The sequence below is a fragment of the Nesoenas mayeri genome (genome assembly GCF_963082525.1).
Source record: "Nesoenas mayeri genome assembly, chromosome: 1".
Classification (NCBI taxonomy): domain Eukaryota; kingdom Metazoa; phylum Chordata; class Aves; order Columbiformes; family Columbidae; genus Nesoenas; species Nesoenas mayeri.
Genome location: NC_137541.1, coordinates 191,603,502 through 191,675,239, shown reverse-complemented (window position 1 = coordinate 191,675,239; position 71,738 = coordinate 191,603,502). Strand labels below are relative to the sequence as shown.

Sequence of the window (71,738 nt, the reverse complement as noted above, 5' to 3'; positions counted from 1 at the left end):
CAATGTGGTTCATGAGCAAGCAATTGTACCTGTTTTACGAAACTGTAGTTAATTTGTTTTTGTAATTCAGCTGAAAGGAATATTGGGCAGGCAATTATAAAACTAGAGGAATTGCCTGGTCTAATTTTGCAACCCTAAGTGCATGGCATAACTGTAACCAACGGTTTTGAGGTTCGTTTCCCCCTCTTTATAGTGTCACCAGCTGTAATGTTTCTATGTCAAGCTATAAATCCCTGTTGTTTCGGATGGCTGACCACTGCTTTGGGCAGTGATGTTCTGAGTTTCCAGGCTCACTTCCCAGGCCCCTGAATGTCCATAAATGCCTTTGTGGATATATAGTGGATCTGCTGCTTTCCTGACACTGGAGAGCAGTTGTGCCAGTGTTGGTATATTAAGTGGTCTGACAGGAGACTCTGGCATCTTGTTTGAAATTGCTTTGAATAATCTAGTAAAGGTGACCAAGTTTGGAGAAGAATATCTAGATTTCTATGAAGTTTTCAATTACTTCATTAGACTTAAATTTACTTTACAGATTGCAAAGCAAGCCTGTCTATCATTTGACCGATTTCATCTGGTTCATGACCAGCATGTGGTTTTGGAGAGGCTTCTAATTTTTAACGAATGGTCTGTGTTTGATAGCTTCTTATCCTGGGCTGCGTCCTCCAGACACTGTTACTAGATCTGCAGCAATTTGCACACAGCATCTAAGGAAATGACCCAGTGACTCTTGGACAAGGAATCTGGCAAGGTTTAGCTCTCAGTTTCCCTAGTGCATCTCTGCCCACATGATATTTTTGCTGTAACTAAGTGTAATTCACAATAAATATCTGCTCAACTGTAAAACAATCACCTACATCATAAAATGTCTCCAGCTAAATTGCCCATGTTTGTGTGGGAGTGTTTTCTTTTCCGCTAGTAAGGAGTCCTTATAAGGAGTAGTAACAATGAAGAATCTGTTAAACAAAAATGTTTATCAAAGGTTTACTATTTCACAGATTTTACTGTAGAATCATTTACGCAAAGCTGTGAGTCACAAGCTGAAGTTCAGTGTCTGAATTTGCTAGCAGAGTGAATGAATTTTGTGCATGACAAAGAAATAAGTAATCTGCATGCATTACAGTCAACTCATAATTGCTTTAATATCACATGGCAAATGATTATAATTAGGACAGGAGCTGTTAAAATCAAGAACAAAAGAAGGCCAGAACCTGAAGATATTTACTGCTACCTTTCTCCTCCTTGAAGGTTTATGAAAGATGTCCTACCTCCTGAATGGAAAGCACAACAAAAATCATCAATGCCCCATTCCAACTGCTGCGATGTCAGTAAGTTTGGCAGAAATGTCTGTGAAGTGCAACATCTACTTGTGGTACATGTCACAGGGACCTAGGCATAAAGACCCAAAATAGACAGGTCTAGACAGCAATAACTTCATTGTCCTGCCTGGATGGTTGAACCTACTTGGCAAATTGAAACGACCTCTGTCTGCGTCCGGGGTGTGCAATATTTATTAATACAGACTTTCCTCCAAGGTGTTCTCGCTCTAGTAGCAGGAAGGAGAGTTGTCTGCATGTAAAGGGAACATCTTCATGGGTGAAAGATGCCTTAGGAAAGTACATGTCACCCTTGAAAGAGATGACTATCCATCAGCCCCACAGACTGGAGGAGGACTGAGACTACAGCTAAGTTACTAGAAAAAACAGAACAGGATGAAATCTTGAACAGAGATACTTTTGTGACAGACACTACAACAACCAAACCTTCCCATACTGAAAGTGCAGACAGTGATTGATTACTAGCCAATGGGTTAATGCAATGGTGATATAAGAATGAGTTCACCCTATACAAGTCATCAGCTGTGATCTTTCACCATGGCCCTCATTTCATTGGTGGTGCAGAGACACAGTCCCTTCCTGCAAGGTGGTCAGTGCCCCAGGACACAGTGGGAGACAGAAGATCTCTTGGTAAGGTGTGGAACTGAGGGAGACATTGGGACAACCTTGAACACACGCAAGGTGGTGTTGCAACACATCTGCACCTGAAATATCGGCCAGGGTCTTGAAGCCATCAGAGCAAAGACATGGTTTTAAGGGGGACTTCATTGCAGGCTATGTCTGTTGCCTCTGAGTATTCGTGTTTTATACATGGATGCTGGACATGGTGAAAGGCAGACTCCATGTGAATGGTGGGCTGTGGGGCAGTGCAGCCACAGGGCTGCCAGTGGTGAGCTTCTCCAGCCCCATGCGAGTGAAAAACGTCCTGGAGATAGCTCTGTGCAGGAGAAGGATGCTGACTCCAAACTGCGTGGGCATAACTGAATCAAAGACGTGAACTCACCCAGTTTACGGCAGCTGGTACAGATCATTATTTAACTGAATCAGAGCAGAGCAAATACTTCCTACCCCATAAATCCAGATAAACCTGATTAATTCCTGGGAGATTTTATTAACACAGAATTGCAGAATCACAGAATGGCTGGGGTTGGAAGGGACATCTGGAGATCACCTAGTCCAACCCACCTGCTCAAACAGGTTCACCTAGAGCAGATCACACATGAATGCATCCAGTCGGGTTTTCAATATCTTCAGAGAAGGAGATCCCACAACCTCTCTGGGCAGCCTGTTCCAGTGCCCTGTCACCCTCGAAGTAAATCAGCTTCTCCTCATATTCAAATGGAACTTTCTGTGTTTCAGTTTGTGTCCATTGCCCCTTATCCTGTTGATTGGCACCACTGAAAAGAGTTTGTCCCTATCCTCTTGACACCCACCCTTCAGATATTTATAAGCATTGATAAGATGCCCTCTCAGGCTTCTTTTCACCAGGCTGAACAGACCTGGCTCCTTCAGTCTCTCCTCATAGGAAAGATGTTCCAGACCCTTGATCATCTCTGTAGCTCTCCACAAGACTCCCTCCAGTAGTTCCTTGTCTTTCTTGAATGGGGAGCCCAGAACTGGATGTAGTACTCCAGATGCAGCCTCACCAGGGCGGAGTAGATTGGGAGGATAACCTCCCTCAACCTGCTGGCCACACTCTTTGTGATGCACCCCAGGATACCGTTGGCCTTCTTGGCCACAAGGGCACATTGCTGGCTCACAAACAACTTGTTGTCTGCCAGGGCTCCCAAGTCCTTCTCTGCAATGCCGCGGTCCATCAAGTCAACCCCCAACTTGTACTGGTGCCTGGGGTTATTCCTCCCCAGGTGCAAGACCCTACACTTGCCTTTGTTGAACTTCATTAGATTCCTCCCCATCCAACTCTCCAGCCTATCCAGGTCTTGCTGAATGGCAGCACAGCCTTCTGGTGTATTTGGAACTATGCCCAGTTTTGTATCATCAGCAAACTTGCTGAGGGCACACTCTGTTCCTTCATCCAGGTCATTGATGAACAAGTTGAACGGGACTGGACCCAGTACTGACCCCTGGAGAATGCCACTAACCACAGGCCTCCAACCAGACTTTGCACCGCTGATCACAACCCTCTGAGCTCTGCCACCCAGACAGTTCTCAGTCCATCTCACTGTGCATTCATCCAGCCCACACTTCCTGAGCTTATCTATGAGGATTTTGTGAGAGTCAGTGTCAAAAACCTTGCTGAAGTCAAGGTAGACAACATCCACTGCTATCAAGAGATTATATTTACTCTTTATTTGAGGATTTGTTTGAGGGTCATTTTGGCATTCAGCTGTTATGTTGAGCCTGCTTTCTCACCTGCCTAGCTACACCCAACACCATGTGCACTTTGTCATGAGTATATGCCACAGAGGTGTCAATTTGGCAGTGTCAGTCTAGAGGGTGAGGCCACGGGCTAAACTCTGCCTGAGAAGGGGAACATTGCCCAGCCTGTGCTGGTCCATGCAACAGCAGAACACCCATTATTCTACATCTGAGAGATGCCAAGATTCTGGCATCCCAGGTTTGGTTCTGTTCTTAACTTCAGCCTCCACCACGAATACATAGCCAAGAGAGGGCTAATGTTTTCTGTTCACAGATGAGACAGAAGTCCTATCAGCAGGCAGTTGCTGCTGCCAGGAAAACACAAGTCTTCTAGCTGAGAGGCTGCTAAGTCTCTCAAATGGGGAGGTTTTCTCTCTTCTAATGAGCCCTAGAGGACACAACAACCCTTCTTACCTGCTAGCCTGTGCTTCACATGAAAATTGCTTTAGGGGCCCCTCTATTGTGTGCTAAAATGGGATTAATCTGTGGAAGGACCCTTGCTTCTCTTTCTGAGGCTCTGACCAGGAGCACTTTCTCCATGAGACATATTCTGGATCACACCATCTTTTTGCTCTCAGCAAGCCAAGGCAGGCAATGCTCCTGACAGATTTACCCCTTCCTTCTGCCATGCCCTCTGTAGTGAGGGAACAGGAATGGCTAATTTGTGCCTGCACAAGGCAGACCTTCTTATTTTCCTATAATTAATAATACTCCCCAGATGTTTTGGTGGAGAATTTAACAACCTTCCTCAATAGCTCTCCTGGTTTTGGCTGGGATAGAGTTAATTTTCGTCCTAGTAGCTGGTATAGTGCTGTCTTTTTGATTTAGGATGAGAATAATGCTGATAACACACTCATGTTTCAGTTACTGCTGAGCGGTGCTTACACAGTGTCAAGGCCTTTTCTGCTTCTCACACCACCCCATCAGCAAGTGGACTTGGGGTGCACAAGAAGCTGGGAGGGGACACAGCTGGAACAGCTGATCCTGACTGATCGAAGGGATATTCCACACCATATGATGTCATGCTCAGTATATGAGCTAGAGGGAAAGCTGACTGGGAGGCTGCTTCTGGGGTGCAGACTCAGCATCAGTTGGTGAGTGGTGAGAAATTACATTGTGCATCAGTTGCTTTGCATATTCTTTTATCATTATGATTGTTACTATTATTGTTATTACTGTTATTATTATTATCCCATCCTTTTCTATCCCTTCCTATCTCAATCCACGAGTTTTACCATTTTTCTTGATTCTCTCCCCCATTTCAGTGGGGTGGGGAGTGAGGAAATGGCTGTGTGGTGTTTAGCTGCTTGATGGGTTAAACCACAACAATAGCACAAGGAGCTCTAGGGCCTGGAGGCATCATATTTAATACTAACGATCAAGCACATGGTCATGTCCAGATTTAGTATCCCTGTCAGCCACATAAGAACTAGGGAAAAGAAACTTCAGTAGGATTGGCACATTTTCATTGATAACAAATCCAGACAACACAGCATCCAGACTGATGCTCTTCCAAGAAGAGTGTGCAAGTTACTGCAGCTGTTCCCAGGATGTGAAGTGTTTGGAGTGATGCACAGAGGTCATATATATATAATTTTTTTTCACCTGTTAAATATAAAACAATCTGGTTCTCAGCTTAGCCTTTGCACACACATCATGCTCTGTAAAACTTTCAAGGACACATCTGGAAGGGTCCTACACAAAGGCCAGAAAGTGAGTAACTCCTCTGGGACAACTCACGAGCTGAGTGATAGGCACAGCTATGAGCAGCTGGACACCAACTCACCTTTCTGCTATGAAAATGATCTGTGGGCTCTGAAGGTACTTTAAAATAATGTGTCCTAAAGAGTCACTGTCTGGGTCATTTTTTGTTGCTGTGATCACATGGTTATCATTTAAGACCAGGAAGGGTGGTTGAGAAGGCTTTTTCCATCATGGTCTTATCGAAGTCTTACGCGTGTTTCTCAAGCCTCCCTTGCAAGCCAGACTTGATGCACTGCATTACATTATAGGTCTGGTGCCAGTTTCTTCTCTTTTGCCCAGGTCTAGAATGCAATTAGTCTCCAACAAGGTACAGTAGTTCTGTGAGAGGGAAATAGTAGCCTTGGACAGCTTTAATCCTAAACTCTCAAGTTTCTATGGGCTCTGTTCATGTATTGGAAAGATAAATAATCAGCAAAACAGACACAGGCATTGAGTTTTATCATGCAATCTATCAGAGGGGCTAAAGGCTTGTGACATCTATCCAATCTATCCTAGAAAAGAACAGTAATAGGAACTATAAATGAATGGAATGGGCTATCTTCATTCCACAAGACAGCAGCTTAGCAAAGGTTTAAAGGGGCTTCTTATGACATCAACTGCATCCTTCAATCCAGTTCAGTGTTACTCCAGCAAAATGGGAGATGGTATGCCATTATTCAGAGGGACATCAAAGCTGTGAAGGTCTGAGGAACACAGAAGGAAGGAGGCAGCAATAAATGCTATGGAACACTCTTCAGGAGCCCTCTTCAGTAGCTGAACCTTGAAGATTGAATCTGACTTCATTCCCTGACTTCCCCTCAAGTGGGGAGAAGACAGCTATGAAAATGATAGCCAAAAAGAAGCCAGACTGGAAAAGGTCTAACACTGTCCATAGGACCACGGGATGTCAGAGTGCAGTTGGGCTTTTATTGCCAGAGAGGGGGTGAGATAGCAAACATCATGGAGACATTTGACATAGATCACATCTCATGGAAAAGTTATCCCACTGAAGTTCCTAGTGCCTCTTCATACTTAGCATGTAGAAGAAGCTTCCACAAATATATCAATTATTAACCATCTAATGAGAGAGACACTCAAAAGCAATTTCTTGTCCAGAGTATCTTCAGTTGTGGAGGAAGACTTGAGTCCAGTTTTTTAATTCAATTGGCACATTATTAGAAAAAGCACACTGCGGAAATATCTGCATTGATTCATGAGGCATCATCCACTCTTAGTGTGAGTTATACAGACTTACAGTCAACTTCTCTACCTCCCATCAGCAAGCTTTCCAGTCTCACATACCAACACAGTTCATGTACAGGGTAGATTTATTTAATTTCTCTCAGCTAGCAGCTACCCAGCCTCATTTGTTTTAGTCTTAAGTTTTCCTCGGGTGGTAAAGGCACAGATTTCTACACTACTGAAGAATGTTTAAGCAATTTCCAGGAAATAGATGCATATCTGGACATGCTCTAGTGTTAACTAAATGGTCCTCAATAAATAGGCAGCAGATGTTTTAAGACAGAAAACTCCAGCATTTCACAAACAGTTCAAGTTCTGTTTATTTTAAAAATGTACTTAATAAGTCCATTGTGAGCATAATCATAAATAAAGTAAACTGGATGCATTTGCAGTGACACTTTTATCTGGAACTCTTCCGGATTTTGTTTTATTTGGAGTTTAGCAAGAGCTGAAGACCCAAAAGGTGACCTTCATAATCCATTAATCATCACAAAACACTTCTTTGGGAGAAAGAAATATGAAGGGTATGTGCAGTGCTAAAACAGGGTGTCTTGCTTCACAGGAGATTTGAGAGTCTGGGCTCCAAGCCAGAGGATGATTTTTCTTAAAGAAATGGTCCATCCAGCCCCCCTGTGCACGGTGGGTCCATCCACCCTGGTGTGCATGGTTGTTCCCCCTCTGCCCTGTCTGCTTCTCCCAGCCTGACACCTCCTACTCACTCTGCAAGGGTCAGGGCTCACCTCACTCAGCAACTCAATTGAAATGGATGGGATAGTGGCTTGGCTTGTCACTCCAGCTGTGACTTAGATCTAATGCTGTCACCTCCACCAGAGACTGTCCTTGCCCTGCTCTTCATCAGCCAGTTTCCAGCACAGCTTCTCTCCTCCTGGACCTCCTTTTGGTCTTTGGCTACACCTATGCAAGTAAGTAGAAAGGGACGAGACAAAGGCTTTGACCACTGGCTTGCAGATGTCCTGGTGAGATACTTAGCAGTACACTGCCTGGCATGGTTTCAGGCCCTCGCAGCTACCCTTCTGTGCAGCAAACGCCTGGACATAGTTCAGCTCCCAATAGACCAAATCTACATATAGACCCAATAGACTGTATGGATCCTCAGCTGTAGGTAAAGGCAGGTTAGACAAGTGAATGCAAGCTGTGCTGTGCCACTTTCCCTCAAAGGCTGGAGAAGATGTCATGGACATATTCACTTCACAGGTACAGTTGCAGTTGATGGAGTCCATGCTTCTGCGCTGCCCTCAGACTTGGTTGCTCTTAAGACAGAGATTATCTGTTCTGGTACAGAAGAGTCAAAAGGAGCCATCAGGTATCTCAGAAGAAAACTTTGGCCTCTTGGGCTCAATAACACAAGACTTGTGAGATCTCAACTCACGATAAAATAAGACCGACAGACGGAAGAGCCCAGATCTACCATCACATTGGAGGTGAGGCTGCCCTTGTGCTGCGTATGGATGTTTCAGGGATTCCCAGTAAATTCCTACACTAGTGCTGCCAGTGCAAGCCTGGCTCTCCTCACTATGAGTAGAGCTATGGGTACTCTGGTTTGGTGAGTCCATGTGCCACCTGCAGCCAGGATGGGATGGCAGCTCCACTGGCACACACCATTTTTTGCCATAGGACTGCTGGGTGTCCTTCACTCTTTCCCCACACATCTTCCTGTTCTCTGATCCGTGCTTGTGGTCACTTCACTATCTGACTAGTGCAGATGATGCCTGTGGTGACTGTTGCAACTGCTCACGTGGTCTCCTGGAGTTCAAACATACTGATATTGTTTTTCCATCACACCACAGCTGTCACATCAGCAAACATCTGTCTGCCTTACCAGTGCTGCACAAACAGATGTGAAAAGCGTCAGGATCTTTGTTGTAGGCCATATTTCATCAGAAAACATCGCTCAAGCTACAGATCTGTAGAACTAACAGTACAGTCCTCAGTCCATACTTGGACATCTAAATGAAGTAGATCAGTCTTTAAAGGCACTCAGCAAAGCAGATCTCCCTGGTTTTGTCAGTTGTTTACTTACAAGGAATCAGAATGTGACTACTGCAGTACAACTCTTCATAACTCATCAGTTATCTGGGGTAACTCCTTGTTTCCTTAAGCAAGTCTCCTTTTAGCCTAGCTTGCTACAGAAATGAAGCTCTTGTGATACCATAATTTAGGCAGAAGAGAATGTGTGCAGGAGTTCCTACTTATTATTACACTATCAAACTGCAACTAACATGAGCCAATGTGTCTCAGATCTCAGTTTTTATGAGGTTCACAAAAATAAATGGCTAAGTATAGGAGAAAAAGAGACCCTGTGAATATGGGTAAAACAGGAGTGAAGGACCCATGTCTTGGCATATACCAGGAAAGCTCTATGGGAAGAGTACGTTAGGGCTACCTCAGCCACTGCAAGAAGTCTTGGAGTTGGCACAAAATAACCCAGTGACCCAGCAGAAACCCCCCAGGAAACCAGTCCTACACTGCTTGTTGGCCGCTTCACCTATGTTCCCACCATAAGTCGTATTTTCTGAGAGCAAACCCATCACCAGAGCTATCTTCATCCCCAAGTGCTCTTTTTAAGATGGACAGCAGATAATAAGAATATGACTTGACTTGGAGGAACACGAGCTCATTCTGGAAAGTTACCTGAGGCCCAAATGTTTGTAGGGAGGAGAAGCACAGACACGAGAGAACGTCTGAAGACACTGAAGTTATGGGGGTGCAGCAAATCACACTAATATTTTCAAGAAAACACACTCTGATCTCCATTCACACATGTGCATTATGTCACAGAAAAATAAGCTTGATGCAGAATAGACAGAGACCTCTGGTCCCACTCCAGCACAGCAGCTGAGCAAGATTTTATTTTAAGGGCATATGTAATCCCAGTAAAGCAAGTAGGATTACTCATGTGCTTAAAGTTAAGCACAGGTTGAAAATTGTGTCTCTGACTGTGGGCCAGGGTGCTCACCATGCAGGTCATCCTTGCTGCCTTCACAGCTTCTGGGAGTGTACACTGGGCCCAGAGACCACCGTCTTGATGGGATGACAGAGTCCAGAGTAAAGCCAGAATGTCAGAAGACCAAAGTCATCAATTTATAAGAGAAAATCATAAAGCTAAATAGGGTTTGTCTAAAATATAACAGTGTGTGGGCAGGCATGAAAATAGTCTGTAAATATCTGAAGAGAGTAAGCCCCGTTGATAGAGAAAAATTGCTTAGGCAAACACAGTAGCAGCATAATTAGGGCAAATGAGAGGAAATTAAGAAAAGGAAAATCCAAATTAAACACTAGAAACATAATATTGATGAGAGTTTATACTGTGAAACTGCTGTCTAAAGTTTTGCTAATTTCTGCAGCTCTGCTTCTCATAAAGTCATCAGACTGGCAATGAACAAATTAATTTTAATGCTGCAGATTTTTCATTAGGTTTTAGTTTTAATTGAAATGTCCTTGCATGGTTCAATGTACTCCTGTTACACATCAGACCACTCAATGCCACCTCTACAAGAAGGGAGATAATGAGCCAAATTATGCTCTGGATGATACCAGTATCAATCTTCTTCACTTTCACTGATTTTGGGCAAGTGGTGTTAGAGCAATGGAGAACAAATGCTGTTCCAGGCTGTTCAAGTTTAGGTGATGTAACACATTTTGGATGTCTACTGTATTTTTTTTCTTTTTTTTTTTTTTTCAAATCTTCCAATGTCAAGGAGCTTGTTATACCTTCACATGATTATTTCTGTCATCTAAAAATAGTTGACATTTACAAAATTATTCGCACAGCTCTTTTGCGTGGTGAAGCAAACTATACACTGAAATTTTAATATAAGCAGTCTGTCTAAATCTTGTGTATCATCAAAGGAAAAGCAAAGGCTGGTCCTGATGCCAGAGTCTGCAGTGAAGGTGGGCCTGCCATTACCTGTGGCTTTGTGTTTCAGATAGCTAATGGCTTTGCTTTCACAGAGGACGTGTTGCTGGTTTGATCAGCCTCTGGGTCCAGGTCCATGGGACAATTTGGTTCTAGTGGGAGGACTCCAAATGCTTGTGTTGAGCTAGACAACAGTGTCTAGAAGGGTGAAATCAGCAACCTTTTGTATTTTTGCATCCCAGCTGTAGGCAGAGCGTATCCTGCTTCTGCTCCCATTCTTGTCTTTTAATTCTGCTTTTGCTTCTGCGTAGAAGAAGCCTGTGACCCCACATAAACACCATTCAGGGCTCAGACCTGTGGGCACACAGGGTCGGTAGAGCAAGTTCTGCAGTGGCCGCAGAGGAATGGTCCCACTGGCACCATCAGCTCCTGTTCACCCACAAACCCTTCATGGACCTCCTGGGGATGTTGCACCACAGATGGGTGAGAGGGGCTGCCGCAAAGACACAGTGCCCATTCAAGGCACAGACCATGCTGTCCCTACCTGTGAGCTGCTGTGTGAGGGTAAGGAGATAGAACAGCCCAGTTTCTGTGTGTGGTCCCTCCCAGCAGCCCCAGCCTGCCACAAGGGCAGAGGGGCAGTGGGTGCAGAGCAGCCAGGTTACCCCAGAGCTCTGCAGAGGCTCTCCCCCAACGGGACTTGAAAAGTTAAAAGCACAAAGTGTGTTTTACAGCTTGATTCCTTGCTGCGAGTGACTTTCTCTGCTATTTGCCTCCTTGGGTTTGGTAGAAGCTGCCATGAGAGGCAGGTTTGAGGCTTTGTTTTTCTTCCATGGTAATGCTTCTCCTGACAGAAGTGCCTCCTGTCTATATAAGCAGCTGGTAGCTGTACAAATAATTTCAGGGGAGCTCAGTTTCTGAGGAAGCATTGCATGTGCCCCTCACCGTAACACTCCATAAACACTGGTGTCCCTGTGAGATCGGACGGCAGTTATCACTGTGTTTCATGATAAACACAGATGGTGTTTATGTTTAAATATGCCAAATGTGGTAATGAGAGTAAACTTTGAAAGGATTTATTTTTATGTTGTTTCCATTCTGGCCTCCGATAATTAAGGCTGCTGTGACCTGCCTTTTGGAGGAGGAAAATATATTTATGCAGTGCTATTCAGGTTTCTAAAATAACTCAGGGAGGTTTTGTTTGGTTTTTGCTGAAGGACACTAAGCTCCTGTTTCCCAGGAGGTTTTATTGTCCTGTACTGAATACTGTAGACCAGGGTTTACAGAGATAATCTGGCTTTTGGTTTATGCACATCTTAACTGCTTCTAAAGCATCCTTTATAAAATCATTATTCTTTTTTCCTCCAGAAGAATTAGGTTAATGTAAGACTTGGAAAAGTTTTACTATATTCTATGTAGGCTCTTTGACCATGCTTATGCAGTAGTGTTGACCACCAGTGGGAAGTGTGTTCAGCCATGTATCATCTGTCTTCTGGAGAAAGTCCCTTCTCTCATCTCCTCTGGCAGTGTATTGGGAAGCTCTGTTTCAGATAAACACTGGCACATGCAAGTATACACACAAGTGTTTATGCTAGAGGCAAGATCTAAGAATCAAGTCGTACACTATGTGAAGAAGGTGACAGTATTACCTCCACAGCTACGAGCATCCCTGTTCTCCTTGTCCTTATGGAAAGGAGCTCCTTCTCCTGCAGTGATGAGCTGGGGTTGCTTCACACGCACATTGCTGCTTCTCTGCAACATAAGTGCAAACCCTCTCCTAGAATATGGTGTTGAAAACCTGCACTAAATCCATGTGAGGCTGCTCTGAAAGGGCAATTCAACCGCCCATGCTGGAGCAGAGAGCACCCCTATCTGTCTTCTGCTCTCAGGCCAATGCATGGGAAATCTTTCAGAGCCAACACAACCTTGTGCCACTAGCATTGGCATTGGATGCTTGCACTGAAAGAAACAGGCTGTGACATTTCAGTGGGGTCAGCGTGGAAAAGATGCTAATGTGGCATATCAAGCAAGCTATGACAGACAGCTCCAGTGATTCTTTTTCTCCAAGGGCCCAGCACCAACCATGCTGGTTGTGGGTCCTCAGGACTTAAATTCTAATCCTTGTTATCCCACTGTTTTATTGCACTAAAGGTCACAGACTCCCAGGCACCTCTTCTATTAGCAAATATAACCTGTAGCAGAGCCTCTTACACTGAGTTCTTAAATAGCTGTGCCTAAATGTCACTGTTCTGGGAGGAGACTACGTGCACCAAGACTGCATGCTCTATTGGTACAGAGTTACTGCTGGGACAGCAAACTAAACAGAATAAAAGAAAAAAGTATAATTTCTTTATATAATTTTAAAATTTTGAAATAATCTTGAGGTGATTACATAATGCAAATAGCTTTCTAACCATTTGAACTTCCAAGAATACTGGCTTATTTAAGGAAAGCTTACTTACTTACCTCACTGCCTATTTTGTGTCTTTGAGACAAAAATAATATTTAAAATCTTTATTCTCCCTTTCCATGGCTTGCAGATGCAGGCTGGAAGATGCTAGGGTGTTGTTTTTTCTTCTGCAATTGTTACCATTTTAATTGTGGCCAACAAGGCCTGTGTGTAATGATACTTTTGGTAGACTATAAGACACCAGCTATGTTAGAGACAGCAGTATCTGTTTTCTTCTCTACTTCAGCTTGGCATCTATAGCTGTATTTATAGACTTGCACAAGAGGCCTAATTTCCTGCACTGCCAAGCATCTTCAGCTTGGAAAACAAGCACGGATTAGGAGGCTGAACACTGGAAGGAGGAAATATTGACTTCCATGTCTACCTCAGCATCACAGTTGGCAAGACACCCCACTGCAAATTACACAGCAGGAACCACTGATAACACCTTTTTATTTTTCAATACTACACACGTTTATAGGATGCTACTGGCCTATGGAGGCTGTTTCCTGTAAAAGCTGACCCAACTGTGGACATTAACTGACTTATTCTTCTAGTTAGTTACTGTTGAAATGATGACTGGATCACCTGAAAGAAGGTGGTAGTTATGGAGGTGTGACATGAATTGGGTGAGTAACATATGATGAAAGCTTGGATATAGGTTAACTTTTGCAGGTGTGGAAACCAATGCAAAAGCCCTGGCCAGCTGGTTACTCACAGGGGCAAGCTTAAAATCAAGACCAAGTAAGTTGCTAGAGTAGTAGCTAAACACTCAAGAAACTTAGGCTTTCAGTCCTGCTTGTCCAGACCCCTCCCTGATCTTTAGCAATCCACCTTGTACTGAATTTGTATCACCAAACTTTAGGTATTTAGGTTCCCTCTGTAATCAATGGAGAGAGAAAGGCACTTCAGTTATAATTCACCTGATTCAGCTCTGAAACAGGTTGCCCAGAGAGGTGGTAGATGCCCTATCCCTGGAGACATTCAAGGGCAGGCTGGATGGGGCTCTGAGCAACCTGATCTAGTTGAAGATGTCCCTGCTCATTGCAGGGGGGTTGGACTAGATGAGCTTTGAAGGTCCCTTCCTACCCAAACTATTCTCTGATTCTATCAACACATCTTGGTGGCCTCTGCTGAGCTCACACTGGTTGGTTGATGCCTTTCCTGTGCTAGGGAACCCAAAACCAGATGCAGTATTAGTATTAGTATTCCCTTGACCCATTGCAACGCTCCTGTTATTTCAGCCCGTATGAGGAAAGACTGAGGAATGGTCCATGTGCCTCATCCTTTTGCCCAGTTCATACAAAGTGGTTTTCCTTCAAGAAGCCCATCACAATAATGCAGAAATTAGAATAACTGATTTCTTAACAAAAACACTGGAATTTGGTTTGATTTTGCAATGACTAAGTAACAAAAACAGTCACAGCCAAACATTAATCCAAAAGAAATAAGGTATGAATGGTTAAGACATAGAGATCACTAGATTTTCCACATCAGTTGATTTTAAACAGTTGTAGGAACTAGGGAAAACAACAGAAGTCTGCGTCTTTTTTAAAAAAAAAAAAAAACAACATTTTTGAGGGAATGCCAGCTGCCCTACAGCATCCTGAGTTGAATCCTAAAATACGCCATTGAAGTGCGGCACAGAAACATGAAAAATATTTTAAGAACAGTTGGAAGAGATTGGAACTGAAGTCCTCTACGAGAAGCAGAGGTCGGTCTCGGGAGCCACATTTAACTAGCCCTCCTAACCTGAAATCAGCTCGATTTCCCTGGCTCCATCCCGCCCTCCTTTTCCCTGGCTGCTGGCACCCTCTTGTGGCATCCAAAAGAATATTATTTATGGAGAAACAGCGGGGCTGGCAGCCGGCTTGGCCGAGCAGGGGCTGCCAGCCTCACCAGCACCCAACCCATTTCTTCCTCTGCAGTACTGGAAAAAGCTTCAAGGGAATGGAGAAATCAAACCCACACATTTCTATTTCCGGAGCTCAGGGAATGATTATTAGGAACCATCAATCAAAGCAACTTGCTCTAATCTCTTTCTTATCCAAAACAGTCACGTTACACTTACATCCATGTTCCTGGCAATATCACAGCTGGGCAGATTTCCAAGATTTTCACATAACTGGTATTTTACAAAATACCACTGACATTTATACAGCTGTAAATTCCAAAGGATTTTAAAAGCAATAATTATGAGACACCATTAAATTATCTCTGGTCTAGAAGATGCTAGCTGGGGATAGGTGAGCAGAACGTATAATGAGAAAAGTGACAACTTTGCCAAAGGATATCTGAGCTAAGTCATGCTGGGAGAAAAAAAATAAAATAAAACAACAAAATGTACAGGACCTTAAAATGCAGGAGCCTTCCTTATAGGATCTTATACAAAATAACACCATAAAATAAGCTGCATTAAATTTCATCCAGTCTAGCATTTGAGATAAAGTCACTAAAAACTCTTCTTCCACATGGTTGACAATCTGAACAACTAATTTCCCACATGATTTCCATTCTTATATCTCCAGAAGTTTATTTTAGAATCCAAAGATGAAGCGTAACATATCACATGTAAAATATACTGTGCTTCCTTATAGTGCTCTAATTTTTAGCACCAACTGTTAACTACAAAGGAGCAGTGATTAATAGATGAACTATCACTCTGTTTTGGAGCATAGGGAAGCTTTCTTGGAGATCAGATGGAAGTAATCTGGAGAGATTTAGATTAGAAAAAAATGTAAAAGGAGTAATAAAGGCAGTTTAACTGGGCTTAGCAGCATCAGCTGAGACTTATAAGCCTGCAGGAGATATAATCGAGAAGTACTGAGCTAAGGATACTCAGTAGTAGTATGGAGAAACTATGGGCCTAGTTGGTTGACCTCACTAGCATGCAAAACCTTAGAAGAAATTATGAAGTGGTGAATAATGAAAGCCAAGGATGTGAACATTAAACAACAGTTAAAAAAAGAACATGGGACTACAGAAGACAGGTTGCACCAGATTAACCTGCCATATTTTTTGGTAGGGGAAAAGCGGTATTTAACCTCTGTGGGTATGCAAAAAGTGTCTCACCCAATGCCCTAAGAGAAATTATTAGGCAGCTTGTAGAAAATGGGATCCAGCATGGCACATATGTAAGGCCAGGCCTTGGGGCAGCAGTACATAACCTGCAGTATTCTTCAAGGGCTGGTCTTGGACAGAACCCTAGGATAGTATCTGGAGATGTTCCATCAGTACACAGGAGGACTGGGGTGTTGTAGGGGAAGATCTGGTGGCCTTGGAGACTGGAACAGCAGCAGCGAGATGGGGCTCAACTGTATCGAATACAAAGTTACGCTCTTGAGAAGGATTGCTAAGAAATTTAGAGTACTTGATGAGCATTCATCTTTTTGGAATGGTCAACAGTGAAAAAGAGGTGGTATTGCAGAGTCTGTCTATACCCATGTTGAGGCTGATCTTGAAGCTGCCTTCCCCCAGCCCAAACCAGCTCTCTCACCCTCAGATCACTTTTTAGTCCGTATCACAGCTGGCCACATTATTCTTGTTGGTCCTCCAGTAGGACTCCTCCCGTCCCAGTCTTGTACTTTAGGAGCTGGCTGTGGGTGTGGAGAGATAACATAGGAAAAGAGGATGAGCTGGATTAACATTTACGGCATTGCAGATATTGCAGTGACGGTGAGTGCTACTATGCTGTGTGAAAGCCAAAGTACTGCTTCTGCAGTCTCTACAGCACCCTCACCTTGCCTAAACACTCACAAATTATATGCCAGGTGCCAAAATAATAAAAGGCTTAAAAATCACAATATTTGAAAGAACAGCTGTTCTTTACTTTCTATTCATCTTTGAATTTAAACCTTTAAATACTTATTTACAACTTTTTCTCTTTGCAGCTGCACAGGTAAAAATTTTCAAGTAAGAAAAGCAAGCTTCAGGCTTATTCAATAACCAAGACATGAAGCAATATTGCTCCAGCTACAGCCTTCTGGTGCCTATGACCAGGCACTTGGTGAATTGTATCCAGCCAGGGCAATTTGTTGAGGATGGATCCAAGTGTTATTACCTGAAGCTTAACTATAATATTGCATCACACCAAAAGCCATCAGCTTGAAACTACTTTTTAAAAAAAGATCTGGGAATTTGCTTTTTGCAAATATTTGTTGGATTAAGTATTATTCTGGTTTTTTGTATGCAGTTAGGCATTAACTTTCTGTTAATATTACCTTCTGCTGTACAAAAGGTAAAAAGCATTAGAGAAATGCCCATTAGTTTGCCATTTCAAAATAAATCCTGGGACCAGTGGCAGCATTTTTCTGTAAAGGAATCTTAATTGGGTTTAGTTTTGCTTTGAACTGGTAGTGAATTTTCAGTGAAAGAAACAGATACTAAATCCAATCTTAATTACAGAGAAATAAATCTCAGGGGAATAAAGTGTAGTGGAATAAATTACAGAGGAATAACCTCCATTTATGTTCAATAATTTCCCATAGCTTTGCACAGCTCCACTTGAAAACCAAGTCTTGGCCTTTTGTCAAGACCTAGACAAGGGCCCTGACGTGGGGCACTTCATGCAGCTATAAAAATAATATATTGGCTTTTACCCTGGGACAGGTAAACGATCAGTTACAACAGCACACCATCTCAAGTATCACTTTATTGGCAGGGTTTTATTCAGAGTCGTAAATGCATAAAGTGACACTGACGACACGGTCGGTAGATGTCACCCGTGCACCAGGCACCAAGCGTGCGAACCTCGGCTCATAACTGCCCCAAACACGCTCTTTGGCTGCAGGCAGAGTCCCAGGCCTGGCAGGAGGCTGGAGAGGAAGGCTCACTGCAAAACCAGCCCATGGAGGCTGTGGGGACGTTCAAGGGTGGTCATTTGTGGTGGCCCTGGCTGCCCCTGTGCATCCTCTGCCTGGGTGCCTGGGTAAGCTGAAGGCGTCCTGAGTGGGGAAACCTCCTGTGACCCGTGTTGGACATGGGGAGAGCACCCAAACTTCTGCCTCCACTGCTGGCACCTGTGTGAGGTGTGAGCCCAAGAGGGAGGTGGTGCTGCTGTCAGCTGTGCTGGGCACAGGAGATCAGCCCCAAACAGGGTGCTGGCACCCTGGGGGAGCTGGTCTCCACCATCACTGGGGGCGCCTCTTGCTCTGCTTATCATGAGCTCATTTGGGCTCAGCCCAGGGTTTTGCTGCTGCTCTGGTCTGGCAGAAGGCAACAGCTTTGGCTGAACACCTCCTGCCTTGCACCAGCATCTGGCACTGGGGCGGAACTTGGCTGTCTAACCAACCCTCACCTTTTACCAACTCATAGTGATTCCCAAGCAAAGCATTGGGAACTTCCAACCTAAAGAAACAGAAACAACATCAGTTGGATATACCAGTGGCTTTGGCTGTCGCTTTGGGTTTCATATGCTGAGCAGGCACCCGGGGAGCTGGAGCTCTCCACAGACTCTGTGGAGCTCTGTGCTCTGACATGCAAAATCATGGGGTTTTGGAGCCATCTCTGTGGTTTGCAGGAATTTAGGCATTGAAATATAGGACAGAAAATCTGAATTTAAGCAAGAAAATCAGCTAAGCAGTGTGAGATGTGATCATCCCTGATTATATCAAATGGATTAAAGAATAGCACTGGTGTTTCTAGGGTTTTTTGCCTGTCAACAAAATGGAAAGAAGATTTTCTACAATGCTGACTTCAGCTAAATAACACCTCTAGGACACCTGATCACACATGTTGAGGGTAGCAGCCACAGTTACATGTTGGCTAAAACAGGTTGCTAAATATATTTTTTTTCTAGATAGAATAACAGGGTTCAGAAAAAGATGAAGTATTGGTTTTCTAACCTGTACAGCAGACCTATACCTCATTTCCCAAATCAGAAGCTTTGGAAGGGGACAAGTTCACTTTGTTTTCCTGACTGGAACATGAAACTGTCAACAGCAATCAAATTAATCTGATGGAGCAGATTCAGTCCTGCGTCTCCTCACATAGGCACAAGACCTCCTGACTGGTGGGGCTTTCTTGGGCACCACTGGATAATGATTTCAAAGCAGCTTATCCTTCTGCTTTGGCATTGCCCAGCTCAGTTTGGTGCCACAGGACTTTCCTGGGGACTTCCTGGGAAGAGGAGGAGAATGATCTGCTGTTACCATTCTGCTTTATGTATGAACAAAGTGGGTAGAAACCATCTTACCTGAGTACAGGTGGGAAGAAGAGGAGCAGGTCATTTCTATATACAGAAACCCAGCAAATATCCGGTCAGAGCTGCTGACTTGCAGCCTCTCCTGAGCCATATCCTTGCTTGCTGAGCAGCAACCCCAGGCAGTGCTGCTGTGATGCTGACCCAGCTGTGGGTAATCTCAGTCCTCAGGTCTGCTCTGCTTGATGCATTCCTATTGCTGACTGGTCTGACCACGTAAAAGGCCATTTAATTGCTCTTTGCTTCAATAAAAGTTGCTTGGCCTGGCCTTCAACCAGCTCTCTGTCTGTAAATCAGAAACCTGCTGTAATGAATAAAATCTTTTTTCTTTTCAAGGGTAACACAGATATTACTACAATTCACATGTGCTGCACAGATTATCTTGTGCTACGGGAGAGGAAGGCCCAGGCACCACCCCACGCCTGCGCTGTGTGCCTGTGGGGACAGCGTTGTGCCGTGGCTGGCACTGAGATAAACCTTTTATTAGACCAATTAGTGTTGCCACAGGTATGATGTGGTGCACAAGGTCATGCTGGGGCTCACAGGGCACCCCACGAAGGCTTCTGGTGATTCGGGCCTGAGGTCACTTCCACGAGGTGGGGCTCTGTCTCCAAATTTTGCAGCTCTTTCCGCTCTTCTGAAGGCATCTCCAGCTTTTCCCTTTGGGGTGCTGAGGGAGATGGCAGTGGTCCTGGAGATGAGATGACAGAGATACATGATGCAATTTTGATGGGTCAATGATTTCAGATGCTCAGCATTGGGATGCCCGGCGTCAGCCTCCTGCAAGGTGCTGACTCCCTGCAAGTGCTCAGCACCCTCTGCTGCTGCAGCACAGCTCTAATCAGCACCCAAAGTACAAACCGCTTTTTGCAAATTAAAGTACTGATCTGGTGCTCGGATCAGGCCTGTGGAGGCCAAATCCTGCCATGTACTAAGCACCTTTCCACCCTGGGTACTGAGGATGTTTGGTCAAGGCAAGATGCTTCTCGCAACAGTGTTTTCTTAGCAGGAATTATTTGCTTCAGGCAGCAGTCTCACAGACACGGGCATTTTCCCAATTTCTCTGCACTTGATACAAATATTGTTAACATCCCAGTAAACGTGTTTTCTTTTCAGCTACACTGCTTGTAACAGTATTTGCCTGAATTAGAGTGAGTTTGCTCTGCAAACTGCATTTACCTTTCCCAAATACAAAGCAGCTGTTCCCTGTGTGTTCTCGCAAGGTCCTTGTTTGCACAGACCCTTGTCAGCAAATACACCCCCCAGAACAAGCCATTCATTTCAACTTTCCAGCACCGACAGGGGAGTTGTGAGCCCCACAAGACACCTTCATCCTTGTCTTTTTGTTTCATTAATAGGCACCTGCCTTCGAGACGGCGCCAACAAGGCTTTGCTCATGTCATCAATCATGACGCTAGGGTTGACTGAGTCTTGCAGAAGTGTGAAAGAAAGAAGCAGAGGTTATTAATTCTTCCTTCGGTGGAAGCTTTTCGATCACTTGGTACTGACACTCACCACAAATCCCCACCAGCATAAACATGAAGGTTGCCAGCTTCCAAGTTGGTACTCAACAGAAAATATCTCCCTCGTGCCTCCCTGGATGGATGACAGCATTCACTGACTCAGGTGGGATCATGGTCTGTGGAAAACAGCAAAGCAGCAGTGCCTGCTGTGACAGTGGAGGCAGAGGCATGGGGACACCCTGATTCCCAGCAAGCAGGTCTGAGGGCAGAGCAAGGGCTGGCTGCAAGCCTTGCAATGACAGAGGTTTCCAGGCTTGAACACCAATCCGCAGGAGTCAAAACATTCTGCAAAATGCACTCATTTCAATGACTGGGCACATGTCCATCAGATGTGACTGGGAGATGCTGTCAGCTTGTCCTGCCTGCAGTGAGGTAGCCTAGACTCCTGGTCTCTGCTGAGTCAAGGCTCTCCACAACGTGCTGGGGACTTGGTGGCTTCCAGGGCTTGTGGACATCTGTTGCAGAGCTGTAAGATGGAACCCAGGCTGTGGGGGAGTCAGAGCTCTGGTCTCCAGAAGAAAGCACCTTGAGCATGGATCCTTCAAGTGGAGCTGTTGGTGTCACCATGGGAGGTATGGAAATGCTGACATTGGGTGGGTGCTGGGATCCTCATTGCTCCCACACTTCTTGCTGTGTATACAGGAGCCTACGCTCCTGGCTCCAAAATTGGCTCTCCAGTCTCACCCGTGTTTGCCAGGACTTCAGCCTGAGATTCAACCTTTGAGGAACTTACAGATCACTTGGATCCAATGGCAAGAGAAGGAATGAGTCACCAAAGGGTGGCACTGGCTCTGGACAAGCATTGTCTTCTTCATACAATTCCTGAAGAGAAAAGAATTTCATGAATATATGTGTGTGTGGAAGAAGATAAAGAAAAGTGAAGAGGGCAAAGGCAACTACCAGGAGCTTCTCACCTCCATCTTTCACCATCTGAGACACATGCTGGGCCCCTAAAGAAGGCCTTCTCCTCCCTTCAACCTCAGGTTCAAGAGCTGCTGTTCTAGCCACCTATACAAAGAGCTACACCAATCTTGCCAACAAGCAAAGTGTCCAACCACCGGTTTTACCCATTTCTCAATCCATCTCTCTATTCTGCCACAGAAAATTTCAGTTTTGAGGTAGACAAAGATGGGATACCAATCAGGGCTTCATGTCATCTACTGTGGGCATCATGTTAAACTGAAACTCAGAGCATCTGTTGGAACCTCTTTCTTACAAGGTGGCAGAACAGGTGTCTCTCAGAGGTGTTAATCAGAGCACTGATCACCATCCATGACAAGAAATGAAGGTTTCTTCACACTTATTAAAGATCCCATTACATCTTTGTCCCTACACTGTTTGCAGGGAGTCTTGCTGCTCTGGAGTAGGTGGTCTGGCTCACCCACCATTCTCATGTATTCACACACAATCGTAAGCGGCAAATGTAAAGGACCTACCCAAAGTGTCAGAGAGAATCTGGTGTAGAGTCAGTGACCACACTTTCATCTCTGAAGTCCCCATTCCATGCCTTAATCTGAAGACTGTCATTCCTCTCAAATCGTTGTGTCTGATGACTGAGAGAGGTGAATGAAACCGCCTGAGAGAGGAGGTGAGACACTGACTGACACAAGACTAACACAGTCCCATTGCACAGTTTCACTAAAACACAGCTTCACTGGGGGCTGAGGGCTCCAGGTGCCTGAGGTGTGTGTGCTGGGACTGGCCTACTGAGCAGCACAACACATTATTTAACTAAAGGCCCTATCACAGTTTGCTGCTCATGAAGGACCCTGGTTTGACAGTACTGAGGTGAGACTCATTCCTCATGCAGTGAGATCAAGTGAAGCTACTGGCTGTACTCAGCCGAGCCCAGCTGGCCACAGCTGGGGATCTGGCTCTCATCTTCCTAGTCCTGAGGAGGTCCACGCTTACTGCTGCTTCTTCTCTCAGGGGTGGGTAAACCTACAAACATACATATCTGTGCTCTTCTGATTCCAGCCAGAGCTCCCAGATGCTCAGGCTGGCTCACAATGTTTCTTTGAAATGTACTTTAAAACTTAAATCTTCATCAAAATGAGGTTGTTGCCTAAAATAAGAATGCAGTTTATTACATCATCCATGGTGTCATGCCTGTTGCAACTAATTCAGCTGAGCCCATGTTCCTCAGAGAGCAAAAGCAGATGCCCTGGCACATGAGTCCTCAGGGGAGATCTTCAAGGGCAGGTCCAGCTTTCAGGCAGATGTGGGAGGTCTGTCATCTCGTAGAGTCAATACCCAGTGAATCTTCCCAGAACATGTTATTTTCCTTGCTCTGAGTTTCCTGTCACAGGAGATCTCCACCGCCTTTTAGCTGGAGAGGGCTGGCTGTAGCTGCCTTTAAACTTCAGAGGGAATGAAGGCAAGACATGGTTCTCTTACTGGAAAGCGCCTGCAGCAACCCCACCCTGTGAACTGCCTTGATACTATCTGCAGTCACTTAAGCATACTTTGTGTGAGTAAAGAATGTAACACATCAACCACACACTAAAAGACAGAGCAGTAATGCTATTTTACTTCATCTCCAATGGCTTGAGCTATTGTTCCTGGCTTAGCCTAGTCAGGGGACACATCCCCATCTCCTTGATAGCAGTCAGGCACAAAGCTGTTACATTAGTGTTTCATGCCCTCAGATAACTCCACAGTCATGTCCAGGTTCAAGAGCATTAATCCAGATTGTTTTTAACTGGCCAAGGTTATCTCAGAGGCCTCCTCTGACCACGACCCATTGAGAGATGAGGATGTATTGTTTATTACAAACCTGGATGCTGGCAGTTCTAAGGTAAGGGCTGTGGTCTGTGATGCTGTGTCAAGTCTGGCTGAGCTCAAGAGTATGAGTGCTGAGGGCAGAATGATAAAGGCTTTTTTCTGCACTAATCATCCCACGCCAGGAAGAAACCGTGTCGACTTTGTCCCTATTAAATGGAGTGGCTGAGTTATGAAGGTTGGATGGAGCTGGAGCTGGAATTCAGAGCCATTTCTCACTGGACACTCGCAGTTCAAAGTAACTGGTCTCAACAGAGAGGGATAATTTTTGCTATCTGATGAAAGCTGAGTAACTTTAATCCAGTTCCCTTTGGGCAAGTGTCTACCACCACAGCTAACATCTGCAGGTGACCCAGCTGGCTCTCATTACTGGTTGATTACATGTAGAGGCTTGCAGCTTTTAGCTCAAACTTACCTGGGATCCCCTCAGGGCTGGAGCATTTTAGCAAGGACTTACTCTGGTTCACATACCTAAATCTGTCAAGAAAGGATGTTTTAGAAGCAGCACAGTGAGATTGCATAAAGGTAATGTGGCATCTCCTGCTCTACTGAAAGGTTATCTCAGCTGGAAAGCTCTGACTTGATGAATTTTCAGTTGATATACTTCTGTGTAATAGATACAACAGTCCACTATTTTCTTATATTCGACACATGTTGGTGCCTTTCAAGGAAATTTGAGTTTGTCATTAAGAGAGATCACTATCTGTCTTTATTATCACTGCCTTCTGACTACGCAGCCCTGTGAAGCTGATAGAGCAACAGAGACATACTATAACCAAATGACCATGGCAGGGAAACAGAGCCAACATAATTTAAGGCTATATCAGCTGAATCAAGCCATCTATGAAAGAGGCACAAAACCTGCTTACCATGTTATCGCTTCTTATCAGACTGGGATTTGCTTTGATGCAACAACACAGCTCATCACAATAGTCAATGGTGAAGAAAGCTGGGGGAATATGTAGACAGTCGCATTAGCTTAGAAATGTGTTAAAATGAGCCAATGAAACCAGAAAAGGAGAATGAAGAACCAGGAAAGTGCAATGTGTAACATGAACTGTTTGCACAGTCTTTAGGAGAATTATATTTACTGAGTAATATTGGTTATCTAACACACATGGGCAGGGCACATCTCTTATTATGTGTCTGAACAGCAGCCGGTTAAACAACACATAAATATCATTGATGATAATTTGATACTAATAACCACAAGCATAAAAGCAAGGGATGATGAGGTCTTCACGCAAGAAATCCTTCACAATAGCAAATGGCCAAGTTTTAAGCTTGTTTTCCACAAGGACGTAGACAGTGTTCAAAATATATGGAAACTGTACAAAATTGATGTTAACTTACAGCATAACTGAAAAAAATTTAAAACGTGTACCACAAGCTTTCAATTGAAAAAGGAATAGGACCCAGCTTTATAAAGGAATCTTTCTCACTAATTTTTTAAAAAATAAAGACTTTTGAAAAAGAAATATTCATTCTTTTCTAATAGAAGAAGGTTCGGCAGTTCTGGATTGTGAATGTTAACACAGAAAAATTTCAGCACAGTAAAGAACTTTGATGACTACAGAAATGCCAGATAACTTTTATCACATAAGTGTAAAGACAGGAAATATCAGGAATATTACTATTTTTTATTGTTTCCTTGCTTTTGTACAAGTCATTTAAAGATAATGGCTATCAAAGGATGTTTCCTAGACTGGCTGCAAGCTGAGGCTCTGGACGAATCCTGGTCCTATCCCACAGCCCTGGAAGTTAGTTCCCCAAAGTTTCCTGGCTTGCAGCAATAGAGTGAAGCCTTTATATTGCAAGGCAATTGATCTCACGGGCCTGGAGGTTAAAGACCTTCACTGTACCCTGTCCTCTCCCACTGATTTCTCTGTGTTGGGATACAGCACGGCATCACTGCTCCCTCAAGGTGTTCAGCCCATCAGCCCCTTTGGTCCAGCCAAACTGCTCAAGCTCTCACCTGTCTTGGCTATAAGAGCTCTAAACACAAAGCTCTTTTCTTGCAATTCAGCAACTGAAACGACTTAGCAGTAAGTTCAGCAGACGCCTACAACATCAGACTTCTGGATACTGGAGCAGAGCCCAGGAGAGCTCTTACTGAATCCAGCACACTGCAGGCCACCTTCTCCAGCCATAGAGCCGACCAAGCAGACACACATCATTACCCCAGGAAAGGTTACAGCAGCAGAGGGGTAAATACACTTACCTCAAAGATGCACTCAGCCCTCCTCAATTTGTTTTCCTTTTAGCCCCAAACCTTGCAGAGCCATTCAAGTCAAAAAGGCTAGCAGTGTTTCAGAAAGGAATGGGACACTTGGAGTATCTGTCCAGTAAGGCAGGATAAAATGGAGACTTGTTGAAGCTGGCCAATGTGGCAGCTGCTTTCTCCTCACAATAAATGGTAGATGTAGTTAAGCTTCTGTTTAAAAGTAAGAGAGCTGAAAAATAGGAGCAAAGTCTGAAAACACAGAAACTAAGAAGCTTCTCAGGAACCAAGCTGTGTAAACAGAGGATTTTTATTTGCTCTGATTGCAAATACAAGGAAGAAATTGCTATTTTGCTGGAGGTGTCTATACAGGTACAACCAGAAACACCAAATAAGCAGAAATCCCAGAAGTGCTAGAAAAGCATGAACTGGGGAGAAAAGTGTTGATTGCAGGCTGGAAAAAGTGGCTGACATATGGAACATCAATACAGGTCCTGTTCCCTCAGGCAACTTAGTGCCTGTGTTGGTCATTTGTTTTCTCTCTCTCTCTTTTTTTTTTTTTTTTTTTTTTTAATTAGTATTTTATTTAATTGTATTGCAGAATTGCCTGACTCTTCCCTGTCCTTGTGACTGTATGAGCATCAGCTGCTCGGGCCAGAAGTGGCAGCCTGTTTCAGGCTGCATTTGACATGCTCACAAGCAAAATCCTCTAAGTGATGTACGCTCAGGGACATCACTTTATTAGACACCATAAAGCTTTGGAGCTGATGTACTTTAGTTTGGTAGGTTGATCAAATAATACTCAACTACATATATACTCAGTCATACTGATCTGGATGGGACCCCATACCAGCCAAACCATCACCCTGACTGCTCCCCACTCCCCCTAGTAAGAGCGCTCTTGTACGTTTCATTATCAGGGCTCCAGAAATACTCAAAAGCTGGAGGTTGCTGTGGGTACACTGAGTCAACTTGGCCCCACCAAGCCAGTTTTTAAGCTGCTCTGGCCTTTCCTAGGGAGAAGTCACAACCGCCTTTCTCAGACTTTACCACCCGGGGCAACACCTTAGAAAACTGGTTTCTGCTGATATAGACCACTACAGAAAATATAGTCATTACTGTACATAAAAAGAGATATATATAAACATATATAAACCACATAGCACTAGGGTAAATGAAAGACTCCAATACATCCAACCTCTTTAGATGAATTTAATTCTTTTCAGAAGAGAAAGTCAGTCAGGTGAGCTTGCACGGAGCAACCAGCAAGCAAACACCCCTGAGTCACCCCAGCAGACTTGCTATAGCCAGCAGCTTCACCCCCAGCCCTGCCAGCCGACCTATGGCAGCTGCGTGCTGAGTGTCTGTGCCGAGTCAGACCTGGAGAGTAAATATCATAGCTGTCCACAGCTGCTGGGAATAGAGCCCTTGCTTAATGACGCTCGAAGCTACTGTCACCTAGAGTGGCTGAGACATGACATTTGGCTGTTGGTTCGCTTTTGTTTTCTGGTACTTAGTGTTTGCCAATCAGTTTATACTGTTCTGGCAGGTTCAGCTGTTAGTAACTGGACTGAGCCTGTTGTCCACAATCTGTGGTGTGCGCTGTGGGTCCTTCCCCTTCCCATGCTCCCCACTGCCTCCTCCGAGCACAGCACAGTTGGAGTTATGATCACACAGACCTTGGGGAAGGGTAGGTTAAGGAGTCGTGCTAGAAATTGGTCATCACCGTGTTCAGCACAATGATGTCTGAAGGTTAAATGTTCCCCTCCCTTTGCAGAGGGGAGCCAGGCACCACTATTCCACCCTTCTGGTTGAGTTTAAGCCACTCTGCATAAGAAAAAATGACATTTAAGGAGGCCACTCAGGGCACCTGCATAGGAGACTGACATTGTAGCCCAAGGGTGAAGTCATTTCCCTGAGAGAAGTGGAGGGTTTCTAGTATGATTTGTGTGATTCCCTAATCCTCTGAACATGGTCTGAGAACTGGGGAACAAGGAACAGAGACTGGGCTGACAAGTAGTTACTTTAATATAATATTTGTGTATCTTATCTACAGTTCAAAAAATGAGAGGATAAAGCATGTCCCCAAGAAGAGGTCATTTATTCTGAGTAGTCCTTGCAAAGCTGGAGGCAGCCCTGACAGGGGTCTTGACAAACACTGAGAAGATTCCTTGTCTGCTCTTAGACACTCATGCACTTGTGCAAATCCATGGGACTGAAGATGAAACTGAGAGGCTTTGGGCTGTACCATACAGGTCAGGCTGGGTGGTCTCCATCATTTGTCTGGCCTGCAAACTCTGTCAGCGTGTCTAAGGAGAAAGGTAGAATTAGGGATTGTCCAATTCATTGCACAAAAGCAGCGATGACAATAATTGTAAAAACACCTCAGTTTGCAGTTAGTGCAGTTAGTGATGCTCAGAGCCGCTCAGCACCACTCCTTATGCAAACCCACCTCAGGAGCCAGTTAATGTCAAACCAACCTTCAGCCGGGCTACGTGACGGCAGAGAGACAGCAAAGGGCCTTGTGCCTCAGGTTTCTTCATGATGTCTCTCCTTGTATCCGCCGGATCAATTTTATCTGAACTGTTTGCTGCCCCTGGGCAGCAGTGAGGAGGCAGGAATGTTAAAGATAACTCTGTAAACAGAGAAGGCATGGAGGGGTCAGAGCGCAGGGGAAGGATCAATATGTTGGCTTAGCCAAGGATATGAACGAATTGTAACTGAGGGCCACATAGACACCCTCAAGAGAAAAAGCAAAGTGTTTTCTGTCTCTAAAAGAAACCACAGATTAATTTTTTGCCTGTACAAGACAAAGGTCCAGAATCCTGGGAAAATCAGGAAATAATAATAATAGTAATAATATTAATAGCAGTACTACTTCTATAACTAGTAATAATAGTAATAATAATAATAATAATAGTAATACAGACTGCGCACCTACAGAAGAGGTAAGCGAGGCTACACTCGGGTTGCCTGCTGCCTTTGAAGTTGAAATTAAGTATGCGTGTGGGGACACGCGCACCTGGAATGTCCCCTGCAGCCTGCAATGGGCTTGCACGGATATCGATGCTGACTTTCTGCAATACCCAAGTTCCTTGTTCTCTCATCTGCTTTCTTCTCATAAGAGGCATCACCAGTGAGAAAACAGGGTCTCCCTTCAGCTGCTTCTGCATTTTCATCCTCCTCCTTCCAGGCCCTGCTTTGCCCTGTTCCCCAGTCTGTAGCCCCCTGCCCTTTATGCCCTTAGATGCCTTTCCTTCCCCTCCCAGCTCCCAGATCCCTGTCCCAGGTGGGTCCCAGGCTCTCCCCCAACAGCCACTGTGACTAAATGGTCAACACCAGCATCATTTGAGGTGGGAGAGCCTGCAGGGGCCAGGGAAGTTACCCCTGATGCCACCTGGTTTCAGGTGCAGGGTTGTTGCTGCAGGGAGAAAAGGGAGCAGAAAGAGAAGCAGAGCAGCAGGGCTGGAAGTTCCTGGTCTCATCAATCAAACAAAACATCCGTTGCTTGGGAGAGCAAGACATGAATTTCAGGTTCCCCTCTTGGTTAGCCTGCTCTCAAGCAGCTCTGCTCTCCCGTGCTCAGGCACGTTGGGTCTACCCGGGCTACTCTTCATCACAGGGGACTCTGCCTTGCACAGGGTCTGCTCTCCAGGGTGATGTCCTCAGCCCAGTGGCCTTTCCCAAATGTCATTGCAAGCTTCCCTAGAGCTTTTCCTTCACAGCCTCTGCTCTTCCTGCAGCCAATCTCCCTCCTTCCCAGGGACTCCCCTCCTGCCCAGCGCTGCCACTCCTCCCAGAAAGCCCCAGCCCTGATGGCAAGGTGAGCACAAGTGCCTGGAGACACTGACAATGGCCACTTCCCAGCTCATTTAGCCACCACCAATCCATGCTGAAATAATTGGTTTAATGGCAAGAGGATTTGGGGTTTGCATTTTGTATTAAAGAGCCTGATGAAACAACAAGTCAACAAGTGGCCGATCCTCTCCCCATCTGGTTAGAACAGGCACTTATTTCATCTGTTAAAACTTGGGAGTCTTCCTCTGTTGGAAACGTATCACATGCAGGGGATTGAAAACAGTCCTCCTGCTTTTAAAGTCATCTGAGGGCAAGTAAACCTCTGCTTCAGGAAGGATTCGAGGTTGCCTGTGCAGAAACCAGGAGAACGTGAATGGCAAAGAGACATAAGAAAAACCAGCCCTCAGTAAACACAAGTGAGATGTGGGGATGTTTGCTTCTACGACAGTAGCGGCTGCGCTGCTCAGAGAGCATCCAGGTGATTCCAGCCCTGGGAAAATGGGGACGTTATAAGCTTCTGTGTAAAAGTAGCGTCTATCTTTGCTTCCCTTTTAACAAGATTAGTCTTGCTTTTCTCTCCCTCTTTCTTTTGCTGTCTGCCGGCCACCTCCGTGCTCTCCCACTAATGTGATTAGCGGTGCATGGGGACCATACTGGCAGCAACTGTCACAAAGATCTCTGCTTACTTGAGTGCACCTCTTTCCTCAATGAAACATCTTGTGTTTATGGTCACAGGGGGTATTGTTAACTCCTGGATTCAAATAGAAAGGGATATTTACGACCCTCCCATAAAAGCTGATTCAGGGAGACATTTAGGAAAGAAAGGGACAGAAGACAGATGTGTTTCCTACCACAGATGCTGAGGAGGTTCAATTGTTCTGCATATGTAATGACTTTTTATGGTTCCTTACAAATGCTTTCCACACTGCTAGAAAGGTGCTGAAGTCAAATACGCATAGTTGCTTACAGAAGACAATTTAGTGACCATAGGGGATGCTACAACTTTATATCTTGTTAAATATGTCAGGGATGGACTTTGCTATATGTACAACGTGAAGGGAGATCTTCGCCTGCATTCAGTCATGGCTGTCTCTCTGCCAGCCCCGCTGCAGCTTTGCCTTCATTTAACATTTCCTGAGGCTTTCAGAGCATGTTTACTGTCATTCCCATATGGTTAACACTTAAAGCACCTATGGATTTTTTTCCAAGCAAAGCACATTATCAGTGAGAGCTAAATTGCCTGCAGTTTGCGTCTCCACAAAAGAGTAGAAAAAGACATTTATGTCTTCCTACTTGTGCAAACAAATAAGTACTTGTAGGTGACAGGACCGGAAAGGTTGCTGGATTATAGGTCTGAAGAGAACAGATGATCAGTGACGAAAGCATAATTACAGGCGAGAGATGGAAGACAGCATATTGCTGTGTTATCCTAATAGCAGCCAGAGGATACTTGGCTACATGATGCTTCTGCCTGGGGCTGGCTGGTTTCACTCTCTGATGTGAGCTCCAGTAGTGTGACAAGATGTTTAAGGTGAGTAGACAGAAGGAAACATGTATCTCAGGTGGTGAAATGAGCTTGTGACTATTTACAGCACTGGAAGATCTGGCTGAAGCCACAGACTGTGGTCCCTCCACACTCCTGTGACAGAAGTGAAGCCACTTCCCAAGAGTTCTTATGCCAAAAATGTTCTGCAAAAAGCGGCTGTGCACAAAGATGCCTGCAGAGAAATGCAGCTCATCCCAGCTGCACCCATCATCCTCCCACTGTCATCCAAGGGATCAAAACTAACACTGACAGAGGACAAAGTCCTGCTGTCTTGACACACACAGAAGAAATGTGAAAGATGGGTAACGTGAGGTCACCAAGGAGCTTGTGTACCTTCCTTTGTGCTCAAACACAAATACTTCCAGCTGGCCTGTGTTTTTTCAGTACAACAGAGCTAAGGAGGGTTTATTTTACCAAGTGATCTGTGAACTTAAAACCCAGGCAGGGCAGGCTCAAGTTGGGAGTGGATGGATAATTTTCAAAAGTCCAGACTGAGCCAAGTTTGTTATAATGAAGATCTGAACTGCCGTCACTTGGGCAGTGCCATCAGGGTGGCTGTATCTGCCAGGCTGTCTTCCTGCAGGGTGCAGTTCTGCATGGAAACAGCACAAAAAGGGTTGTGATGGCGTTCCATGTGCAGACAAGAGACTTCTAATGATTTTGTATCAATGGTCGCATTTTTGTCTAGCTGTCAGGGATACCAGCATCACTTGGGCATTCTCATGTTATGAGTGGCCATTCATTACCCTATCATCTCCTGTCCACAAAGAAAATAAAATGTTCCCAGATGGGGAAGTTTTCCTTCTCTGGTAAATAATTAATAATGAAACTACAAGCTGCTGCTCATACAACAAATGGTACTTTCTTTGCCTGTGAATGAGCAAGGTAAAAATCTCATGGGATAGACAGCATGTCTGAAAAAGCCGAACCTCACTTGCTAGAAAAACCTGGGCTAAGATGACAGGAGAAAAGCCAAGTTTAGTAAAGGCTGGAGTAAAAGAAATGTTACAACTCACAGAAATCCCTGCTCAGGGTAAGCCAGGCTTAGCCACAGCAACCTCCTCTCTCAGGAGAGCTCAGGTGTGCTTCATCCAGATTTCTTCTGACATGGAGAGTGGGCAACCCTGCTGGCCTGGGATCTACCCAACCATCCCCAGCAGTGTGGGTGAGAGCAGAGGTTTGCAGCCCACCTACAATGCCAAGCTGAAGTGAGACACTGGTGAAGTCTGGAAGAAGGAGAAGGCGCAGCGAGCGTCAGACCCCTCCTGCCAGCGACTCAGCGCTGCCGCTAATGTACGCTTAGTTAATGTTCAACCACCTTGGAAGAAAATAAGCTCTGATGCGTGTTTCTGGTTTCTGAGGTTTTTGCATTATTTCCAGGACCATAGGGCCTTGTCTTATCCTCCAAAATGCTGCATTTTCATTACCAACCACTCTAATTGCATGCTTTGCAGGCCAGATTCTGCCATTAAGTCCAATACCAATCTCACTGACTTTTTAAGAACTAATCCCTTTCTTTGAGAATGTACTTACATATTTCCTTCCTTTTGATGTGAGCGGAAATGTTAGATTTTAAAGTACCTACTGATATGGAAAAACCCCTGGCTATCAGCCCAGGAAACCCGACATTAGTGACAACAGTGGCAGCAGCTTCTCACGCATCTGCAGATTGTAACTTTTGCAATGGTCCCAAGGAGAGGAGCACACAGGGCTGCGCTGGGCAGAGAAAACCAAGCTGGTCCAGACCATGTTAGCTCAAGCACTGGACACCATAAGACCATGGTGTTTCTTTGTGTTTGTCCACAGTACCAGCCCCACATTGGTGGAGCCCTTCCCACCAGCCACTCAAAGTCACTGGTGGCTTGCACAGGCAATGGGGATGTGCCTCAACAATGCTGGCTGTAAAAGCAAGCTAGCAGTTGTTACCTAGCCCAGCTTATCCTTGTTTTAATACATGTAGGTTTTCAAATTTAATCTCTCCACTGTCCAAGCCATTTGTTTCACCATGTCTGAGCCCACGATGCTGTCCTGCATGCCGGGGGGCACAGCCCTGCCATAAAGAGAGACTGCTGCGAGCAGTGAGGAAATGAAGCCAGGAACGCTGTGAGTTCTTGGCCATAAAAAACATGCTGCAGGCTGTGTCTTGCTGGGCAGTGTTAGTTCCCAAAGTTGTTTTCCCTAGTTGTTGTCATAAAACTTCAGTGAAACCACCTACAAGCTTCAGAAGTTGCAGGGGGGAGGGGTATACATTGAGAGTCCATTGTTAGAGCCTAGAGAACCTCTTCTGCTTAAATCGCTCGTACTGGTACGGCTTTGCTGGGCATGGTGGGACGGTCTGCAAGTCAGACCCCAGGTGTCAATTAATCCTAATTTTCTTCCTTGAAAACAGATGAGACTGCTAAGAGATCTTTTTGAATAAAAGAGTTTGCACTGGGCTCCAAACCTTGCTCTTTTGTCTCGAATTTGGGACCAGGCGTCTATTCAGTGGGACTGTTTGAAGTGTGAGGTAGAGCTGCAAGCTGCTGGCCAGCCAACGAACCAAAATACAGAAAACAAATACATGAACTCGGCTGACAGGCAATTTTACAAGAACGATTGCAAACAGTCACAACGCATCTCTGTGCACATGAACAGCAACATGGTACTCTCAGCATATGGCAAATATGTAAATGTGCCTCTAAATGAATGCTTAATGATTCAACTGACCTCCCTGAATATTATTAGCTACTTGATGCAATCTTTCCTTCTGCCTGCAAACCATCCCCAGGCTGATTGCAGCTCCCCACACTCACATCCCTGTGCAGATGCCATCCCTCCCTGCCACTCCTGGGCAGGGTACAGCTCGAATGGTGTTTGACACTCGATGTTGGAGCTGTGGAGAGCATTTTTCCATTCTGATGGGCACCCAAGTGGTACAGAGATGTGTGTTTTTGGATGGCACACACAAAGACAGTAGGCAGGACTGAGGGACAGAATGGCCAAAAGGAGAGATGCAAGAGAGAAAGGATGTGGTCCAGATGTGCTAATTGTAATTAAAAGCTATAAAGAGAGTTAGTTCTCTAGATGAGGAAAGAAGACCTCTCCTAAGAGCCTGAGTTGAATGACTCAGCCCTACACTCCCCCAAATCTGTTACAGCAGAGAAGAGCAGCATCGTCTGAGGCAGACGGTGTATTTAAGAAGGCTAGCATAGCACCCATCAGAGGGGTGGCAGCTGCTCCCTGTGAGGCAGAGCAACAGCTTTCAGGGGGCAGGGAAGATGGAGCAGAGAGGAGAGAGACAGAGAGTGCAATGACTACATCTGGTTGATGATTTATCATCCAAGTTGGTCGTAGTCACGGACTTATTAATAGATATGAGATAGAATTGTGAAAAACGTTTGGTTTTGTCTGCTTGATGCAGAGTTGAGGAAGGGCTTCACTTTTTTCTCTTTACTATGCTGGAGAGATGGAAACTTTTCAAATTAAACAGAAAGCTGTTTTGCTTGGAGTCCTTTGCAGGAAGCACAGTGTATATCTGTCCAGCTTCCAGCACTTGGAGGGTCTAGTGGACTATTTCTTCACAGAGAGCTTTCTGTTTAAATGCATTCAGAATTAGGCCTCTAAACTAAGGGTTAACCCTGGCCATGTATCACAGCCAGCACTGTGAGCCAGCTACAGGCTTTGGGCCCGATTCTAAAGTGATGAAAGTGACTTGAGTGAAGTAACTTGACGCTTCCAGATTCATACTCGATTAACTGTGACCGGAGTAACACCTTCAGATGAAAGGGTAAGGGAGGGTTGTGCACCATTAAGGCACTTGCACTGTATCTATAACAGCCCAGTAAGAGGCTGGAAATCTATGGTGCCAAGTGCTGGACAAGCATGTAGCACAGCCTCTTGCCCCAGGTTTTAGTATGCAGATTTATGAATAGGCACAAAATGGGGGTGATTTTTTTCACCCACAAATGGCCAAAAGGAGGTCAGAGGATCTGGAAAGCAAAATGCATAACAAAATGAACACAGCTAAGTGTGGTAGAGATCGACCATAATCAGGTAACAGTTGCAGGGAAATCTTCTTTTAAATTATAAACCTACACAAAAGCATTTTGTTCCTTTGATGACTGTATTTTCCTTGTTCTCCTTCCATGCTCTTCACTCTGGCAGTTACATCACATCCACTCGTTTTACCTTGGCTTAATTAGGGATGTGCAAAACAACCAAGATGCTAGTGCTGAGTTCCTGGCTAGGACTGCCGGTATGAACAAATCGTTAGTAGAATATGTCCAAAGAACTATGTCATCTGATAGAAAGGGAACCTTTCTGTGGGAACAACTAAAGGAAAATTTTGGCCTTTATTTTCAAAAGAAAAACAGAAGTCAGAGGCTAATCCAAACACGTAGGCTGACCCTAAACAGATTGTTTTGCTTTGGAGTGTTTTGTAGTGCAGTGTTTGGTTTGTTTCCATTCTGAGTAAAACCAAACTTTGCAGATGGAACTCCTTCACAAAACTGGAGTTCAAGTCCTTTCCCCAGGCAGCTCAGCTTGGTATGGTTGTCTGTCTCTGCTTGCTCTGAACCAGGGTGACGCTGGCAGCAAACAGCCTGCTTGCTGCAGGCCTGAGGTGGTGGTCCCAGCCCCGTATCTTCAGCCAGCCTCATGCCACATTCCTGTAGATATCTCCACCCTTGTGCTATGAAAGCACTGCTCCCATGAGCTACTGTGCAGCCCACAACCATTTCAGGTGTGTTAAAGTGGTTTCTGCTCTTGGCACAAGGTGACAACCCCATCTTTTGGCCATGGGAAAACCTCATGGGATAAGGAGACCCAGGTGTGAGGGCTCTGTGGTTGGTACACAACCATTTTGCCCTGAAGGTCCGTCCCTAAGCAGTGTGGATGCAACCTAAGGCACCCAAATGGTCTGTGTCTCCACTTTGCTTGCAGCACAGGTAGGGATAGAGCTGGCTTTGGTCTCTGGGCTTTACCCTGGGGCAAATGGTCTCACCTCTGGGCCTCCAGTAGGACAATCCCTTCCTTCCCAGAAGTGCTAGGAGACCTGGATGATGCTTGGGAAGGCTAACATGAAAGCTATGGAGGCTACTTTATCTCCCACTTTAATAACTTAGAAGTGTATGGAAATTACCCAAGGAACAAAACCTGCTAAGTAAGCTCATTATCACTTTCTTTGGGGAGTTTACTGTAAAATGGCAGGCTTTGGTTCTTAATTTGCTGGGAAGTGCAGTAATGTAATTAGCTAGACTGATAACGAGCTGAGTCATGTGAATTCTGCAGAGGAGAGGCTGAATGTGCAAGACAAAGAGAGAAGGAAAAGGGAGAAGAAAAAAAATCATTCCTTTGCCAGGAAAATAAATTCTTCAATATGTTACTGATATAAAATTATGGAAGAGTTTAATGTTGGTCAGAGGGAATGCAGTGCACAAATACTTCCTAACTTAAAAAGGGCACAATTTCTAGAATCCTTTAATTATTTTTTAAAAATAAAATTCACGCATATTTTGAAACAAAGCATTGTGATTTTTTTAATAAGAAGCATCTCCCCTATCCTGAATTTTTCCTTGTTTGGCTAAAGCAGTTCAGAAATAGCTCGGGGAAAGCGTCTCCAAACAAACATGAGAGCACCATCTGCCCACTGTGTGGCTGGGGTCCACCTCTGCCTGTGCCTGGCCCCCTGTGTGGCCCATGAGGCACCACCAGCCCTTCCCAAACCCAAACCTGGTCAACCACCTAAGCAGCCTTTTTGCTTGGCACTGCCACTCCTGTTCCCAAAAGCTTTGCTTAGGACCATGTGAAGCTCTGCCGATGTCACCTTCATAAGCCTCAGCCATGCGCAGCCCTGGGAGAGGAGCTGCTTGTGTCTTTCCGGCCCACCTGTCCTGGTGGCCAACACAGGCTTTGGGGGACTTGTGAAGGTATTTCACGGCATGAAAAGAAGAATGCGTTTCTCTTGTCACTAGATGGCTCTATCTGCTTTCACTAAATGCTCATGGGTTTCTTTTTCTGGCCTCAAATGAGCAGCAGCGCTGCTGCTGTGTGCTTGCAGGGACACCAGCCACAGCTGGGAAGGTGAATCTCCTGGAGGTGGAAAAATGTACTTGGGTTGTGATGATGGTTTTCATTATGTTCTTGCTAACTTCCCTGAGTAAAATGAATACAGTTGTGAGAAACTGTATGGTTTGAGATTTGTATGAAACATCCCTGGAGAGTTCTGGGTTTTCCTCATCTCAGACTCCTCCAACAGCCATTGCACTCCAGCCTCTGTGCCGTTCTGAATCAAAAAGGGTTCAAATTTGGGTGGCTGATGCGCATTTAACTCAGGTGCAGGCTGATGGAGAGCCAGGAACTTCCTCTTCTTTGCCCTTCTTCAGGTGGGAGGCAAAGAGGAGCTGGTTACTAGCACACCCCTGAGATGACTCAAATTGGTGGGATGATGCTTTCCAGGCTCCTTGTACACCACCAGCCATCCCTGGGGTCACCTGGCCCCTGCCCAAGGGACATGCCCCTGTCCCATGCTCTCCTCATGGGACCTGCTTCTGTGCTGTGTCTTCTTGGGGGCTACAGCTTCAAGGCACAAGTTTACCTTTGGAAGATGCTCTTCTTCAAGCACAGGGAGCTCACTGCCATAGCCTGTGCAAGGCAGCCCGTGGGAAGTTCTGGGGTGACGGGGGCAGGGGGAACAGGGGCTTTGCAGGGAAGTCTTGCCGTTATTTGGCCCATGCTGGCAGGGGGGACACTCTCCTGGGATTTTGGAGCAGGCAGGCAGTCCTGCATGCTGGAGCAGAGTCTCCAGCTCTGTGAGTGTTGGTGTTGAAAGGTGATGATGGTACATGAGCAATCACAGGGGGAGTGCAGGGGAGGTGGATGGGAGGGCAAACCCCGGCTGTGCTGCAGGCAGAGGGCATGTGTTGAAGCCCTGTGGATGTCTGCAGCCTCAAACCCTTACACTGAAACTCACATTTTCAGGTTTTGGATGTCTCTGAGTAACTAAAAAGTTACTGCAGGTCTGACTCTGGACAAGAAACTATACCAGACTGTTGCTTTCCCCAGAAAAGAAACAGTATGTTGAAAAAAAAATACAATATAGTCAGAGGCTTCACTGGCTGTATTGGCTTATGGCTGAGTATTTTATCAGCTGTCAGATCACTCAAGCGTATTCTAGAGACATTCAAAGCAAAATTCCTGCCTGGAAAAAGTTACTATCTGAGGATATAATCCAAAGCCATGAACGACTGGGAGCATCTCTCTACTGATTTCAAAAGGATTTGTATCAGGCCTCGGGGAACTAGTCCAGCATCTCTTACTCACACCTGTAGCCTCTGTGCTCTGAGGACACAACCCTTGTAATAACAACTGCTCGCAGGGGTATTTTCAGGATCACAGCTTCGGCTGCACAAATGATACAAGACACTAGTGACCATGGTGGGAAAGCAAGCGAATCTGCTTATTTACATTATTAACAGGCATTTGAGGCAAGTGTTGCTGTCTAACATGTTTCTGACAGACTAATAATTCCGTCTGATGAAACGGCAATTATTATAGTAATGTTATGGTCCACTAAAATAACCATCCCTTCGAGCCACCACTGACAGGAGAGGACGGGTGAAATTGCATTTCTCCTTCTTCCAGGTGAAAAGACTACGTGCCACAGAAGTTCCCTGCAGGGCCTTGCCAGGAGAGGAAGGACTCCTACAGCTCCAGTATGGCAGCTTCTGTTGCAACCTGCCTTCAGAGGATGCCTTGTTTTTATGGTCACAGGTAGCTGCAGGCATAATTTTGCACCTGCAGTTTTGGTCAGATAACTGCTGTCCTTACTGACCCATGTAATGCGATGCCTTGAGAGGCCGGTGCTGCGAGCACAAATAGTTGTAACTGATTAGAAAAGGCACCATTTGCAGGGCAGACATAATGGTGGGTATTCTGCCCCTTCTGAAAACTGGCTGTGTCGTGTGTCAGGGAGGATTGATAACCCAAACAACATCCTTTGGGCAGGCAGCTCCTTCTTGGAGTTGTGCCAGGAGACAGAGGAGTAACTTTGCTCACTTCAGAGGACGATGGTGGTAAAATGCAGAATTTGGGCCATTTTGTTTTAACCTGGTCTTGTCTGATCCTATTTAAGGACTGGGTGAGCTGAATGCTTGAAGAGGTAAATCCTTCAGGATGAACACAGCAAGAGAGGGGCAGGACTGGGGCAGGGAGGAGGTGTTTTCCAGAAGAGGGCTGCTCAACACCCCACAGCCCATGTAGGGACTGTGCCCAAGCCTTCCTTTCCCCCATCCCACTCAGAGAGAGCTTGTGGGCAGCCAGCTCACACAGTTGGGTTTTTCCCTTCTTTTCATACCAGCCATGGGAGACAGGTAGAGACAAAGGACCCAGGCAGTGATATTAACTGACTGTGTAAGGAACACCTGGGACTTGGTTTTAATTTGGCATGTGTGACATGCAGGAGATTTTATTCAAAACAGGCAGGTCAAGATAGCTGATGGGAGGGTTGATGGGGAGCAGAGGGTTCTGGGCGCTGCTCCGCACAGCTCTGCTGTGCAACTTCCCCATTGCTTCCAGCCCATCCCTCTCGCAGACAGGAGAGATAATCAGGTAAGGTAGGCATCCTCTGTGTCTTCTCTTGGGGGACTAGTCTATTGAGAGATTCATTAAAATCCACTATGCTCAACACAAAAAAACATCACCTGACAAGAAAAGGCTCTCAATGGAAAACAAGTCTTTGATAGCTTTATGTGCTTCTTGAATACAGGGAAAGCCAGTCAATAAAGTTCCTTGTGGCCTAAAAGCAGAAACATCTGTTGGAGGCGGCTTGCGAGGCTGAATATAGCAGCAGGAAAGCCCAACTGATTAACTCCACCCTCTTCCTAACATGTTTCTGTGGTTCCCATAAATCCCTAGAAAGGGCTCCTGAGGACACTGGCACCATTACAAGCCAGCTATAATTCTGTAAACAGAGAGATCAAGGAAACATTATCCTAACTGCAGTTCACCTCTGGCATCCAGTTTGCGTAATTCACACATGCTTTATCTGCTCTGCCTTAGCTGTGGGACAAGCTTCTGATTTAGGAAAAGATGAGGAGCCTATGCTTTGATAAAGGAAAAAATAAAGCTGGTGTTGAGAGGAGGAAGAGGGCTGGGGGCTTGGGGTCCATATGACCTTGCACTTAGGCTGGAGCTGGGGGAAACAGCAGAGGAGATCAGAGCAGCAATACACTAGATGCAGGAAGCACTTGCAGTTGGCTGGGGTGATTCTTCTCCATGTGAACTACCATCAGGGCCCTTCTCCCAGCCCCTGCTCTTCCCATCCACAATCATCCTAACAAGGAAAGCAGCCAGTGTTCTGGGGCTGGCCCTTGATTGCTTTTCACATTTTGATCTTCTTCCATTTCTGTTTATAGTAATCCCACTGGATGAAAATCCTTAAGAGGAAGAGTCTTCTCTATCCTCTCCTCTGCATTGACATTTTTCAAGACGCAGCTGAATGGAGAGTAGATAATCTCATCTAGGCTCCCTTTTCCATGAAAGGTTGGATCAGACGATCTTTTGAGGTCCCTTACAACCTGGGCTGGTCTGTGTTCTGGGACTTCAAGTCTGGTGTCAAGTGACAACTTTGTCTCTGACATGCAGGACAGCATGAGACAGACGGCCTTCCTGGTGGGAACCAGGCAGGACCACTTGCCAAAAAACCCCAACACATCGTTTTAAGGACTGTGTTAGGGAAATATGCATCTCCCATCGTGTAGTATGCCTTTTTCCCCCTCAGTGGTACATTTCTGCCGGGGTGACAGGGTGACATCCTGCACCTCACAGACACCTCAGCCAGGGCTGCAAACTCAGGTAACGGAGGCGGCACCACGCACCGGGACGGAGCTCTCCGATGGGGAGGAGGCGGCCCAGCGCACCCGTCACGGCCCCTCAGAGGGCCAGGCAGGATCACGACCGCCGTGCCACGCTGGGCAACCGCGGCCGCGGCCTCGCCAACTGGCGGGCACCACGGGACGGTGACATCTCCCCCCGGCCCGCTGCCCCGCCGGCCCGCCACACCGCGCATGCGCCGATCGACCCCGCCGGCGGCGGGACGGGAGGCGGGAGGGGACATTCCCCGCTCGCAGGCGGTCACGTGTCCTCCCGCATGGCCGGGGAGCGGGAGGCCGGGAGCGCGCAGGAGGGCTCTGGCGGGAACGCCCTTCCCACCAACCGCTTCATCTGCTCCTTCCCCGACTGCGACGCCACGTTCAACAAGGCCTGGCGGCTGGACGTGCACCTCTGCCGGCACACGGGCCAGGTGAGCCGGGTCGGCCGCTGCTGGGCCGCGGGAGCAGCGGCGCGGGGTTCCCGCTCGGGCCCCGCCGTGAGGTTTTGTGGGGCTGAGGTGCGGGGCGCAGTGCCGGGGTGGCGGCCTGAGCCGGCCCCTCGGGGGCTGGGGCAGCCCGCTGCTCATCTTGGGGTACTCAGAACGCGGAGGCGCTGGCTGGGCCGTGTCTGAAGTCCCGGCGCCAGGGGTCCTGCTGCAGGCGGCCCCTGGGATCAGCCGGGCCCCCCGGGGAGCTCTGGCCTGTGAACATCCCTCTCTCTGTCAGAGGCCCTATGTCTGCGGTTACGATGGCTGCGATAAAAGTTTCATCAGAGAGTTCCACCGGGCTCGACACCTTCTCACACACACTGGGGAGAAGCCGGTCAAGTAAGGCCAAATTTTTTACTTCTTAAAATGGGTTATGCTTGTCCTTATGGAACTGAAGGGCAGTTAGCAGTTGGCGGGGGGGCCGGTACGGAGCATGCACGCCCAGCTTTGCTACCCTGAGTACTCCTAACGGTGTGCACAGGGTGAGATGTGGAACCTCCTCAGCCTAAAACCTCCTGTCTGGCTGTGATCCGCGGCAGATGAGTGAAGGAGTGCGCAGGTCTCTCCCTACAATATAGAATTAAAAGACAGAAGGGCAGTTATCTCCTATTACTAAGCCCTTAGTGGCTGCATGTCATGGATTAGAAGCTAGGAATTATTACGTGCTTTGTTAAAATTCTCTTCCAATGTTTTTTTCCAGTGGCTTTTGATTGTAATTTACCCTCTGGCTTTTCATGTCTGCAAAGCAAATTTTTATATTTGGGTTGTGAGTTTCGGTTACTCTTTGTGTATTCCTCTTGCCCAATGATTTGTGTATCTGCCTAGGAAACAAATCACTGGTTGAGAGTTATAATAAGAAAACACAGTTCATTTGCAGGTGCACAGCTGATGGATGCAATCAGAGATTTGTAACACAGGCAAACTTAAAGAAGCACATTAAGCGCAAGCATGAAAATCGGCAAAAGCAATATGTGGTGAGTAATTACCTTTGGTACTGTAAAGTGGAGACTAAGCAAGCTCTTTTTTGCATATCTAATGAAATACTTCAACTTGTTATTATGCCGTATTTGTTTGAGTTCAAATATTGTGATTGGGATTTCAGCAAACACATGTGGACTGGGGTGTCAGTATTTGGCCTCTAATGAAAACTTAATTTCCTAAATAGTGCGATTTTGAAGGCTGCAACAAGTCTTTCAGGAAACATCAACAACTAAAAGTTCATCTGTGTCACCACACCAATGAACCTCCTTTCAAGTAGGTGGATAATTTTAATAATGAACTATAACAATTCCATTTAAACACTGCAGGTGAAAACAGATGCCTTTCTCAACCTTTTTGTTGATGTGGCATTTAAAAAAAATTACATTAATTTGTGGTCATGGCTGCAACTGCATTTCTTGTGCTAGTCCTTTGCTCATTAGTCTCTTTTGACCAACAGCCTTGGTGCTCTGTAACTTCAGCATTCCGGACATCTTATGATTTCTTACAGATTCACATGAAAAATAAACAAATAAAAAAACAGTTTTAAGTATACACAGTCTGAAATAAAAGCATAAGAGCTTGCACAGCAGTGAAAAATGCAGGTGTGTTTTCAAGTAAAAAGTAATGACTTAGGAAACACTGAGTAGTAGTTTAAGAAGGTGAGAGGCTTGGATGCCAATCTGAGTAGCTGTGCATTGCAGCTCCATTATTTATATGACACACCAATATAGATTTGATGAAAGCAGAGTTTAGTCTTGTATTTCTTACAGGTGAAACACACTTAACAGGAGTGTTCCCCTTAACTGAAGTGCACTAGTGTGGCTGGGTGACAGACACAAAAATGCTGTCAGTGCTTTGCTGCTGCTCTGACAGGTAGATCTGTGCAAGCCACTTAAACCCTGCACTGTCTCTCTCTCTTTTATGATCCAAGAGCCTACTGAGTAGGGATGTTGTGAGGTTTGATTTGTTACCTCAAGCTTAACTTGCTGTATACGCATAAACAATACTATAATTTTAACTCTTGAGGGGATCAGAGTCCTCTATTAGCAACGTATTATGGAATTCACTTTTACAAGAGGGGGAGAAAGAACACATCTCTAGGCAAGGGGAAACTTGGATTATTTTGTCCACTTTAATTGGTCTTGACTTAAAGAACAAAAAATATGTGGGTGCAGTGAAAGAAATTAATCCACTGTACTTTATACCTAGATGTAGTAATGAAGGATGTGGAAAGTACTTTTCTACTCCAAGTCGACTAAAGCGGCACGAGAAGACACATGAAGGTAACACAGTTTTTTGTCTTGCTTCAGTTACATTTTAGAAAAGGAGAAAGGACTTCTTCCAGTACTTACAGTATGCAGGGATGTATGACATGAAAGTATTCTGGGCCTGGTGATCCAGACAGACAAAACCAGAAGACCCCTTTTGAACAGCCAAATGGGATACAATTGCAAGGGATTGCAGTGGCCAGTTACAATGTACTTGCAGCAGTCTGACCAGCACTCAGGATTCCTTCAGTCATTTCTTCTCCTTATGTGCTTCCTTGTCAATAATGCATCTTCTGGGAATGGGCTAATGGTTAAGGCTTAGACCTCCAGAGGTTAGGATCAGTTGCCAGTTCTGCCACAAATTTCCTATGGAGCCTTGGCAAAACCATGTAGGCTTGCATTTTTAAAGTTAGTAATGTACCTATGTGAAGGGTATTTAAGTGGAATTGCCAGGAGGTGATCATGTATGTTTGATCTAATCCTGCTACACTCCTGTCCATTTTTTCAGTACTGTTGACAGCTAACCTGCTTTCCAGTGCTAGAAAAAAACCAAACACGCACACACATAAAAAGAACAAATAAGGGCCTAGGAAGAGTATCTAAAAAGCTGCTATTTGTATTCTCTTCCTTTCTGAAGACAGGTATGTGTTTTTTGTTATTTAGCCTCTCCAGTCCTGAGCTTTAAGTAGTTTTGACTTTCTGTGGTTTGTTTAAAAACTGTTCTGTCTACTTTATAGAAAGGTAGAGTCTCTTTAGAGTCTGGAATATTACTGTATGGTCATGATCTTATTTTTTTAATATGCAATACAAATATTCATACAGGAATATATTATTACTGTTATTTTGTGATTGTAAACATCTGTTGTGTCTAATAGGCTATGCATGCAAGAAGGAAAACTGCTCATATACTGCAAAAACTTGGACAGAGCTTCTGAAACATAATAAAGAAAGTCATACAGGTAAAGTCCAAATGCTGTAGTAAACAGAACTTAACTTTTGATACAAATAGGAAGCAAACTGCTAATCTGAAGAAGAGTCCTTGCTGAATTCATTTCATCATCTTGTCATTGTGTCTAGACAAACATTTTTAGTAACACTTTATTGGTAAAATGGTTGTTATTTTGGTTAGACCTTAAACTGATGAAAATGCTTCTCAGTATACTAAATTTGCTTTGTGATCCAGCTAACAAGAAATTGTACAATGTAGGATTTAATATCTGGGTAATTCATACGAGATTATTCTCTTCCAGTCTCTGAGATCCTTGCATTTCATGTGGATTTTAGCATTGTTCTAGAGGACTACTAGGGTTTGATTCTAAGCTCCTGTCAGGAGCTATTAATTTATACTCTGCCTGTCTGTTTCTCACTCAGAGCCGATAGTTTGCAGTACATGTTACAAAACTTTTAAACGGAAAGATTACCTCAAGCAGCATCAAAAAACACACGCTGTAGAGAGGGAAGTCTATGGATGCCCAAGAGAAGGATGTGGGAGAACTTACACAACTGTATTTAACCTTCAAAGCCATATCCTCTCATTTCACGAGGAGAAAAAAACATTCTCTTGTGATTATCCAGGCTGTGGAAGAGTGTTTGCAATGAAGGTATGCTTTGCTTTGTTTTGTTTTTAAACTGTCCTAATATGATCACATAATCTGAAACGATAAACCTAACTTTATTTTTCCCCCCTGCTCTTTGTAACTGTAGCAGAGCCTAGCAAGGCACACAGTTGTACATGACCCTGAAAAAAGGAAGCTGAACTTGAAAGTAAGTTATACGCTTGAAATCTCAACCATAGCCCATCACTTCGGAGGAGAGTAAACATTACATGTTTTAGAATGTGACTTCAAGCAGGAAAACAGGCCAGCTATCTACACTTAATTTCCAAAGCTTCTTTAGATAATGCATTTCTGGCCTATTCATTAATTTCTTCTCCATCCCTCCTCCCTGCCCACCCCCTCCCCCCCACCCAGTTGTAGTCTTTGCTCCATAGATATGTTAAGGTGCTAATTCTAGATTTATTTCTGCCAGGCAAAGCGTTCTCGTCCTAAGAGGAGCTTAGCCTCTCGTCTGAGCGGCTACATTCCTCCTAAAACACAGCCAGGAAAGGATGCGGTTGTGACAGAAACAAAGACAATGGATAAGCCCATAGAAAATGAAATACCAACTGTTGAAATCCTGACTCTGCAGTAAAGGCTAACTGAGACAACATTCTTCATGGAATGACCACTGCAAAGTTCAACAATAACTTTATTTTTGTAGGATTTTTTTAAAATTCGTATTTTTTTACACGTCTTTGTAAAGTCACTGATGGTTACTGATGCAATTCACTTGACTTGAGATCTTCATTTTCATCTTTTTTTGCTTCACTGTTTTTCTGTTCTGCAATCTTCTGGTATGCTTTCAACTCTTTGTCAGACATGTGTCTCAAAATACAGGTACTCACCCCTTCTCTAGCAACTCTTGGCTTAGAAAGATAAGTGGCTTTCTCAGCCACAGTCTCCAAAATCTGGTCAAAAATCATGAACTAAAAAGGAGAAAAACAGGACTAAATGCACAAACACAGATAGAAAAATATTTCAGTGTGTTCTGTAATGACACTGTCTCCTGCTTGTGGTTTAGCTATGTTAGGGAACAGACTGCCTTAGCTTATTGAATTATTTGGTATACTGCTTCTTATAGAACTTGTTTAGAAACTGCTTATATAGAATTTCCTTAGCATAAGTAAGTTTGCTTAGCACAACTTCTGTAAGCTGTGAACCTCTGTACTTTCTGCTTCCTTAAGTAAAACAAGCCACAGAGTCTTCAAGCTAGACAGGGGAGCTGCATCCCTGGAGATAAGGAACAGAATGGCATCTAACAGAAGAACATTTTTGCTGTTACCAAGAACGTATTTTCTCCAGCTGTGGGTGCAAAGTAGCAACTGAAGGTCAGAACTTTGACTGACGTGCCACCTGACAAAAATGAAGAGATCCAATGAAGAAGGAGAAACCAGACTCTAATTTTGCAGCTGGCCCAGAGTGACATGCAGGGAGTGGGAGTTTGTATTGTGGGTGTGTAATTGTGTGTGGTTTTTTTCTGCTGAGGGTCCCTCTTCAGGAGGTGCCCAGCTGGAGCTGCTCCACCCTGTACCTTGCAAATAAATTATTTATTTTAGAATAATTTTTAGAATCCATGTCTGAGTCTCTGCTATGGGAAACCTAGGGAAAAGGAACTTCTCTAACACTAGCTGAAATGAGCTATTTGCTAGTCTGGGTTTAGTTCAGGTTTAGAAAAGTCACGAGAGGTATTCATATGAGGTATATATAAAAGTCACCAGAGGTATAGATAGGAAAAATTCACCAGCCCAGTTAAGAGGGTGGTGCTGCAAAGGAGGGGAAACTTCTCAGACTCTGCTGTCAAAGCCAGCGTTATAATGGCATTCTTAGGAAAACACGGTATGTGAGTTGTCTCTATGGGACTGCTTTTCTGGAACTGCAGTGTTTGAACAAACATTATTTTCACAGGACCTAGACTTGAGCAGTACATGATACACTAAAAATCCTGGCAGTACTGAACAGGGGAAGTTAATCCAAGTACACCTATTTCATGAAACTGATTGGTCCAATTTTCAGGAGTCCACTTACCATGTCTGTAGTGCTATCCTTTGCTTGCCGGATGGTAACTTTCACGTGGTATTTCTTTTCAATCCACTGTGCTATCTGTTTAGTCTTGGTTTCTAAGTCATTCTTGGCAATAGCTGAAGAAAAGGATAACTCCTTCTGAACTGTCTCTGTTTAAAACAGAAGTAAAGCTGTGTTGGTTTAACACCTGACAAGCCCGTACCAACTGCTCTCTTTCAGCAGACTATGGTGCTTTGCGTAACTGCCTCCCCAAGTGCTGCTTTCCCATACATAACATCCCAATCTCATTGTCTCGGCATGCACCACCATCACTTGAGAAGGTGGCTACTTCATATCTCACACTCACTGCCCTAAGTGGGAGACCCAAGTGCATGTTTGAGGCACACAGTGAAGTCTCTTCAGGGTCAGAAAGCTTAAAGTATTTTTTGTTCTAATTATAGTTTTGTTCATACCACCCATAATGCAGGTCTAAGAAAGATAAACTGGTAAGCATGGGAATTAAAGATGTGGTGTGCAAATTCCTGTGTTCATCACATAGTATAGCTGAATGTGAAAGCTTTTAAGTTAGATGGGTTTTTGTCTCAAGCCCATTTTCTTGAATGGTACAGTGCAATACTCAACTGGACATATGATGCATTGTAATTGAACAATTTATGGTCTCTTCCTCCTCAAAAGATTCTCTAGTTACCATTTGAATACATTTTTTGTAGTTTCTTGAACAGAAAAACGCACTACCACAATAGTGCTCTCTTCTAAAATCAGAACTCTAACCAAACCACAGGTGTCTGCGTTAGCCTGAGAAATAGAAAAGAGGATACAAGGTCAGATGCCTTTTCCAAAACCTCTTTGCTAAACTCAGTTTGTTAAACTGCTGGAGCAGGCTGACATAAGAAAAAACACTGAAAAGTGTTCCAATATTGAAAAAGTTGCTCTCTTACTCTGTACAAAAAAGGACTCCAGATGTTGTCTTCCTAGCAGCAAGATGGGAATGAGTACTGGTGACAAAAATATACTGGTGTTTCTAGTACTCTGTTTGTTAAATCTGCCAGTCACTTTATGCCTTAGCACAAGTACAGAAATTCTGTGAGTCTCACAGAACCAGGGTCCAGTTATGTTCACTTAAATAAAAAAAGGTTTTTTTAAAAAAGCGAGCAGATACCAAAATAGTAAATCCTGATAAGGCAATAGAAGGCTTCTCCGTGGAAACCAAGACTAATCCAAAATTGTATTTTCACCACTGCAAATCCTCAATAGTGTGGACTGCAGTGATATTGCTTTGGATTTACACACAAATACGAGTAAGAGGATTTCATCTGCTGAAACTACTTTTAATGCAGCGTTTTTCAAAGTGCTCAATGTTGTAGTGTAAAAAACGTACATACCTGCTTTTGGACTTGCTTTTTTCTTCTCTGCACGTTTAAGCTGTTCTTCATGAATCTGCTGCCCAGTCATTAGTCTGTATACAGGAGGTTCTGCATTCGCACGAAGGAGAACTAGTTTCAGGTCATGCTGATCCATAAGTTTGAGTGCCTCTGCTCGGTGCATATGTCCTAAGCTCTCTCCATCCTGGTTGATTAAGTGCAAAATCCGATCGGGAATTCTTCGCCCAACACTTCCAAATGCTGCTTTCCTTTTCGGTTCCGTGTGAGATTTTTCAGCTGTACAAAATGGTTGAGCAAGTCCAAACACAGTTGACTTTCTAGGGTCAGGTAGGAATGGGGAAAAGACCCTCTTTTGTGGTGTTTGTGTCAGAAGAGTACCAAAGAATCTTTTTGCATGTCTATTCTCTTTTCTGGTTGCTTGACATAAAAGTTTCATCACGCAAGAGGTTGTCATTCTGAGGAAGCAGAGAAGAAGAAAAACCAAGTTACCCCCATCAGTCAGATTCTTGTAGTTATATTACAAAGACTTGATGCCAGTTCAGAAAACCCTAGTCCTCTTTCAAAAAGATGTGTGGTGTTACTATACAGAATGAGCAATCAACAGTGACATTCCAGTAACAGAGGGCTATAACTCAGAGAAAAAATCTAACAAAGAAACAAAATTTATTAAGAGTTGATTTTATCTTCAGTATTTTAAAGTTTGAGCCTGAACTCCTTTAAGGAATCTAAAATTTCCAGTTCATTTCTCCTCATCTACTCCTACACAGCTTTTTTGTGTGTAGAGACTAGCCAATGGTTAAGAGGGAGAAGCTGTTGCCAAATAAAAAGGTGTGTCAGACTTTTAAAATTTTCAGTCTGGTTATTTTCTTTAAGTATCTAACACTAGGACTTCCTTCCCAATTCTGATACTCCTCATTGGAAAGTGTTTAATTTAAGCCATATTAATCCAGAACTGCTCTAATCCCGTAGTGAACAAAGTGGCCGCTTGTACAATACCCAGCAGCAGCCATGCCAGCATATACAGCCTGACTCTTCTATGTTTTGTAAGGTTTTGGAATTTCAAAGCCTTGACCACACAGAGTAAGACTGCCATGCATAATCTTCACCTTGGCATTAAAACATGACAAAATAACCATTACTATACTTGAAAATATGGTTTATCCCAGCGCTGAAAACTCTTCCATAGCTAGGCATGCGACTTGCTTCTCATAGCACTGACCCCAAATTGTGGATTTTTCTCAGTTTTCCAAATGTCATTTTGTGGAAGTATTCCAGCTATTTACTTGGTCTTACATGGATTATTCACTGTTATTTCAGTAACCTTAAAAAAAATAATTAAAAAGTGTTTTTACTGTCATTTAAGCTCAAATTCCATAGATTCAGCCATGCATCAAAGTGAAAACAGTGCCTTAATTTTAAACCTATTTTATCAGACATTTAAAGTTTTTCGTAAACATTAAATTTAAGGTGGCACATTCCTATTTATTGTAGGCTGATTTCTTCCAGTTATCAAAACTATTTAGATTTCTTATATACAGAAAGCATACACCTAAGGAGCATTAACTGTTTGGACAGTGCAATTTGCTGTAGACATTTTACCAGAACCATCTAACAAAAACACTGATAATGATATTTTTCTTCTTCTTGAATGATGAAAAAAGCAAAAAATAAAGACATAGATAAGATTTGCCTGCAATACATGGACTGGAAAACAAGCAACATGTTCATATGCAAATTAAAATTTAAATAAATTGTTACAGACATGTATCTTGGCACTACTCATGAAGTTATACTTTCAAAACAAGCCTCAAAATACACAAGCACTTGAAATTTGAAGACTAGTGAAAGTGATCTTTGTGGCGTTTCTTCCATTATAAATTTTTCCTCATTTCTCTCTGCTTCTTGGAATCCCCCTGGTAATTTTGCCGCACTTGACCATTATTTGCATTTTGTTAAAAACTCCAGAAATTGGCCATTTTTTAACAGCTGCAAAATCTTTAGAAGTAAAGAACAACCTGTGGAGTATTTGCAGTTTTGGTATTCCACATTTAAAAGGCAGCAAGTGCAGGAAAAGTCAAGGATGACACAAGAAACCAAAAACAGGCTGTACCAGAACAGCAGGCGGGAATGTGACTTCTTTTGCCTAGGAAGGAATGTGACTCCCCTTGATAAATATATATATGCATACATATATATGTGTATGACATTGTGTAAATATTTATCCATGGGCATGGAGAAGGTGCAAACAATCAGAAAGGCCCCTGCCAAGTCCGAACCAGAACTGTGGCCCCAGGGAAACACGGGTTTTCCTTGGCTGTGGTGATGGCCCTACAATAACACACCCACTGCCAGCACCGGAGTATCTCTGTGCATCATCAGCACAGCCACACAAAAACCAGCAAGTCCTTATTTTTAAAATGGTTTCATAAACCAGCTGCAGACTGCGCACTGCAGACTTACAGACTGTAATCTTGGTAACACTTTGGTGCATTATAAAATACTATAATTATCTTGCATTCAGAGGGAGCTAGCTTGTCTTTGTCAGTTACTGACTTCTAAGTAATAGTATCACAGCAATGAAGTAACAGTTTATTTTAAATAAGTCACAGTCTTGCTCTGCTTAACACGTTTTTGCCTTTATTCTCCTTCCTTCTTTGTTGCTATTAAACCTAGTCAATTTTGCCTTGAGAGGAAATTAAAACATTTTGTGGAATGATTTTTCTTCACGTAACACAGCACGTATTTTGCTGTGTGCATCGCTGTCAGTGCGTTATCAAGCCCGGGTGACTTTGCCGGGAGTTCCGAGGAGCTGCAGGGCACAGCGCCGGGCACCGCGGGAGCCGCAGGACACGCCGCTGTCCCCGCACCCGCGGGACGTGTTTTGCTGCACGCGTGAGCGCCGCAGCGCCTACAGCTCCGCGCAGCTGCCGCGGGAGATGTCTTCCACCTTGCGGGAGCTGCTGGCGTGTGCCGTCCTATGCTGTTCCATGTAAACACAGCCTGGAAAGACGCTATTTTCATTTCACGCATGGGTTTGCGCGGGGGTATGTGTCCTGCTGTGTTTGCGGTCCCGGGTGTGCACGGCGGGGACATTACCCTTTTGTGTGCGTGTGGTGCCACCGGCTGTGACCCTGTGCCCGGGCCGGGGGATGTGTCGGTGCAGGCAGGCCCTGGGGCGGCGGTTTTGGCCCCGCTGCCCGGAGCCCGCCGGGCTGCCTGGAGTCCGCCGGGCCTCCCGCCCCGGCCCGCATCGCCTTCCCCCGCGCCGGGTGGCTCTTACCTGCCGGCCGAGCCGCCAGCCCGCCGCAGCAGCCGAGACACCGGCCAGACCACCGGGAGGGTGGAGCCTGGCCCGGCTCTTCCCCTTCTTCCTCCTCCTCTTCCTCTTCCTCCTCCCGCTCCCCCACCCACCTGCGGGGCTGCGCGCGCACAGACGTGCGTGTGCCCGTGTGCGCCGGGCGCGCTCCCGCGCCTCGCACTTGCCCGCGGCTGCGCGCTCGTGTGCAGCGCTGCGCGGGTGCGCGCGTGCGTCTGTGCTCAGCTGCCGCGCCAGTGATGGACACACGGGTGCGTCGGGGGGTGCGTGTGTGTGAGCCCGTGCTCTGTATGTGTGTACACCGGGTGTACGCCTTGTCTGTATGCCTGTCTGTCCACACGTTGTTCCCGTGAACGTCTGTGTGTTGTGCACACCTCGGGTATATACAGGTGTGGTTTTGCATATGGCTGTTTGTGTGCAGGGAGTTGCTGTTTGTGTGCAGGGAGTTGCTGTTTGCAGGGGCGGTTTTTCATGGCTGTTTTTGTGTAGAGTTTCCATGCACTGGTTTGTGCGTCCCTCCTGCTGTGTATCACATATTTCCATGCTGATATATGTGTGTGTTGTGCCTGCCTGATGCTGCCCGTGCAGTTGCTTGGTTGTGCTATTTTCCCGGGTGTGCCACCACTGACTTGTGCCTTTTTGCTGATTGAGAGTCTTTGTTGCACTGGGGGAGCCAGTTGCGTGGCGGCATAAGGGCTGCTGCTGGGAGATGGTTCTCACCGGGTCCTCCCAGGGAGGTGCTTCGTGGCTGAGATGTGCGTGCCGAGCGGTTTGCGTGTGCGCTGTGTGTCGAGGCTGCGTACCCAGGTTGTACCTGGGGGTGCACTGCAATGCACCCCCGTCTCACACCACCCGCATGACCGCGTGCCAGCCCGTGTGCCTGCAGGTTCCACGGTGTGGGCTTCGTCGCACGCTGGCACTGCCAGGAGCCGTGGCCTGTGTGGTGCTGTGCGTAGTGTCACCCCGCAGCTCGCTGTGCATGTGTGCACAAGGTGTGTCACACAGCGCAGGCGTGTCTGCAGGGGTCAGCAGTGTGTGCGCTTGTGGCGTTGAGTGAGTCAGTCTGGAAGCTTGTGGATGTTTGGGTTGTTACCCTCTCTGGTGATCTGTTCTGCCCGAAGTGTGCAGGCTGCTGCTTCCAGTTTGGAGACAGAAAACCTTGCCTTTGAAAGAGAAGCTGAAATTCATGTGCAAACCCTAGGTCCTTGGCTGTGAGTAACACACTAAATAAAACACTAAACAGCGTGAGACTTTGCAGTTCTCCCGTTCTGGTGGGATGTGTGGAACTGCGTGTGCTGAGAACAGCGTTGCAGGAGCCGAGGTGTTTGTGTTTATTGAAAAATGCTATTCAGTCAGGTGGGCTGGAGCTGGGAACAACACTCTGGCCAGAAGTGTGCTTGTTTAGAATCTGGTGCAAAATTAAGGCATAGGAGGCGGCTGGGAGGGAGGCCTTGTACACTGTCCTACTTGCTTCAAAATTCAGGGCTTTTTAGCTCATTTGCTTTGGGCTACAACTAAGCGACCCCTCTTTCCTCTTCCCCGTTTCTTGCCCAGGAAAAAGAAATGCCATTAAAATCTCAGCTTCCTTTTTTATTTTTTGTTTGTTTGTTTGAAAGCTTTGTAAACTATGGTCTTAGAATGGTTTAATTCCAGGGCTGGTTGTTTTGGTACACACATGCAAAAAAGTCTGTCATTGCTGTGTGCTTTTCATCTCTGCAGAAGACATCATATGGTAATTGTGTGCAAAACTAGGAAGCTTTACTAAATCATTTCACAATCTCGAATTCACGCATAGCACCTTATTCTCATTAAAACTGTTGTAATGAATACGGGAAAATGCCATTAGCAGAATGAGCCAAGTAGATGGTGAGCTGCATTAACAGCCTGGCTGACAACTGTAGCTTCCCCTGTTCTATGCAAATGGCGTCTGTTTTTTCCATCTCGCCCTTTTGTTTGTTTCTTGATTTCACTCAGGCGTGATGCCTTTGCAATCGTAAGCTCTTTGGGAACAGGGATTGCCATGTATTCCATTAGTAGAGTGCCTAAGAAAACCAGATCTCAGTTTGATGCTCTTGAAACATGAATTATTGAGATTCTGCAGTATCCAGTTGTGGAGAGTGAAATATTCCACAATAAGAAAAGGCGATACAAAGATGTTTTTTACTGGTTTGTTTTTTTTTTTTTCATGGTCTGGAAATCAAATGTGGCATTTGAATAACCATGAAGGGAAGTTTTGGCAGAGCTGAAGCCTGGAGAGAGATTTTTTTTCTCACCTTCAGCTCTGCAAGATGCATTAGAGGAGAGCTTGTCAGCGGCCCAGCTTGCAGTTAGCTACTATTGCCTCTTGGAGAACTGTTCCCATAAGACAGATAATTTTCAGCAATGATGTTAGTAGGAGCAATAAAGGTAATAATCCTCTTCACTGTGATAAAAACTACCTGCATGAAAGCAAGGTACTCTGGAGCATACAACTTGCATTCCTTCTCTCTTCCCTTTATTTAATTCTATTAAGTTTAAACCTGATGTTTGTTTTACTTCATGCCTTTCTAATTAAATTTAGCGTGCCAAGAAGTAGTGCAGCCTTCTCATGCTGTTTGTCCTCAATTAACTTGATCTTTCTGGGGATTCATTGTGCTCTTTCACCTTGTCCTCTGTCTCATGTCTATTTACACTGTCATTGTCTAGCGGCTGTGTTTTTATATGCGCCTATCACGGCGGGACTGCAGTCTTAATTATTTGAAAGACACTATCATAATAAATGCTGTTAATAATAACTTTCTCCCTTATATTTTTCCTGATGCATATCATCCTCTGCCCACCACTGGCAATATTCTCAGTCATTTATTTGTGTTTCAGTTCCTAAATCTTTGTCTGTCTTTTTTTTTTTTTTCCATTTGACATTATTTTCCCAAGCTGGTTAGCAAAGTTGTTTTCACTTTATTATTTTTTGTGCCAAATCAAGGCCTGTTGTGCTAGACCTGGTGCCAAACCATAGCTAATTTTTGCCCCAGAGAATTTAAAATGCAAATATATGAGAAGGAGAAAGGACGGGGGATGGAGAGGTTTCTCGCCCTCATACATGAACAGAGCAGGGATCTGCCAGTGTGAGTGTTTTTAATGTGCCGTTGTGAGGCTCAGGATGCTACCAGGAAGGTTCTTCCACGTTCACAACTGATCTCTGCAGGACTAAGTGTTTGTTTATCCTCTGGGGATGCTGGAGAGTGGGATTGGTCTCCCCCTGAAGCTATGAGTTCTGGGTACAGTTAACTGCTTGTAGTGCCCAGCAGAGAGCGAGAACACCCTGAGCTGGGTGACAAAGTGCGCCCCTGGAGTCCCAGGGCTCCAGTTTACGTTCATTCAAGCTCCACCATTCATTCTGTGGGAGGAGGAAGGGAGCTGCTTAAGTGCCTCACACCTTCAAGGAGCTCCTGCCTTCTGGCTCTGGCAGGAGAACGGGTCTTTGGTTGGTGGTGAACATCTTGCCGCTCTCTAAAATGGAGCTGTAGTTCTCAGTATCTGGTCCAAAAAATTTTAAGTGCCAAACAAGTTCATCAGGAATTTCTTACTGACATTGTGGGGTTTATGCAGTGCCTGGGGCTCTTGGTCATGGATCAGTAGCAGCAGGTGGGACAGCAGTTTTTTTCTCAGCCTTATAACTAAATCTGTGATTAGTCTCCTGCACAGTCGTGCTTGCAAAAATACTGAGCACATGGAGGGCTGCTTACGCTGTGCACCTCTGTTTTTCTGTGTAATTCCCTCCTTTCGCAGGGTGTTCTGGTGGGGAAGCTTTGGGGAAGACTTGGAGAGAGTTGCTTTTTCCCTCAGAGCCCTGCTCTCTGGCACCAGCTGGTGCGGCTCGCCGCCTCCTTCCCACTGGTTATAGCCCTGGCCCTGGGGTTCTGCAGGCCCTGCTCAGAGGGGCCGTAGCCTCCCCTGTGCACTCCTCAGTGTTCATTTTACCGTTAGTGTTCATAGGAGGCTTCTGCTCTTAACTCAGATGAAGAACTCCCCTGGGCAGAGCTGAGCATTGCCATATGGCAGAGAACACATCAGAGTAAACACGTATTTAAAGGACACAGAAATTCTGGAGATGTAGTAGGACAAGATTCCTGGAATCTGCAGTAGCTCATTTACTCCTTTTCCATCCCCAGCTTTTTAAAGTTCCTTCCTACACACACTTCTCTAATTTTATTCTAACAAGAAACAGCAACAAAAACTAAAGCAAACCCAGAAATTCTGTTGAGAGGTAAATGGTCGTCGCTGATACCCTGCACAGAATATACAAATACAGTTGAAACAGCTGAAGTTTTGTTTGGTTTCTGAGATCTGCCTGTTACAGGAATTAAATCTTTTGAAGATGCATGCTCTGCCATTAAATTGCTTGGGCTGATTTACTGAATCCAGGCAAAGAACTGATTTTGCTCCCTGAAAAGCGAGGTTGACTGAATTTACTAAAATGTTAATCATAAAGCAAGTCCATGGGTCCCTGGGGTGAGACACAATTAAAGTTAGAACTTCCCAGTGTAGAAAGTTTTTTAACTGTCTAGTTTTACATCTTGACTGTGGGGAGAGGAGTTTCCACTGTACATCTAAGACATTGTTCTGCAGCCTTTGCAAGTTGCTGGGTTCAGCTGCGAAGATTTTAAAAGCTGCTTTTGTTGGCAGCCTAGGACACATCCGTGACCTTATTAAAGTGGAAGTGAAAGCGCTCTCTTTTTTTTTTTTTTTTTTTTTTTTGCAACAGTAAATCTACTAATTTTACAGTCAGTTGAACAGCAATAGATTAATTTGTTTAAAGTCTGCATTCACAAAGAAAACGTGAACTTCGCTGCCTTGAATACCCGAAACTACAGTGCGATATTTAAAGGGTAGAAACTATTACAACTTGCCCTAGAATGGTCCAAGCAGTTCCCTGTCACCTGCTTCTCAGCACAGGTGCTGACCTCCTCGTCTATTCTATCCCTCCTGACAGCCTAGCAGCGAGGCTGGGGCTTTGTGTGCAACAGAGAGAGCTTTTCCAATGACTGGGCCAGTTTTCTTCAGCAACCACAGGAAGCAGAATAAAGAAAAGGTTAAGGGCCACCGTGAGGGTCAGAATGGGTTAAATTTGGTTAACATCAGAGGTTATAGCTTTTAACAAGAGCATGAAGGAAACTTATTCGAAGATGCAATTTGTTTCTTCTTTGTCAACCATTATTTTTTTTTACTCTATTGATAGTGACAGCTTAACAAAGTTTTTATATGCCAGGGTTTTCATCCTTTAGAGGATAAAGAACTGTGATGCAAAAAGAGATGCAGGTGGAAGACTTTATAAAGCCTCCATGAGTTTCAATTTGATGGTTGAAAGTAGGCTCCCTGCGTGGCTAAGTCAAAAATAATTTGTAAATGTTAAAAAAAATACACGTTACAGACAGAGGAGCTGCTTTCCTCCCCCCGCTTCGCCCCAATGTAACTTGCCAAGAGTAGTGCGTTGTCGGAGCCTTTACAATCTGACTGGTTTTGTATGTATTATTTTCTATATCTCCCTCTAAAGATGATCAAAGTCAAATGCCCTTAACAACAGTCTTCATGATCTCTCTTCAAGATTTTTTTTAGTGTATAACACAAGGTTCTATTTTTTTCAGGGTTTTTTTATCCCAATCTAGTGAAGAAGCACAAAAACCAAAACGCATGTGCTGGGTAGCTCCACTGGGCAGTTCTCATTCAGCTTCTTGGAATGCGAAGATGCAGAAAGTTTAAATATTTCTGAAAATTATTGAAGAAAAGTAATAAATAATTTTAGTAGGAGTTTTCCTGTGTGTATACACAACACCTCATCTGCCAATCAATCGTTTCTTCAAAATTAGTTCATAAAATTACTGCTTTTTTGTTGTTTTATCCTGGTGCAAAGTAAAGAACTGAAATCAGAATTTAATTAAGTCTGATAAGAATTCATGAGTAGTAACTATGCATTTGTTTTCCTAAAGGAAAAAAAAAAAGGTTATGTGATCATGCTGTCTTTCTATCCATCTGTCTTTCTGCAAGTTACCTTGGCACAGTTTTAACCTCTTGGACACTTCAGCCCAGATTGGCAAAGAGATAGGGACCCCAAAAGTATTGGACATTTATAATAACTATAAATATTTATATATTTCTATCAAGTTTTGTGAAAATCAGTGGTTAAGCCCTCAGGTTACTGTCTCGTTCTGACAAAAGAGTTTGTCCGGTTGACCAGGAAGCGTGTGTGTGCGGAGTGCCCAGGTAACACAGGAGTTATCAGATCAGCCACAGCCCGTGGTGCCTTCTGCCTTGCCAGCTGTCCAGGGGCTGTGCTGGGGCTGTGTAAGGCTGAGGGAGTGCTGCGGTGTGGGATTTAGACACGGGAGAAGGAGCCATTGTGTGGGCAACAGAGAGGCATAGGGGACATGCTGGGGGCATACTCATATCTTTAATTTTGGAATTTTATTGTTGTAGGTCTGTTGCAGGAGGTAGGAGGAACAGTGAGACTGATGACAGTGGGAACTGAGAGACAACACAAACCTTAACTGTACAAGTATCGGTTATTTCCTTGCTCATGGGACAACTTCTGTTTGCTTGGAGGAGAAGTTTAATTTGATTTATTGCATCACTGCAGTCTGCATGACCAAAGCTTGAAACCCGGAATTCACTTGCTGTTGTGCTCACTCAGAGTAGTGCTGGGTTCCTGGCTGTGGGACTGAGAGCTGCATTTGCTCTCCAGGGAGCTGGATTAGTCCTTTGAGATCCACATCATCACTTTGACACTTCTGGGAGGGTTCTGTTTGAAATCAGTTAGTGTGAACATTTTTTGTGAGTGTAGGATAAATTTTTCCCTAAAGGACAGCTATCACATCTAGTGACAGACCATTCAGCTCTCAGATAGAAGTGTTTGTGCTGGCATGATGTATAGCTATGTATATAGACACTTGACTGGCAAGGAGCTAGAGAAAAGGAGTAGGAAGCTGGAGAAATATGGGGCTTTCTCTGTCCTCAAAGATGGGGAAAATTGCACAATCCAGCTCAAATGGCTGAGGGTTGTGGTTCTGTCTTTGGTCAGCACACGCATAGCAGCCGCCTCCACTGGGGATGTGGCTTCCAATGGTCTCACTGCAGCAAAAAACAAACAAGAAAAAGTATGGATCTCCACAGCCCAGACAAACTGGCCTGAAAAAAACACAACAAAATCTCCCACTTATTATTCTGCTCACAAGCTGTCGCCAAAACTCAGCTGTGAGGAGAGTAAGAGCATCTTTTTAAAAATGTAAAACTGACATTTTTTTTTCCTTTTGAGCTGCTCTTAGAGGCTTTAAAGCATTAATTTCAAAAGCCTCACAAAGACAGCAGGCATCAAATGGTCCAGGCTGAGTGGAAGCATGGGGAAGAGAATTGCAAAATAGGTTGTGTGAGTGATGGCTGCAGACACACCAAAGCAAGGTTTTTTGGTTGTTACAAGTCACTGGTGAGGCCACATCTCAAATACTGTGTTCAGTTTTGGGCCCTTCACTATAGGAAAGGCATTGAGGCGCTGGAGAGAGTTCAGAGAAGGGCAACAAAGCTGGTGAGGGGTCTGGAGCACAAGTCTGATGAGGAGCGGTTGAGGGAACTGGGGCTGTTCAGCTGGGAGAAAAGGAGGCTGAAGGGAGACCTTATCGCTGTCTACAGCTACCTGAAAGGAGGTTGTAGCATGGAGGGTGTTGGTCTTGTCTCCCAAGTAGCAAGTGATACGATGAGAAGAAACAGCCACAAGTTGTGCCGGGCGAGGTTTAGTTTGGATAATAGGAAAATTTTTTTCACAGTAAGGGTTGTCAGGCACTGGAACAGGCTGCCCAGGGAAGTGGTGGAGTCACTGTCCCTGGAGGTGTTTAAAAGATGTATAGATGAGGTCCTTGGGGACATGGTTTAATGATGGATTTGATAGTGTTAGGTTAACAGTTTGACTTGATGATCTTAAAGGTCTTTTCCAACCAAAATGATTCTATGATTCTATGGCTTGCTTTTAACAATAGAGCAGCAGAGGAGTTGGAGCAGCCTGAAGAGCCCTGGATTCATATAACCTAAATTTCAGCCACGTCTTTTGCCTTGTGCTGTGTTGGCTGTGTGATTTGTGGCTTGGGAGTTAGATGTGAGTTTTGACTGCAGTGCTGCCACTGATGTGCCCTGTGACCTTGGATAAGACACTTCACTTCCGTGCTTCTCCTGTCATCTGTTTGCCCACTTAGAATCTCTCTCCCTTTTCCCTTGCAGGATCTTTCCCTAATTATATGTCTGGACCATGCCTAGCACAATGGAACTGTGCTGTCAGGTTAAGCACTGCTATAATGAATGAACAATAAAGAAATACTGCACTGAGCACTTCACTAAGACTCTCCTGTTATCTCAGGGCTTCACTGATAACCTTAATTTTTAAAAAAAGTCCTTCAGAAGACTGAGCATTTCTGTCTAGTTGCTTTTTGTGTATCATCTTGAACATGAAAAAACATCAACTATGATCCCTGGGTTGTCAGAAAATAATGATTTATAGTATTTCATGCTTTCTGGATTATTGGTAATGTATTTTTTCTTCCTGAAATCTCAGTGGTAGCTTCAGTACTTCACTGTGACTAATTTTTGTTAAACTGAATTATAAAATGACATGCTGCTATATATCTTACTCATCTTGCTAGGTTTACCTTACTTTTGCTCTTTTGTGTAGGTGCAGTTCATGTATCTGAGACCAAAGACAAAGCCTTATCCAGGATTAATTACACAGTACCCCTGAAATCTACTCTATTTTATCCCCATAAGGATGGGGACTGCTGTCAGGATTACTGGCTTTGCAGTATGATCTCAGCAAAATTTGGTATGTTCTCTAAGATCAGCTTTCTCTGTAGATGCTCCTCTACCTGGTCCAAGATGTCAACATCTTAAAAAAGAATACTATACCCTTGGAAAAAAAAAATCTACATCCTTCAGCAACAAAGCATTCACCCCAGTCTGTACCTGCCCTGGCAGCCACTTCTATTCCACCCAGGATTCAGACTGGATTCTTCTAGGAGATACATATGGAAAACTCATAATCCCAAGTTTTGTATTTAACCCTTCCCTACGATGCTCTGTCTTGTGTCTTTGTATCAGAAGTTCCCTCAGAGAGCATCTACCACAAACCTCTCACAGCTAAGCCAGCTTTCAGTGTCCCACATATATTGTCTGATCCCAGACTTTGTACATTGGTGACTTCCAGACCCCACAGTGAGTTATCTACCTCATGTTTAATTCCAGTAGTCTCCCTCCCCTTTCACTTCTGCCATCCCTCTACATGCTACAGGATTATAGGAAGAAGTTTTTGGCTCCAGGAGGAACGGCTGTCAAAGTCAATTTACTACTTTGTGACAGAAGTGTAGAATGATTCAGGTTGGAAGGGACTTCAGGGGGGTCATCTACCCCAATGGCATACCAATAATTTTGGATTATGACCTCAACTTGGGTGAAAAAAAGCCTTATTTATATGTGAATCACTTCAGGAATCAGCAAGACCCAAGTGATTTTTCTGGTTCTGCCCTTTTACATTTTAATGAAGGACTTGGATCCTTATGTATACATTTTCTTAGAAGCAATTACAGTCCTATAACCTCAGTCCATTTGAAATATAAGGAACTAATCTGTATTTGAGTAGAAGGCTGAGAATTTATTTGTTAGTAATTTTAAAGCGCTTTATGTGCTGAGACATCTTTACATTCCAAGCAATTTATGTATTTATTTGGATTCATAGGCCAGTAATACTTACACAGTATCAAACCATAAGTTATTTACATATATTAAACATGGATGATGGAGCCACAAGAAATGAGTCATATTTTTTCTATAAAGAGCAGCAGGATGTAATTGTTTCAATATGAGATTCAGAAACCAGCTCTGCATTAACACATAGAATCATACTCAGAAATGAAATGAATTATTCCCATATTCACAAGTAACTCACAAACATGGATGGTGTTAGAAGAACTGAGCAGAATTTATTCATGCTGAAAAGCCTCACATACATTTATTTGATTTAAATTTGTCAAAGAAAAATCTTTCTGCAAAATGTACTAACGAGGAGTTCTGTAAATATTATCAACAATAATGGGATCTTAAAAAAATCTTAATTTACTAATCTACAGCTTTATAGTGTTTCCCCATATTCAAAACAGTATAAAATTTGTACCTGGTCCTAACAAGTGAGAGAATTAGCATATGTACAGAAGCTGAAGTTTCTTGTTTGTCTGCTTCTTTACAAGGAAATAGAGTAACAGAGCTGGGTTGTTTGGTTTTTTTTAACACTCAAGTCTCATATTTATTCATCTGAACCAACATGTTTCAACACACCACTGAAAAAAAGATAGGAGTTATTGTTAGCTATTTCATGTCTGGGTAAAAATAAAGTGGGAAAAATCACAGTATCTTTTCTTAAGTGTCCAAAAAAGGGAAAAAGTTAAAAGCAAGCCCAGAAACTGGGCCAGTTGGTGCTTTATTTAGTTGTTCTTTTTCCATGATCTCACCCTGTTTTTGTAAACTTCAAAGAGGAGTGCCACGCTACAACCATAACATTTGCTTTGCTTTTATAGTTATGTATCTGGGTAATGAAAAACAACTGTGCTTTGTGAGCTTGAAATATAATTGACTGATGTTCTAAAAGACAAATGGTTTCTTCTAATTATATCTAAAAACCAGTCATGAGCCAAGCAAAGTATCTATATGGAGTAACTGTAACAAATATCCAGGTAAATATATAGAGGCTATCACTGTTTCCTTCTGTATTTTAAAAGTATTAATTGTAGATCATTTAGAATATTTTCAATAACATTAAATTTTGGAAAAAATGTAGCATTTCATTGAAGCCAAAGGCTTTGCTCTGGGGTCCTGGCTGAAGAGGAAGCAAAGGCAGGTTCAAGTTTTCATTGCGTTGGTTTTGTATCAAAATTTGTCCTCTCACATCACTCCAGGCTCGAGGTGTGAACCTGGTTTTCCACAGTCCCATGCTGTCCACCCCAGCCATTTACAAACAGGCTGCAGGACAAAAAGAAAAAGCATACAAAATTTCCGAATGCAGATATTTCAGTGAAATTTAATTATTAGCTTTTGGTTGGCAATCAAGATATTTTTTGCACAGTTAAAAAAACTACTATTTTTTTCCTTGGCTTTTAAAAAAGATTTTGTCAAACTGCAGACCCAAACCCTTTGACATGGCAATGCCCTGAGGTGCTCTGTACCTTCATTGCCCTCTCCAGGCTGGGTTTTCTGTCCAGACTAAATTTCACAGAGTACGCCAATTACTAATTTTAGTACACTGTGCCTCAGCAGTTAAGCTGAGCCCTGAAAAGGATCCGCACTTGGAGTTCCCCTGAGTGTTCTGAATGGCATGCCCCCATCAAAATGCACTTTGTTTGGGACATAGCTCACCGGGACAAAAGGGGCAGAATATTCCACAGATGGGAGACAACCTTTTAGTAAAAATGAAAAGCTGTTCAGTTTTAAATTGAAGCTTTCCATAAAAACATTTTCAGTGGAAAAGTTTTAGATGAGCCTCAAATAATAAGCACTCCCCAAGTTTGCAGGGCAGAGCAACACTGTTTATTGACCATATAAGCACTTATCTCTGTCAAAATCCATATGGGTTGGAAATGTCTACTGTAGACTGAACAAATGTAGTGTCTTAGGTAGTTAGTTCAGTTTCTAAAATTGCATAATGTCATTTGCATAATCCCTGCCATACCAGTAACTGCTCGATACCTCTGCAGTTATGGTGTTAGTTTTGTTGAATGCATAAAAGAGAAATTACAGAACCCACGTCTCCTCCCTTCTCGGTTCCCTGATGATATGGAAAGGGCCCATTATCTGGGGCAGGCACCCAGGGATGTGCACTTCAACAAAGGGTTATGGTCCATGTTCATTATATGCAAATTTGCTACAGCATTAATCTGCTAGGCATTAACATAATATCAATTGGTGCATCAGGGTAATTCTCATCTGATCCAAAACATTCCTCATGTAAGCAAAATGGTTTAGCTACATAGAGAAATGATGAAATAATTCATTTTGGATCTAACTGTATCAAAACCAGCAAATATAATATGAACCAGAGTTGAATATGACCTGATTATATCTGAAAAAAACACTGCCTTACAGGCAGTTTATTCATTTAAATAATCAAATTAAACAAAATAGTCCTAAATGCATCTTGCTTAAATAAGCAGCCATTTGGCATGAATGACACAGATGAAGTTCTTCCTTAAATTTTTCTTCTTTTCTTTTTTCAACACCAGAACCATTTTGTATCTTCTGCTTATTTCATGTTATTTCTCTACTACAGTATCTTTACATGGAGATTGGGGGCAGAAGTTAATAGACATTATAATACAAGTACAAGCTGAACTCACTGTCTCTACAACTTGATACTAATCAGCTGAAGGGAGTACATTAGCATCCCTATTTATACAATTATTTTAGCCACAGGAGAATCCATTTGTTGCTAGAGAAATACAGCTGAAATCTGTCAGGATTAGAAGGCAAGGAAGGAGATCATAAAAAGGCTGAGTAAAAACCCTAGCAAGCTGAAGTAATCCAGTTGCCTATTTGAGGTCCGGGTCCTAGTTTCATTAAAAGTATTTTTGACAAAGAAATACTTTTTACTACTCTTTGTTAAACAGAAAATGCTATTGGACTTACTGAACATTACTTAAGGTGTGATTCTGAAGGTGTGTGTGTAAGAGCAGCTTCACACATAGAAACTGTCCTACTGACTTTGAAGGGATAAAAGGCTGGAGACAAGTTATGCATGCAGGAGAGTGCTTAAGAACTGAGACTGCTGATGGGCTCATGGCTAAGTACCTGCATGTATCTTTGCTTAGAGCTTTAGATAATTATAGTTACAAGAATTGTACTGCAGTAAAATGAGTAAGAGCAAATCATGTTTAATTGGAGTGGAATGTTTTTTTACAATGACCTTATGTAGAGTGACTTGCTTACAAATGTGTCCTGTGTTCTGAAGTATCTTGACAAGAGAGGACCTTCAATTTTGATACTTGTGTAATATGTGTAGGAGCAGTATGACCAGAAGTGGATTCCTCTCCCCTAAGGATGCAGACCTGTGGAGTTTGACCCAGTTTTCAGCTATTAAAAAGGTCAACACATGGAAGCCCTGACACTTGGATCTCTAAGATATTCCCAACATTGACTTTTCACTACACACCCTCAGATCCCACCCTCTTTGCTGTGTGACTCTGGAAAGCGCATGGGTGTTGCTGTGGTATTTACAGCATATGTGCTCTGGTGTTGTCAGCTTGATAATGTGCTCATCTGCCAGCTGTGCTTTGCTGTGTGTGATCTGACTATTTCCATTTCCCTCCCTGGGTGCTCCCATTTTGCAGGTGGAGGACCGCCCATGTAGAAAGGTTGTGGGAAGTACTGGCAGTAATGTCCACATTTTCATTTACACTACAAGCACGTGATAAAGCAAGAGAGTTGTTAAAATAACACTTTTTCCTTTGTATCAATGTGCAACATGTGACAAACTTGTAAGAAAAGGATACATTTGTAAGATGCTTAGTGTGAGCAGCAGAGCAAGCTGGCAAGGTGACTCAATGAGGAGTTAAGAGCCCTTGGATTTAGGATTTCCTTCCTTCTACCCCAAGACCTTTAAAAGTCGTTTCATTTCTCTATGCTGCCATCTTCCCTACCTCCTGTTATGTTGTCAGGTTGGCCAGCAGGCTCCCTGGGGAATTTTCACTGTGTTTCACTTGATATTCATACAGTGACGGTCATCATAGGGATTGAGTTACCATGGCATAAAGAAGGACTGAACATCAACTGAGCTCTAGCCGCTGACTGCACAGATACTCCTAACATGTGGGATGCATGAGGAAAATGTTTTAATATAAGCCTCAATGGAAAAGGCTCATGTTAACACAGGTGATTTGTTTTGGCATTCCAAGAGCTTGCCACATTCACCCTGGCTCACCACACTGAAGAAACTGGGCAGGTCAAGATAATTCTGTCATGCAGCTGAGTCCTCCTGTCCAGCCAGAGCTTCAGGTGCTGCTGTCACACAAGCAGGTAGGAAACTATCCTGAGCAAGGAGAGCTGTAGAAAATGAACTGAGTAGTATTACTACACAAATCATAGAATCATAGAATAGTTTGGTTTGGAAGGGACCTTCAAAGTTCACCCAGTCCAATCCCCTGCAATGAGCAGGGACATCTTCCCCTAGATCAAGTTGCTCAGAGCCCCCTCCAGCCTGGCCTTGGATGTCTCCAGGGAGGGGGCATCTACCACCTCTCTGAGCAACCTATGCCAGTGTTTCACCACCTTCACTATAAAAAAATTCCTTCCTCATGTCTGACCTGAATCTCCCCTCCTTTGGTTTAAAACCATTACCCCTTGTCCTGCCACAACAGGTGCTTCTAAAAAGTCTGTCTCCATCTTTCTTATAAGCCTCCTTTTAAGCACTGAAAGGCCACAATAAGGTCTCCCTGGAGCCTTCTCTTCTCCAGGCTGAACAACCCCAACTCTCTCAGCCTGTCCTCACAGCAGAGCTATTCCAGCCCTCTGATCATTTTTGTGTCCCTCCTCTGGACACTCTCCAACAGGTCCACATGTTTCCTGTATTGAGGGCTTCAGGTTTATCAGCTTCAGAACATTTCTGTCATGTTCTGAATATATTTTTCCTCCTGCAGCCAAGATTCCAATATGGGAGGAAAATAAAATTACAGGTTTATCTCATTACCAAATTATTCTGACTTTGTCAATTTGATTTTAATGTAAATGTAAGAATGAGGTATCCTTTCCATTATTAAGTTAAAATAACCTCCCCTTTTCCCTGCTCTGCACATATACACACCTCCTAGTGATGCTAGTTGTTGCAGTTAACTCAATGTGCTAAAGAGAGTTTCTAGGAAAAATGCTGACAGGTTTAATTAATGGGTGAATTTCACATTAATAAATGTATAGGCAAATTTCTCAATGCAGATGCTACTGTCTACCCTGACAGGGGCTCAGCCTAGAGCTACTTAATACCGTGTCTGGGGAAAGAGGTTAATTTTGTAAAATGCTTCATGATTCTGGCTAGAAGAAATAATGCTCATGTTTGCTTCCCAATGCATTATTCATCTTTCAACAACTTGGAAATGTGGTGTCCTTTTATATGTTCACCGTTTCCAGACCTGTCCATTGAATCACGAGAAATGAATGAATGTACAGGGTCACTAGATTGTAGTCTTGTATGTTTTTCCTGCAAGTCTGCGCCTCCTGCCAGTCATAAGGTTTATTTTGTATCATAAAAGGAAAGGGTAGCATCAGGACCCTCACTTTGGTTATAACACAGGCTGAAGAGTGTGATATACATTAAAACACTTGATTGCACTTGCCAATCCTACCCTTGCACATACACTTGACAGCACCTTTCCAAGCAGCATAGGTGGGTCAGAGAGGGTGGGATATGTTGTGCCCACCAACTCCAGGAGCAGTCAGGATCTAGTAGTTCTGGAAAAGGAAGGAAAAGTCCTGGAGAACCATGCCTTATTCTCTCAAAGTTCAACTGTGATGTGATGGTTGAAATCAAAAGGAGGATGCTGTGTAGGATGTGTAAGAACTAGCGAACATCAGGAGGGTCCAAGTTCCTCTGTAAACATGGCATTTATTAACTTAATTTCATCAGGCTACATTCCCAATCTTAATATGAGGACAGAAAAAAAAGTTCTTGCCTGTCAGATCCCAGTAGATTTCAGTATTGTGATTTTTTCCTTCTGACACAGTAATCAGCGATGTACATTGTTGATTACTTTTTTACTGTGCCTTAGTTAAACACAGATGCTGTTCTCTGAACAGGGATGGTCACTTGTAAATGTACCTTCTCTTTTGGAAAGCTCCAGCCAGCTGCCAGTGTCCCAGTGCCAGGGACCATCCGTGTGTGAGGTGTTACCTTCAGTCAGAGACCTGAGGGCAGAGAACAGTGCTTGACGTCTGCAACAGTCATCCTAAAAGGAAGGGAGGGACATGTGAATGGTTCTTGGGAGAGACTGGCACCTGACAGTGACTAGTGATGGGTGCTTATGGAAGGATGTACAAACAGCGAGTAGAGAGATTCTTTCTTGGCATCCCCTTTCTGGCTCAGGTATAATTGTATTTATGTGCATTCCTGTACATGTTTGTACTTATATATCCCTTCCCACTTAGATACTTGGGGAAACATATTTCCGTTTTCTTGAACTAGACATTGCATTGCCATCTTTGTAATAGCATTTGATTTTTTTTCCTCTGCTGTTTGTATCTAATCCATTTTACAACCCATCTGTGCCTGTACCTATCTGTGACAACAATTTTGACAATTTAAGTAAAACAGTGCTTTTCTGTTTCTTTTGAAACTCGTTCTTTGAGAAATAGCAAATAGCCATTCTTCTTTGAGAAACAGCAAATAGCCATTGTATTTTGTTTTCTCGGTGTCATTCATAATTTAATATCTCACTGTCTTACCCCCGTTCAAACTTCAGCATCCTCATATTTGTGGTCATTTCCCATAAAAAGCCATTCCATACCTGTAATATCTTATCTTATTGTTTGTCAGTTCTAGCATATGCTTTTAAGGTAGAGAGACCAGAACTGTATACAGTATTCAAGGTCTGAGTACATCCATACTATGGCATAATGATGTTTTCTATTTTCTGCTGTTCTTTTCCTAATAACTCCTGACATCATATTTACCTTCTTGACTATCACTGAGTAATGATCTGGTATTTCAGAGAGCTATTCAAAGATCTCTTCCCCAGACATAATAGCTAATTTAGAGCCCATCACTGAGCATACATAGTTAGGATTGTTTTCTCCCATGCACATTACTTAGCATTTATCAGTGTTGAATTTCATCTTCCGTTTTATCCTCAAAGTCACTCCACAGCATAAAATCTGTCTGCAGTTCTTCATAGCCAATTGTCATTGCTACTCCCTGACAATTTTGCAACATCAGCAAATTTTGTCACCTCACAATTCACCCCTTGTCCAAACCACTTATGAAAATATTAGCCAGCACAGCTCCCCAGCGGTTATCTCCTTCATTGTGAAAAACTACCTCATCTTTGCCACCTTTTGTTTCACCTCTTTTAACCACTTTAGTTATTAATCCTCAGAGGAGGATTTTTCATGACAGCTCTATTTTTGTAAGAGTCTTCATGAGGGACCCGAGTGAGAGCTTTTGGGAAAAAAATAAAACAAAACCCCCCAAAAACAACAACAACAACAAAGTAACAGCACGAAGTTCCTTGTGCACAGAGGAAAAAGTACTTATGAAGGTTGGTGAAGCAAAGCTCCCACTGACCTCATCATACCTGAGCATAAAATGCAAGCAAATGGGAAATGAAATACCTGAGGCAACTCTTCGGATGACAAGACACTGTACGGAGCCGGGGTGTTCTCCAGGCAGCCGGGGAATCTCAGTCCCTGTAGAACTTCAGACCCTGACTGGAAAAGGCCTCAAGAATCCTGACACAGGTTTTAAGTCATGCTTTCCAGTAGTCAGTGCAAAGTCTTAAACCCCCATCCACAGCAGTTGCAAATCTGGATATTTTATTTGTCAAGTTCACCTATAACTGTCCTGGCCAAAGACAGTGCTGGTCTAACCTTCTGTGATGGTCCCCATGTACAACCCCAAATCATGTCTTTGAGCAGCACCTGCATATGAAGTCGTTTCATTTCCCTCATTTTAGGTAGCAAATTATCTTTCTCCCAGACAAAGCTGATATTAATTCTCATTTGTTATCACAAATTATTGTAATTAACTATTAAGGGGCTGTGAAAAAAAAAGGTAATCACTGTTTAATTCAAGCTGCCATTTTGTGATTTTAGTCATGACTTGCCTGTGTCCTTCAGGCCAGTGGCAAGGGTGATGTATGAATTGCTCTATCTGGCGAGTGCAGTGAGCTCCCAAAGTGGAACTGGGGCTCTGGGCTGCAGTTCATCAGTACGATACACCTGGCAATGGAGAAAGTGATGTATTTCTCAACTGAAAGAGCACTGCTCTTCTCTGATTCTCTCACTGCTGCTTCATGTACACCCACCTTGTCAATAACTCCCCTGTGCTCAGTGCAAGACCAAATCTGAGCCAAACCCAAGCAGCTGTACACTGCGTGTACAGCCCCACTGTACATTGCGTGTTCACCCCCATCTTATTCCTCCCTGGAGGCCTGCCACTTTCCTCTGAACTTAAAGCTTTGCTCAGGCTCCAAAGACCTGTAGTCTCAGAAATTAAAAATATATCTGTGTTCTTTATGTTCTTCAAATAACTAAAGTGATTTACAGAATTTCATTTACAGAGCTCTTTTTATTATATATTTATAGAGCTTAATTTTGGAGACAAAGGTCATGGATCACAACGTCACAGAATGGTCTCTTCAGTCTTCATCACAGGAAAGTGTTACCGTGTACATTGCATGCTTCCTCTATCATACCAATCTTAAACCAAACTCTTTTAAGAAGTCTTATGTCATTACATTAAACACAAATTGCACTAGCTAAGCTTGAAGAGGAGGGCTGAAAATTGTTGTAGTTGAGGTTGAAAAGTCTTCTGTGGGCACACACATCCCACTTTAGTCCTGACTTGCACTGCTCAATGGTGTTACTGCATGAAGCAGTTTCAGCAGCTGCTGTAAATGGCTTTTCTGTTGTCATACGACCTATTGAATTGTGCAGGAACTATGTCTGTCCTATGAATCATGATTGAAAAACTGATCTGGTTTAAAAATAAATATTTAGCAGGTTTCTTTTAGAGGTGATGCCAAAAGCCCTGACCGTTTTCACAATGTGCTTGCAAAATGTTTGCTCCAGAGACAAGATGTAACATGGTGCCAGGTGGGCAAAGGAATGTGCTGCAGGACTAGGGGGGCAGAGGTACACTGCTGGTCACCACAAAGCCACAGCCCCATGTGGAGACAGTTCTCCATCAGCCACTGCTCTTGTCTCCTTTCATTCCCACTGACCGTGCTGGCAGCTGTGCTGGACTGGCACGAGCAACTTTGTGACTGAGCTAGAGAGATGAAATGGCTGAAAAATGACTTTGCAAAAATTTTTCATCCAAATAAGTACAGTGGTCTTGGTCACCCCCTATGCTGCACAGAGGACTGTGCTGGCACAACTGGTAGGCAGACTGCAAACAGAAGTAAATGCTGAAGATGGAGTTGACAGGAAATATGGATTGACTGTCTCATCAGTGGCCATGTAGAAATGTATACAGTAAAAATACATTTGAAATTTATACAGCCCAAGAACCAGACTGTATGCCTTCCATGTCCCCCATGGTACTACCAAATATCCACATCCAGACACCAGGATCCCTCACACAGCACTGCCCCACCATCACTCTGATAATGCTCTTGTGTGTGCAGGTGTTCTTGATCAGCTGCCTGGCGGTAACACACTCAGCAGTGGTGTGGACTTTGCAACAGTGGGATAGATGACACTGTCAAACTCCAGCAAAACCAAGAAATGTGCCTTGGTACCTTGACAGTGTCACTGAGGTTTTGCAGAAGTGTTCCAGGGGTCTGTGGGTGGGGGCAGAGAGCTTGCTTTGGCTCCTGACTGACCTCACACCTAATGGTGAAGATGGCAGCACAAAGCAGAGCCTGTCTCCTGAGAGGAACACACATGTCCAGGGTTAGTGTTACTGAGACTGCTGGAGCCTGAGGGCCCCATTCTTTGGTATCACCAGTGTTTGGACTTGTGATACTGCTAGAGTGTTGATGTGCA

The 71,738-nt window shown here is 44.1% G+C and overlaps 2 protein-coding genes across 2 annotated transcripts; one reads left to right on the top strand and one right to left on the bottom strand.

The window, feature by feature from the left end:
* Positions 1-40,963: 40,963 nt before the first annotated feature.
* On the top strand, positions 40,964-45,899 carry GTF3A (general transcription factor IIIA; the record flags this gene model as incomplete). Its single annotated transcript, XM_080364281.1, has 9 exons — positions 40,964-41,371; positions 41,667-41,767; positions 42,306-42,402; positions 42,594-42,682; positions 43,619-43,692; positions 44,553-44,636; positions 45,049-45,278; positions 45,382-45,441; positions 45,706-45,899. 9 exons carry the CDS (start codon positions 40,964-40,966, stop codon positions 45,865-45,867), a joined length of 1,305 nt encoding a protein of 434 aa, XP_080220407.1. The 3' UTR covers positions 45,868-45,899.
* MTIF3 (mitochondrial translational initiation factor 3) lies at positions 45,890-52,076 on the bottom strand. Its single transcript, XM_080363894.1, has 4 exons — positions 51,960-52,076; positions 48,680-49,134; positions 47,301-47,446; positions 45,890-46,201 (listed from the first exon to the last, which is right to left on the bottom strand). The coding sequence occupies exons 2-4, from the start codon at positions 49,131-49,133 to the stop codon at positions 45,989-45,991; spliced, it is 813 nt and encodes a 270-aa protein (XP_080220020.1). The 5' UTR covers position 49,134; positions 51,960-52,076; the 3' UTR covers positions 45,890-45,988.
* Positions 52,077-71,738: the final 19,662 nt, after the last annotated feature.

What these genes read in the sequence shown, in the direction of transcription:
- MTIF3 (XM_080363894.1), bottom strand. Translation starts at nt 49,133, where the DNA reads ATGACAACCTCTTGCGTGATGAAACTTTTATGTCAAGCAACCAGAAAA. An exon ending in AAAAGCAAGTCCAAAAGCAG is followed by an intron (nt 47,447 to 48,679) that starts GTATGTACGTTT and finishes TGTTTTAAACAG; the next exon opens with AGACAGTTCAGAAGGAGTTA. An exon ending in AGGATAGCACTACAGACATG is followed by an intron (nt 46,202 to 47,300) that starts GTAAGTGGACTC and finishes TCTCCTTTTTAG; the next exon opens with TTCATGATTTTTGACCAGAT.